General features: G+C 33.8%; 2 protein-coding genes across 3 annotated transcripts; both read right to left on the reverse strand.

The window, feature by feature from the left end:
• Positions 1-726: 726 nt before the first annotated feature.
• On the reverse strand, positions 727-22,090 carry LOC128188454 (A disintegrin and metalloproteinase with thrombospondin motifs adt-1-like). Of its 2 annotated transcripts, XM_052859516.1 has the most exons (7): positions 8,300-8,441; positions 6,503-6,653; positions 5,110-5,288; positions 3,553-4,098; positions 1,566-3,452; positions 1,244-1,363; positions 727-966 (listed from the first exon to the last, which is right to left on the reverse strand). In XM_052859516.1, exons 1-7 carry the CDS (start codon positions 8,367-8,369, stop codon positions 878-880), a joined length of 3,042 nt encoding a protein of 1,013 aa, XP_052715476.1. In that variant the 5' UTR covers positions 8,370-8,441; the 3' UTR covers positions 727-877. The 2 variants fall into 2 exon arrangements, with proteins under 2 accessions (XP_052715476.1, XP_052715477.1); XM_052859517.1 differs by lacking the exons at positions 5,110-5,288; positions 6,503-6,653; positions 8,300-8,441 and adding an exon at positions 21,980-22,090 and having other exon boundaries at positions 735-966.
• Positions 15,256-57,781, reverse strand: LOC128188451 (deleted in malignant brain tumors 1 protein-like). The gene is made up of 23 exons (XM_052859512.1): positions 57,682-57,781; positions 55,856-56,006; positions 54,525-54,703; positions 54,061-54,205; positions 53,704-53,873; positions 53,323-53,473; positions 53,017-53,201; positions 49,819-49,969; positions 48,182-48,360; positions 47,739-47,883; positions 47,381-47,550; positions 46,391-46,541; positions 46,009-46,193; positions 23,631-23,781; positions 22,320-22,498; positions 21,516-21,660; positions 21,154-21,323; positions 20,168-20,318; positions 19,777-19,958; positions 18,457-19,005; positions 17,490-18,350; positions 17,167-17,286; positions 15,256-16,870 (listed from the first exon to the last, which is right to left on the reverse strand). Exons 2-23 carry the CDS (start codon positions 55,870-55,872, stop codon positions 16,782-16,784), a joined length of 4,425 nt encoding a protein of 1,474 aa, XP_052715472.1. The 5' UTR covers positions 55,873-56,006; positions 57,682-57,781; the 3' UTR covers positions 15,256-16,781.
• Between the last annotated feature and the right edge of the window lie 12,914 nt (positions 57,782-70,695).

Below are 70,695 nucleotides of genomic sequence, written 5' to 3' on the forward strand. Positions count from 1 at the left end.
ACTCTATTTTCTTAATTTCATATGAAATTTATAAAATTTACATGACAAACTGTTCAGTTTAACATTACGGTCAGCAGCGATATTCTCAGGTGGAAGTCCAAGTGTTTACATAGATACATTAATAAGTTATAAGTTAATAAGTTCGATAGTATTTTCTGTTCCTCAGTTATTATTGGCAACAAATACCAATATCATCGTAGGTCACAAAAGAATATTTTTTCATCTCTTGACATCTAGGTAAACAATGATTTGTCTTTGATAATGTTAAATGAAGTAATCTTTGATGTTTTCCTTCTCATCTTTTTCAATTGCATATTTTTCACATGTATGTGTATTTTTATTAAAAAGCGTCCAAATGTGCTGCATAAATATTTTGGACAGGCTACACGAAATACTTATATCAGTGGGGTTGTGCCTTTGCAAAACTTGCATAACGTATTATAGTTTGAATTTAAAACCCTGTGATATACGCATGCAATAAAAGTCAATATTTAGTATATAACAAGTTTATTAAACTTCTGCTCCTTTTATCGAGCTTAGGGAGATGATGTAATTATGATTTAACGATCGAAATTAATGTTATTTTCTTCAGTCGGTATTCCACTGTTATTTCGCCAAGAAAGAAAGTAAGATAAAAATAAGTATAAATATGAAATTTATTTGGATAGTTTATTTAAAGCAAGTCAAATGACAGATTTGACAAATAGCATAAATATTATATAATTGTAACAAATAGCATGCAAGTACAAGCATATTTTTTAAAACAAGAAGGCATAAAATTACTATACATTGAAGACAGAGTAGCAGGAGAAAGCATGTTACATAAATGTACTCAGTAATCGTACTTTAATATCCTCAAACAAAATGTTCCACAACATTAACATTCCGGCCCGGTTTTACAGGAACCGTCCGGGCACCGATAAAGGCCCTCTGGACAAGTCATCTCGGCTTGACCGCCACCATAGCCTGTCAATGCACAAATACATTCTCAGTAAAACTCCTTTGAAACAGCGTTGCGTCTTTTCTTTTTGCTTAAGAATAGTCAATGATGAAAACAGTAAAATAAGCTAAAAATATAAGTTCTCATTGAAATAAATTACAAAATACAAATCTATTTACATGGAGTAATGTATTGAAAATTACTCAAAACTAAAAAAAACCTACTTGTTTCTAAGATATATTCAATGCATGTTATACAACAATAAAATAAAAAAGATATTAAAATTGGAGCATGGAAACTTACACACAGCAGGAATTTCATCACTATTGTCAGCACAATCTGGTAAACCATCACAAACATAATCTTTGTCTATACAGTGCACCTTATTGTGACATTCAAATTCCATTGCGGGGTTGTTACAAACTAAAACAATATTAGAAAACGATTGCAGGACCACACGACTCAAAAACCGGTAATAATAAAGAGGTAATTTAAATAAAAAAAAATATAATGCTATAACAAATATTAAGAAACGTAACGTAAAGTCGTTTGAGAATTTTTACTCCTAATAAAACCACATTGGTAATTATAATCGCTATTGAATCTGATAAGAACTCAAACTTACTTGAACAAATGTTTGTGTTGCACTCCACTGTTTCATTAGCTTCTCCCTCGCATTGTTTACCTCCATGTTGTGGCGATGGATTTGTACAAGTTCTTTCACGCATTGAAGTTCCTCCCCCACACGGGACGGTACATTCTGCCCATACACTCCATTCGCTATAACCCCCATCTACTGGACAACTGATGTTATTGCAATTTTCAGATTGCCCTGATTCATCGGAGCATTCCTTTCCTCCAAATTGTGGAGATGGATTTGTACAGGTGCGACTTCGCATTCTAGTTCCTCCTCCACATGTAACCGAACACATTGTCCAAGCCCCCCAATCAGAAAAATTTCCATCTACTGGACATTCATTAATATTGCATTCGAGAGAATCCGTAGTTTTCCCTTCGCATTCTTTCCCCCCGTTTTGTGGGACAGGATTTGTGCATGACCTATTTCTTATTTGAATACCTCCACCACAAGTTGACGAACAGAGTGACCATTCATTCCATATGCTTAAACCGCCATCAATTGGACATGGTAATGGGTTACACTGAAAAAATTGTTGAAACGAACCCGAGCAATTCTTTCCACCAAACGCCGGAAAAGGATCATTGCACAGCCTAAACCTCGTTTTTATGCCTCCTCCACAGCTATGAGAACAAAGAGTCCATGTCCCCCACTCGCTGAAGTGTCCATCAACTGGACACGGTTGAGTGTTGCAATGTAAATGATCTTCATTGATCCCGTTACATTGTTTACCTCCATTCTGAGGAAGAGGATTGTCACATCTTCGCAATCTTAGTTTGGAGCCCCCACCACATGAATTAGAACACTGTGACCATGTGGTCCAATCGCCATATTTTCCATCAATCGGACAAAGTTGTATATTACAGTCTATAATTTGCTCGGTATTACCAGTGCAGTTTTTACCTCCAAATAAAGGAGAAGGGTTTGTACAGGATCGTGATCGTAATAAGGTTCCACCACCACAAGAGACAGTGCACGAGGACCATGCACCCCATAATGAAAAACCACCATCAATAGGACACTGATGCTCATTACAATTTAGAGTCTCAGACAAACTACCTTTGCAATGCTTTCCTCCATATTTAGGTGACGGATTGGTACATGATCGATTACGTATATTCAAACCCCCTCCACAACTTTTGGAACAATCAGTCCAGTTGCTCCATTCAGTGAATCCTCCATTAATTGGACAAGGCAGTTCGTTGCACGCTAGGTTTTGTGAACCATTTCCTATACAGTTTTTACCACCATACTCGGGTGTTGGTGAATTACAAAGCCTCCGCCTTACTTTATATCCCCCTTCACAGCTTTTGGAACACACCGACCATGAACCCCAATTTCCAAAACCACCATTTACAGGACAAGGAAAAGTGTTGCAGATATCTGAATCTGTAAAATAATCTGAGCAATTGGATCCCCCGTGTAGTGGAGATGGATTGGTGCATGCTCTTTCTCTTGTTTTGAATCCACCCCCACAGGAAACGGAGCAAACAGACCACATATTCCACTCACTTAAACCCCCATGAATAGGACAAGAACCAAGATTACAAGTCAGTGTATCTGTGCTAGATCCCTGACATTGTCGACCTCCATTTTCAGGCCTTGGATTTGAACATAATCTTCTCCGTATTTGATTGCCGGTACCGCATGTCACACTGCAATCTAACCAAGAACTCCAATGTCCCCAATTACCGTCCACTGGGCAGCCTGCTATACTGCATACTGTATTTTCTGAGTAAGTTCCAGTGCAGTTTCTGCCATTTCTGGTAGGTACTGGATTTGTACATGTCCGGCGTCTTGACTTGAGTCCATGTCCGCACGTCCTACTACATGGTGTCCACATAGCCCATTCACTGAATCCACCATCCACAGACGCTGAAGTGAAAGAAATATGTTTAGGAAATATGTAATGAAAATTTAAGTACTATTATTGTTAATTTATTTTGACATAAGCTATGTTTTTCTCCAAAAATACCTTGACATGTTCTGGTTTGCACTGCATTGAGAATATGTGAAAGAGCGCTGAACGATGATACTTGGAAGACGTGTTCATCGCTAGGTGACGATGCGATTGACTGAAGCTCTTCTATGTTAGGTCCACTTCCAACCCCAATCGAAAATATGCGCACTCCTTCATTGCGCAGTAAAGCAGCTTCGTCTTTTGTGTTTTGAGAGTTACCGGACATTCCATCCGTAAACAAAATTACTATACCAGCAGAATCTGCCCTCTTGGTGTTAAAAATAGACACCCTGGCGTATTCAAGTGCTCTGTCAGTTCTCGTTCCTCCACTTAAATACTGAATGTGCTCAATGCTTGTCATAATGGCATTTAGATTATCAAAGTCGCGAAATCCAAATATTTTTCTTGGGGAACTATTGTATGTTATGACACTAAATCTAAAAAAAACTGAATTCAAACCTCGAATCACATCTCGTACAAACGTTTTCATTGTATTAAAGTGATTTGATCCAACACTTCCGCTTTCATCCATGATAATCAGAATGTCTGCATTCCCACAATCTACAATATTCAAATTAGCAAGCATGGTTTTTTCCTTTTTTTTTTTAAAAATAAATATCTTACAAAATGAAAGTTGGATTAAGCTAAAAATTAGGTGAAATCTTTTTGCTCAGATAAGTTTTAACGATGCTACAGGATTAGTTATCATTTAAAACTTTTAAGATAGTTTTATATCATTATAATATTAAATTAGATCTACTGGTACAAATTTGATTTTGATTTTATTTCAGCTTTAAGTCATTTTGAAAATATTTAATTTGGATTTCATGTTTCCCTGCACAACAAAGACAGGAAAACATGACATCCAACTGAGATATGGAAATTAAAAAGCCCTCTCATGGAGATTTTTTTTTATTACATAACTAATTATTTTACAATATTACAAGATTACAAATATAACTTGCCAAAGGTGATTGCTACAAATTGATAAAATCAGTTGGAACCAGAAAGTAAGGAATAAGAAAAATTTGTCATCAATTGAAATTGAATTCATCTACTTACTATTCCGATATATTTAATACAATTTGATATATTTGTTATTTTTCTGTAATTTTATATCCTTTTCTAATCGTTTTTTTTAATATAAGAATAACAAAGTTAAATTAATAAATCCAGGTAATTAGATTTTTCTTAGGACATTAGGTGTATCATCAAAAGTGGTACCTTATGTTAGGAACTTTAATGCAATTAAGAAAAATCTAAGTAATACACGTGTTGAATACTTAATCAATAAAGAATGGTTTTCCCATTCAATTAAAACATTTGTCTACTTTGTAGTAATTTATTTGCATTAAATTTACGAGAACTCTTAGACTAATTAAAAAAAAGTTGAGTCGAGGAAGACAAAACGTGTTATTTACAAAATTAGTACTTTAATGTTATCATGCAATTCATTTATAAAAAATCAAAGTTTTTTTTATAAATATGTTGCTTAAACTTAGACCATATAGTTTTAAGTGCCTTTTTTAAAAACTCTAGTCCACATATATATGTTCAAGTGGACAAGCATACCTGCAAACATGTTACACACAACCCCCGCATCTTCGTAGTGTCCACAGTCGTGTGTACCCAAAATATTCTGTGAGCAGTTAAATATATTGCTGTCATAATCTGTACATTCTAGCTGATCCATCCATATTCTACCATTTCCTTGTCCAAAGAATGCTTGCTGTTTACTCTTAGCATTCATCCTACAATGAACAAACAGATAAAAATAATTTTGTCAACAAGAACAACAATTTTAAAATTGTATTATCCAGCATTGAGCAAACAATAGCAGAGTTTGATAATTCACAATGCCCCCTAATTAAAGTAGGAGAAAACTATACATACGTTGTACTTTGAATCAAATAAATAACATCTATTATCACTGTATATCATATATCTTTTGACTAAAACCCTGTAAATGAATAAATCAGAGTTATTGATTGATCAATTAAAATTTCCCGCCGATATGGGAACTGCCATTGAACTCTTTGACGTCACATCATTTTTTCTCAGCAACTTTTTGCTCTTAACTGACAAGTTCTGGAAAGTAAAGAAACCATATTGATTTAAAAATTTTTACCCCCCAAAAAAAATCAAGAGAAGACAGTTTCTTCATCAAAACACAGCATGCTTTATCATTTAAGTTATTATTAATGTAGACGTCATTATCTTACATGATAGGAGTACGGCCAACGTAATCTCAGCTAAGTTGTAATGTTTTGTCAACATATGCTAGACATCGTAGAAAATGCCTGATGTCGTTTTAATACCGTGCAATTTCAAGTTTCAATGATTATGGGTGTATTTTCATTATCTTGATAATAACACATTAATTTAGTTTTAGCGAAAAATTTTGATTTCTGACTAGGGTTAAAATCGTTCTCAACATTGAAAATTAAATCCAAATGTGTAGAATTAAGACCCGTGTAAGCTTCAGCATAAATTTGATATCATGAAACCGGTCTTAAAACCAACAACATAAAAACGCGTATTAATAAACTGACAAATAGATTTAGTCAATAAACCTGAACTTGTTATATTTTCAAGGTTTGCATATTATCAAAACATCATGAATTTTTCCTGTTGATTGCTCGTGTAACAAAATGACATAAACCAGCTTTTGAACCAAAGCAGAGCACATGTACAGTGAATAGTAAATCAAATGTTGTGACTTCAAAATAAATGGTTTCTTTGCTTTCATTACAAGAGTTTAACATCATGTTAGCCACCACTAAATGACTACTAGATGAAGTGGAATTCATTTTTTATTATTTCAAACGTGTATCAAAGCTTAATTATTTTGTTATCTTCAAACAGTTTTACTAAATGTAATCATTGAAACTACTGAAGAGTTTAAATTTGAAAAAAATTACGACATCCCTTCCCTTTTAATTTACACATCCATCCTATATATTACCTGCTGTAACCCAGCATTGAGCAGACGACAGCTGCATCTTTGTCATCGAAATTATCATCACACACTGTCCCCCATTCTCCGTTATACAACACCTCTACTCGACCTTCTGCCGGCGAGTTTCCCCCTACCAGTCGAACATTGTTTATTTGAGCTGAAAATAAAAACAAAGCATTGAGTATTTTTTAAAATTCAATTTGTTTTTTAAATCACTTTTAACATAATCCAACCATGTGTGTGTCCACTGATGTTTAAATCACTAATGGTTAGGACCTTTGTTTATTATTGCTATTAAAAAGGTCGCTTTGACTATGTGGTTAAAAATAAGAAAAAAATATATTTAAACATTGCAATAAATATGTTTGATCATTTTCTAAATGTGCTTGGCCTAAAAGTTTAATTAAATGAAATAGTTATAGTTCCTAAAGGGACCCCAATTAAATTTAAGTTATTTAGATTGATAGTCCACTTCAAAGTAGTATCTTTTCCAGTAATGTGCCGTTGTGTTAATTTTACTGTTTAGTAATTAAACTGTAAAAAGAACTACATCAAAAAGGTTCCTTACTTATTCAGCAATTAAATAACGTATTGATTATTGGCGCAAGAATGCCAAACAATAACATTGTTTTAAAAGTATTTCTTAACACATATAGCAGTGTCATTAAATTTACATTATAACTTACATTATAACTTTGAATAAAAAGAGGATGCTTGTATGCACTATCAGTACTTTTTAAGTAAAGAAAATATATTCAAATGATATTAATGAACAAAGATGTAAAATTACGAGGATGTAAAACTTCAATGCACAAGTAGTTCTGTTTCTGTCACGAGATTACATTGGAAGTTTTAGTTAAAGAAAAACATCATTATCTTATGTGTAACTTTTGGGACTAATTATTAGAAACAAAATGAATATGAGAAATTAATTCAGAAAGAGAAAAACCCACAAACGTTTGAGCATCATACAGCTGTGTAGATTCATTACTGTTTTGCTATCGGGAAGGGAATTAAGAAGTCAGAAAAACGCCTTCTAAAGTCAAAAGTTAAATTTATATAACTTTTTTTTTGGCTCAGGGACTTTCATTTAAAAGTAGCTAGAGACGTGGTCTTTAAACATTGGAACATTTTACTACAAGGCTTATAACCAGGAAGCCATTTTAGTTGGTACATTTTACAACTTCTAGATATATATACTCAAACATGTCATTCTTACCTGCGTCCTATTAACTGTGATACGAATTTTAAAAAGGCTTAGGAAAAATAAATGTGTCAGTTAAGTAAACCTTGACGATATGTCGTCCCAAAAAGTAAGTATTTGTGACCGGTTTTTTTTCTTTTCTTTTTTTTTTTTTTTTACACTTTTACATATTGTCAAATCTTGAAACGATTAGAATGAGAATTTTTTTTTAACGTATTACAATTTTTTTTAGTTTTACAATTTAAAAGGAGAGAGTTTGTAGGCATCTAGACTTCTTCCTTTACAACAACAAACAATTTTGAATTCAAACGCCTAAAAAACTTAAGTTTTGTCTGAATTTTTTTAAAGTATATTTTCATATTTACTATTAAATTTGTATTTTAGGATTTTGGAATACATATATGAAGTCTCCCGATGCTACTAATATCAAATAGCGATTGTATGCATTTAAAAAAATAATTTGTTTAAAAACAAAAACTTTGCATCCATTATTTCTATATAAATTACATGATCAATTATGATCAATTTTTATCAAGAAAGAAAAAAACGAGAGAAAGAGAGAGAGAGAGAGAGATGGTTAGAGTTAAAAATGTACTTACCGTCAAGAAATGCGGCTCTTGCAAAGAAAATTATACAAATAATTTGCATTGTATTTTTGCTTGATTCCATTTTGAATTAATACCCTGATTTAACATAAGGTATTATTCATTCTGCTTGGAACTGAATATAGAAATTGCGAAAAAAAATCTTATATATATACTGATAACAAAGGAATGGAAATAAAACCTGGAAAAACCATCTCGTTTTCATTCACTGTGATTGGTCAAAGCGCTACTTACGAGGTAAACTGTTCTTATGAAAACACTTTCCTGTTTCAAAAGTGACCTTTTAATTAAAACTTCCTTTAAGGACAAACGTGGAAACATTTAAAATATCGAATATTACATGTACTTTGTTATCACTACGTAATGAGACAAAATTATTTTTTAATCATTATCATAATATTCTTATTCTTGGTCAAAAGTATGTCAATTTTTGTTAAAGTATGTTGTTTCTACATATATTTCTCAACCTTTCATTTAATTCAAACATGTATTTCATTAAGTTTGTTTTGTCAAAGTTAATATATGAGAAGAATCAATGTTGAAACATTTATTTTGCGATTAAAGTGTTATAAAATAGAATTTATAATCGTAAACTATTAGGCAATAAGTGAATTAGTCAATTATAAAACTCGATTAATTATCCTGTACGGAAAATACTGTTTGTATAATATCTTCAATAATTATGACCAGAACCGAAAGCTGTCATTAATCATCGCAATTTACATGAAGTTATCAGCTACATATATATTTTATGCAACGTAATACTAGTAATAAGAGTTTTTATATTCCCAAATTTCATTTCAAAGGTTCTTAAAAAGTTGTAGATTATGGGTATTTTTATAATTCTTCTTTCTCGGAGTATTTGTCTTCGTTTTGCCGTAGAGTGCAAACATGTGACCACTAAAGCTACTTATATATTGTAATTGTAAGTTAGAGGGCACAGTATAAATTGTTAAAAACCATAGCCAATAAGCTGAATGTTGAAGAATAGTTTCAAATATAGTTAAGATGAACTCAAGATTGAGAGAGAGAGAGAGAGAGAGAGAGAGACGGCCTTATTAACCCCGTGTGTATGCTAGCGACAGGGGATTAAGGCCCATTAGATCCTCTCAAGAAGGTTATAATAGATGTATAGTTAACTTATAATTGGTGAAAGTGAAAATAATTCATCATCTTTCATCTTAGAGCATGATGTTTTTCTTCAGAAATTTTATTTTTCTAAACCAAAATAAAATGTGTATATCAAAAATTTGCGTTTAAATTGACCTGGTTTCTTTTATACTGTCCTGAATGCCGAAAAACCAATATTCAATACCAGCATAACACGATCAGGCTCTTTGTAGTTTCTTTCGCTTCGGATGTTATAAATCGTATTTGATATATTCTTGAGGATTCCTTCGACAATCCTGTTAATAGAAAGGCTACTTTTCAAAAATCTTTTTAACAAAAAAAGTTGTCCCTAATTGGATTTGTAAATGAATCAACATACTTGCCATTCATAAAGTAGATTATTAAAATAAATTAAAATTCAAAATCCCAACAAATAGTTCTTTAGTTTCTTTTCAGTTCATTTATAGACAGTGAGGAATTAGCATTTTTTTTCAAAAATCTTTTAATAACGGTCACTTTTTTAAAAAATTACAATCTTCTTTTAATCAGCATTCATTACACATGTTATTATAAAATTTTAAGGATGACTAGTATTACGAATTCGAAGATCGTAAACATAATTCTTTTATCCCTATAACCAGGAAGTACATGCATGTAGGTAGGCGCCTCTTTCTCTGAGCGTGGGTTCTCGTCAGTTTCACTGTACTTTACTTAAGTGGCCTCATAGACTGGACGCACTTGTGTCTGTCACAATTACGGGGGTAATTTTGAAATAGTTTTCTTTACACTTGTGATTTCAAGAAACGTACATGTATCCGTGTCTGTTTTTTTCACCACATTCGGCTCTGTATCAACATGAATCATCTAAGAAAGTATTTTATTGCTTATTTTTACAGCTTTCATTTAACAAATTAATGAATCGCATACAGAAAGTAAAATTACATGAAATCAATTATTGTTAATGTACATCAGTACATTAAAAAATGAAAAAGCCATGTCTTCTTAAATGGGAATTTGAGTCTGACATCATCATAATTTTTGTTGTGCAGTCCATGATTTTCATTTAGTCGATAAAGGTTTCCAACAATCGATGAACGGGGCGTTTAGATTTCAGTCAGAGAATGAATTACAAACAATTTCTGTAAGAAAATAGAATTAGGGATTCATACATACTTGGTGGATGTTTATATAATAATATGAAATAAGAAAATGTCCTTGTATATTTATGCAAGTATTAACTGTAAAACAGTACTTTTTGAACCGATTACTAAACTCGGATGTAATGCGCGGACTAATCATGACATCCGAAGCCACTATTGAATGCCCGAGTACTTTTTAGCAACGAGCGATCCAAAGCGCGATGTAGATATGTATTTCAAAAACAAAAGAAGAGTTGGGTACTCTTTAGCAACGAGTGATCCAAAGTGCGATGTAGATATGTATTTCACACACAAAAAAGAGTTGGGTTTGGATTATGTTTAACATTCATTGAAAGTGCAATTCATTTTACATTGATGCTCGTATTTAATAGTGGAGGGGAGGCGCGGGAAGGCGGGGGGGGGGGGGGTGGGGTGTTACGCCCTGAACCTATTCTTAAATGTGCGCAGATGTAATCATATCCTGACTCTATTACCGGCTCTAAATGCACATTACACTCTGTCCCAAAACAGTTTGCTTCATAACTCGATACAATGTATTTATACTTGATGGTTCAAGAGATGTTTATTCAAAAGTATGGAAAGATTTCTCCTTTGAAACGTACCCTCTAGCTTATCAGGTTAAAAGTTACGACTTAAATTAAAGAAGTCCACGGACATTTTGCATTGCAACAGACCTACATGTACAGACCTACATGTACATGATAACAATTGAAAAATTGTGCCAGGTATTCCGAATGAATTCCTAATGAAGAAAAAATGTCAAAAGAGGTATAGCGCCCTTTTTCATGTTTTTGCCGCCATTGGTTTTTAAACGGGAAGTACCTTTTTCTATAAATAGAAATACCTGGCGCGTTAAAGTGTAAGGCCAAGTATATGTAAAGGTTTGATTAACATCGGAACCTTTTTTTTAAATATTTATGTTTCATAATAATTTGTGTTTCATAAATATATATAACTATAATTTAAAATGATTCATAGTTTATTTTTACATCTTGAATAATATCCATTATATCTTAGCTACTGAGTGTTATTCATACACAATAATAATATTTTTCTTTAAGACGAAAAATCTTGTAATCTTTATTTCTGATACTATTTAATGCTCAAGTATTAATGTTCCAATTTACTACTCAGCTAGTTCAGCGTCAAACTCCGTTTCAGGAATTACTGCCACATCTTGAACCGATATTGTCAGTATATCGGATTTTGATTGTGCTTTCCGTTTCCCAGAAACCAATTAACCGTTGCAACATGGGCACAACACCCAACCGTGTATGTCCCAGCTTTGTACCAACCAACAAGTGGATCGTGTTGAATATCTAGATTAATTTTTAACCAAAGGAAATATGTCTTGGACGATGTATGTCTGGATTGGATTTTCCGTCTTATGTATTCATTGGAGGTCTTGTTGACCTTTATGTTCAAGTCTTTCAGATGCTGGTCGGCATTACAGGGCGCCTGTGAGAGTTGATACACTCCAAATGTGATTTACCTATGATAGTCTTCACTTAAAAATGGAAACATAAAATCAATTGATTTAATGTTCTGCCAATGACTTATATGCTTTCTTAAATGCACATGACTTTCCACCTCTTGCTGGACTAAGTTTTCCATCATTGAACGTTCTACCATCTTTCGGGCGATGTGACAATAAAGAATACCGAGCAAATTGGCAAGTGTTATGATTTTAACTACCGGGGAGTCTGTCAAAGAAGGCCTTGCCCCTATAAACACCTATGTTTCCGCTGCTCACTGAACCACCTCTTCACCAAATGTCACCTTTTTAAGGGCTTCCACAAACTATTTTGGTACCAGGGTAAACACACAACAGTCATCGAGCAGAGTCTTCTCACCATCAGCCACCAACACCCCAAAACCAATCCAGTCATTTGGACGTCAATAAAATGTCATCTACTCCCATTAATGTATCACAGCTAAAGAATTATTTACAATTTTATCCTGACCAAAACATAGCAGCTGAATTAATACATGGGTTCTCGCAGGGGTTTTATATATCTGATGACGGCCAAGACATGTAACAGATTGTCGGAATCTCGTCATTATGGGTTTTGAAAATGTAGCAATAGAACTTATAATAACTAAAGAAATAAACCTACGTAGAGTAGATGGCCCATTCACCATTAGTCTCTTACCTAACCTTAGATTGTCACCGATAGGGTTACTTCCAAAAAGAGATGGATCATTTAGGCTAATCCATCATCTATCTTATTTAGCAGGACTAAGCGTTACTGACTTCATCGAGAGCTATTATTGTTCGGTGAGCTACACATCTTGTGAGACTGCACTCGATATGCTAGCTAAGTTGGGAAGGGGGCTTTAGAAGCACCCCTGGACATAAAAGTGCATTTAGACTTTTACCAATAAACCCCTCTGATTTTGACTTGTTAGGTTTCAAAGTTCTGGACACAGTTTACATAGATATGTGTCTACCTTTTGGATTTGCTAGCAATAAAGAAATGTTCATCCTTTTTAGAATGGGCACTTAAAGAACAGTCGAAAAGTAGCAATGCTGTACTTTATTTAGATAATTTCTTACTGGCCGGTAGGCCAGGAACATTGTATTGTACAACTCTCATGTCTTTCTTTATTTCCATCTGTGCTAACTTTGGGATTCATATAGCTCATGAGAAAAAAATAGGCCCACAACAGGTTTGACTTTTCTTTGGTTAGAAATTAATACTAACAACATGACTGTTCAGATACCTCATGACAAATTATGTCAGCTCAAGGCAGTGTTAGTGTCTATGTTAGTATCTATGATGTATAAAAAAAAGGTAACACTCAAGCAATTGCAAAAACTTACAGGGTTGTTCAATTTTTGTATTAGGGCTTTTCCTTCAGGTAGAGACTTTGACATGCAGTTATTTACTGACACTGCAGGTTGTTCAGACATGGGTTGTGGTGCAATATTTGGGCTTACATTTTATGGCCACATGAATAGAGATGTTCCAATATTTTCAAACAGGTTACATTTTTAGAGTAAGTATCTATTGATATGGCTTTCTCCATATATTGCAAACTGACCACAAGGCTTTTTGTATCATTTTTGAATTCCAAAACATCCAAATCCGAGTAAATTATGTATATACTTCGACCTTTAGTCCTGCAATCTCTATTACATAATGTATTATTCAGAGGGGAGCACATAGAGAGTATTAAAAATGTTAAAACTTTCATTCCCGGCAGCAATGGTCAAGGTTCAGAGAGTCATTTCCAGGGACCGACGTGCAGCCAAAAAGGTACCCATTTCATTTTACAAGATGATCTGCAATATAGATCTCAAGCACTGCCGAACCTCGCCCTAGCCAATTATACTAAGAAATTGTACTCTGCAAGTATTTGCATGTTCAATGCAACTTTGAACTTCGTACAACCATTGAATCATACGGTCTTCTACCCAATACCAGTTCAAACAATTCATCGCCTACTTGGCGATTCACAAATATAGCCCCAGCACATCCAAGTAATACCTAGCAGGAATCACATTTTATTGTAAAATCTCAGATGTCTCAAACACAACTCAATCCTTTATAGTGAAGAAAACACTGTTGGGTAATTGCCGCTCCAAAGAACAGACAGATAATCGTTAACCCATAACTTTGGACATATTGCAGAAACCATAATTGCACTACCATCTGTTTGCACATCACACTATGAGGCTTCACTTTTTGCTGCTATCTTTAACACAACCTTTTTGGGTTATTTTAGAATGGGAGAACTTGTTCAAAGTTAGCTATGCCATTCAGACAAGTAATGTTAGGTACATTGCATCAAAGAACACCATTCAAATTTCACTAAAACACTCAAAAACCGATAAGGAGGGGAACGGTTCACTCATAAACTTGCTACCTACAAATGATATCATTTGTCCAGTGTTGTCGCTCAAGTCATTCATGTCAGCCACACCTCATTGTTTCAGTACCTTCTTTTGTTATGCTAGGAGCACGCCAGTCACTAGATATCAGGTTATGTCAGTTTTCTCCATTCTCATCGCTAAATTATGTTTAGATGCCAAAGGGTACAAAACAAATTTATTTTGCAAAGGGGCAGCCACAGATTCCTGTGTCCAGGGCAAGAGTGAGGATCAGATCGCAGCAGGGGGCAGGTGGAAGTCCAAGTGTTTACATAGATACATTAAATGCTAAATCAGCTACGAGATTTTTATCACAATAGGCTGTATAAGTTCCAGAGTATTTTGTGTTCCTTTTGTGTATTATTGGCAACAAATACCAATATCATTGTAGGTCACAAAAGAATATTTTTTCATCTCTTGACATCTAGGTAAGCAATGATTTGTCTTTGATAATGTTCAATGAAGTAATCTTTGATGTTTTCCCTCTCATCTTTTTCAATTGCAAATGTGCTGCATAAATATTTTGGACAGGCTACACGAAATACTCATATCAGTGTGGCTGTGCCTTTGCAAAACTTGCATAACGTATTATAGTTTGAATTTTAAACCCTGTGATACACGCATGCAATAAAAGTCTTATATTTAGTATATAACAAGTTTATTAAACTTCTGCTCCTTTTATCGAGCTTAGGGAGATGATGTAATTATGATTTAACGATTGAAATTCATGTTATTTTCTTCAGTCGGTATTCCACTGTTATTTCGCCAAGAAAGAAAGTAAGATAAAAATAAGTATAAACATGAAACTTATTTAATAGACAGTTTATTTAAAGCAAGTTAAATGACAGATTTGACAAATAGCATAAATGTTATATAATAGTTACAAATAACATGCAAGTACAAGCATATTTTTTAAAACAAAAAGGGTAACTGTTATTTGAGTTTACCAAGAGGGGGGGGGGGGGTCTGAGACATATTTTTGGTAATTTTATAATGCAAATAGAAGGAATATGAAATTTGCAAGGGGGGGGGGGGTCTGGATCACTTGACCCCCCCCCCCCCCAAAAAAAAAAAATCTGAGTCTCACATGGCAGCTGTTTGTGAATAGCTTGAGGAAAAGCAAGCTAAGGAAGGTAAATGTTATTTTTCTTTCCTGTATTTAAATAGTGTTACTATCTCTTTGATAAAACTTAATCTTTGTTTTTTTCTTTTTTTTGAGCCAATTGCCATCAATACCAAAATGCAAATATAGAGTTTATTTTGTACATCACATTTTACATTTATGGCCTCAAACATAATCTATATAACTAATGAATTAAGGCATTTTCCAAAAACTACAAAATGCCTGCACCAGAGTACTTGCTTACACCTTTGGTTTTTCAACACATGTGAGATAATGTCCGTAAAGTATAACTGAATTTTAACTGATCAGTTATTATTATGAAATTGATCAAAACTCTACTTTCATTTTCGATAAAAAAGCCCGAAATAACACAAATGAGAATAAAGTGATGGACACGATTTAGCGGATCCAAGTCAGGGATAGTCTCGATCAAAATATATATTTGCAATGAAATAATATTGAATGATTACGTATAGAGTGAATATATTTACTGTGAGCCTATTCAGAGAATTAATACAAAAAGGTTAAATAAATAAAATGGAACAAATAATACGATTTTAGTATTAATGGAAAGAACTTTCCAGAACGGGGTGCCTAGAAACGGGTTGACTAATTTACATCATATAGCGAAAAGTGTAGGGCGAGTTAACCATCCGCTTTGACCAGCTTCTTTCAGTCTGACAACTTTGAATTAAAATGGTTTGTTTTTTTATTTCAATTCTAAAGGATTAAGATAATGAAAAATCTGGACAAAGTATATACAAAAATGAAACAAAATATGGTTCAACATATTAAGCATTAAATCATAATAATGTGTAAAGTGTTAATTCCCGCTTGCGCGGGGTATCACCTAGTATAATATGAAGTTAATACACACAACAGTAAATAATATTTAGATGTTCAACATTTGTTTTCAGAAAGAACAGAAAATTGAGGTTGTGTTCTACCGGGTAAATAATTGCAAAGAAAGACCAAAGGTCATTGTTTTAATATATGCAGCAGTAGATTAACGATGTAACAAATAAATCTTTCTCTGATAAATTTTTTTCTTAAACACAGCTATTCCACTAAGAAATTTCTTTCTACAAATCAGAAATATACATGCATAAAATTACTATACATTGAAGACAGAGTAGCAGGAGAAAGCATGTTACATAAATGTACTCAGTAATCGTACTTTAATATCCTCAAACAAAATGTTCCACAGCATTAACATTCCGGCCCGGTTTTACACGAACCGTCCGGGCACCTATAAAGGCCCTCTGGGCAAGTCCTGTCGGGTTGACCGCCACTATTGCCTGTCAATGTACAAATACATTCTTATCATTAGAAGTCAGTAAAACTACTTTGAAACAGCGTTGCGTCTTATCTTTTTGTTTAAGAATACTTTCACTTAATGATGAAAACAGTTAAATAAGCTAAAAATATAAGTTCTCATTGAAAAAATTACAAAATACAAATCTATTTACATGGAGTAATGTATTGAAAATTACTCAAAACTAAAAATACCGCTACTTGTTTCTAAGATATATTCAATGCATGTTATACAACAATAAATTAAAAAAGATATTAAAATTGGAGCATTGAATCTTACACACAGCAGGAATTTCATCACTATTGTCAGCACAATCTGGTAAACCATCACAAACATAATCTTTGTCTATACAGTGGACCTTATTGTGACATTCAAATTCCATTGCGGGATTGTTGCAAACTAAAACAATATTACCAAAAGATTGCAGGACCACACGACTCAAAAAACGGAAATAATAAAGAGGTAATTTAAATAAAAAAGTATAATGCTATAATAAATATTAAAAAACGTAACGTAAAGTCATTTGAGAATTTTAAATCCTAATGAAAGCACACTGGTCATTATAATCGCTATTGAATCTGATAATAATTCAGAGAACTTACTTGAACAACTGTTTGTGTTGCATTCCACTGTTTCATTAGCTTCTCCCTCGCATTGTTTACCTCCATGTTGTGGCGATGGATTTGTACAAGTTCTTCTTCGCATTGAAGTTCCTCCCCCACACGTGACGGTACATTCTGCCCATAAACTCCATTCGCTATAACCCCCATCTACTGGACAACTGATGTTATTGCAATTTTCAGATTGCCCTGATTCACCGGAGCATTCCTTTCCTCCAAAATGTGGAGATGGATTTGTACAGGTGCGACTTCGCATTCTAGCTCCTCCTCCACAGCTTTTGGAACACACCGACCACGAACCCCAATTTCCAAAACCACCATTTACAGGACAAGGAGAAGTGTTGCAGATATCTGAATCTGTAAAATAATCTGAGCAATTGGATCCCCCGTGTCGTGGAGATGGATTGTTGCATGCTCTTTCTCTTGTTTTGAATCCACCCCCACATGAAACGGAGCAAACAGACCACATATTCCACTCACTGAAACCCCCATGAATAGGACAAGAGCCAAGATTACAAGTCAGTGTATCTGTGCTTGATCCCTGACAATGTCGACCTCCATTTTCAGGCCTGGGATTTGAACAGAATCTTCTTCGTATTTGATTGCCGGTACCGCATGTTACACTGCAATCTAACCAAGAACTCCAATGTCCCCAATTACCGTCCACTGGGCAGCCTGCTATACTGCATTCTGTATTTTCTGAGTAAGTTCCAGTGCAGTTTCTGCCATTTCTGGTAGGTACTGGATTTGTACATGTCCGGCGTCTTGACTTTAGACCATGTCCGCACGTCCTACTACATTGTGTCCACATAGTCCATTCACTGAATCCACCATCCACAGACGCTGAAGTAAAAGAAATACGTTTAGAAAAAATGTAATGCAAATTTAAGTACTACTATTGTTATTTAATTTTAACTCAAGCTATGCCCCCCCCCCCAAAAAAAAATACCTTGACATGTTCTGGTTTGCACTGCATTGAGAATATGTGAAAGAGCACTGAACGATGATACTTGGAAGATGTGTTCATCGCTAGGTGACGATGCGATAGACTGAAGCTCCTCTATTTTAGGTCCACTTCCAACTCCAATCGAAAATATGCGCACTCCTTCATTGCGCAGTAAAGCAGCTTCTTCTTTTGTCTTTTCAGAGTTATCGGACTTTCCATCCGTAAACAAAATGACTATATCTGCAGCATCTGCCCTGTTGTTGTTAAAAATGGACACCCTTGCATATTCAAGTGCTCTGTCAGTTTTTGTAGATCCTCCAGCTGCATACTGAATGTGCTCAATGCTTGTCATAATGGCATTTATATTATTAAAGTCGAGAAATCCAAATATTTTTCTTGCGGAAGTACTGTATGTTATGACACTAAATCTAAAGAATACAGAATTCAAACCTCGAACCACATCTCCTACAAACGTTTTCATTGTGTTAAAGTGATCTGACCCAACACTTCCGCTTTCATCCATGATAATCAGAATGTCTGCATTTCCACAATCTACAATATTCAAATTAGCAAGCTAGGTTTTTACCTATTCTTAAAATAAAAAAAATATCTTACAATATGAAAATCGGATTAATCTACGAATTAAATGAAACTATTTTCCTAAGACTAGTTTTGACGAAACTACAGAATAAGTAATCAATGAACGCTTTTTAGATGGTTTTTATTTCCATTTAATATTCTTTCGTCAAATTAGATCAACGGGTAAAAAAATTATTTTGATTTTTTTTTCAGCTTTAAGCCGTTTTGAAATAATATATTAGATGTCATGTTTTCCTGCGCAACAAAGACAGGAAAACATGACATCCGAATTAAATATGAAAATTAAAAAGCCTTCTCGTGGAGATTTTATTTTATTACATGACATAATTTTTTTCAACTTTAAATCATCAGTTGATAATAGTCAGTAAATGAACAGGAAGAGATTCTGTCATCAAATGAAATTAAAATCATCTATTTACTCTTTCGGAATTTTAAATATAGTATTTTTATTTAATTTTATACCCTTTTGTGATTGCTTTTTAGTATGAGAATAACACTTTAAATTCATAAATAAAGGTAATTAGAGTTTTTCTAGGATATACACTGTAAAGTGTATAATTAAACATGAGTTTCATTCAAATGCTCAAGGTATGTTCTATATATATATATATATATATATATATATATATATAAATTTATTGTTGAATTTAACTACCTTAGAATCTGAAACAGGTTAACGTCTTCTCTATATGCATAATTGCATGTGCAAATGGAAAAGCATACCCGTAAAATAACTGTAACACAAAACCCCCGCATCTTCGTTGTGCCTACAGTTGTGTGAACCCAAAGCATTCTGGGGGCATGTAAATAAGTCGGTGTCATTATCTGTGCAGCGAAGATTGTCCATCCATATCCTACCATTTCCTTGTCCGAAAAACGCTTGCCCCTTTGCCGTAGCATTCATGCTACATGTACATTGAACAAAAAGATGAAAGTTTAATAAATCAACAACTTTCACCATAAATTATCAATTAGAACAAATTCATATGCTGAGTCCTTATTGTTGGATGAGATAACCCAACATAATGAGACAGCATTCTAAATTAACATAATTTTATAAAATCTTAATGCAAATACCTGTTTCTTACATTAACACACAAATAACATTATTTACCTTGGTAAACCCAGCATTGAGCAGACAACAACTGCATCTTTGTCATCAAAGCTATCATCACAAACTGTACCCCATTCCCCTTTAATGAACACCTCCAATCGACCCTGCGCTGAGGAATTTCCTCCTACCAGTCGAACTTTGTTTATAGGTGCTAAAATGAAAACAAAATCGTAAACTGGGCCCACAGGCGCTTGTTTCTGTAATAAAAGATCAACCATGTAGAACAATAATAACACAAGGTATTCAACTCCGATTTTTTCATGGAGTAGCCCTTTCCGTGAAATGCACCCTTTTTGCCTTCAGACGAACGCAATTGTAGATAGTTAACAACCACTATCTTCTACAATAATATATCTACAAAACCATATATGGCATGTATACTATTATATATTTCTGTCTGTATAGGCAGCGTCTTTAAATTTCTGCCCGACTAGAAAAGTCAATTCACAACACGAGCTTCTATGTTAAGGTCTCGGGCAGATTTCAGAACGTTACAGAAACTTGTTTTTAAAATAAACATTTAAAAAATTAAGCATGGTGATTATCAACAAAAAATCCGAACACTACACCTTATAAAACTGATATAGGCTTTGTATTCCACATTGTAAACAGCGATATTTTAAATATCTCCTAAAACCTCAAACGTGATACAAAATCAAACGACGTGCACATATTTAGTACTTAAAGGGCACACAATTCCTGCATCCTCAGCTTGGTTACAGTCATAACTCCCCAAAAATTTGTTAGTCCCCATGTGAGATAGTTATTTCTTTTTTCGGGGGCTCACAAACCCAGTTTTGCTCCAAGCCCATATTTGTAAAATATTTTCTTTCAGACACGTTATACTTCTTAACATTAAAAACTTATTGTTTTGATGTAAGTATTAAATTTTTAATATCTAATTCTTTCTTTTACAAGGGGACGGGTACTTCGATTTGAATATTGAAAACATTTAGTACGTATATTGCAATAAAGTATACTAGTACTTTTTGAGCAAATAATTCCTGCATCCTCAGAATGGTCACAGTCGTGGTTCACCAAAATTTTGTTACAATCAAATATATCATTCTCTGTCCCTTGGCATGAGACATCGTCCATCCAGATTGGGCCTTGTCCCTGGCCAAATCGAGCCATGCCTTTTGATATGGCATTTTCTCTGTCAAATATCAGATTTCAAACTCAAATAATGCTTCAAATAGGATTTAGGTATTAAAATTTGATTAAAAAGTCTTGAAAATAACATGGCTTTGAAATGCTTTTGGAATAACATAAGAGAAACATATTTAATAGTTAACAAATCATTAATGTAAGAAAACGAAATGAGTCTAGCTGTAAAATGTGCAGATACCTTGAATATCCCAGCATGAAACATACTACAGACGCGTCCTTGCTATCCCATGAGTCATCGCACACAGTACCCCACTCATTGTTATGGAAAATTTCCAATCTTCCTTCCAGTGAATCAGTTCCACCAACGAGTCTTACATTAGGTGCTTTAATTTAATTGGGAAACATCTAAATAACACACTTGTTGCATACTTGATCTACTCGTATGGCTTTCACATTCAATCAAAATCTTTGTCTTATTTTTTAGTCACTTATTCGCATTAAATTTACGAGAACTCTACTTAAAAGTAGTTGAGCTGAGGAAAAAAAATGTGTAATTTAAAAAATAAATATTTTAATGCAATTGTGCAACTTATTCATAAAAATAAAGGTTTATTTATAAATATGTTGTTAAAACTTAAACCACATAGTTTTAACACTTTTTATATCTTGTCCAAATATACAATTGCAAGAGGACAAGCATACCCGCAAACATGTTACACACAACCCCTGCATCTTCCCCGTGCACACAGTCGTGTATACCCATAGCATTCCGTGAGCATGTGAATATATTTGTGTCATAATCGGTGTGCATTTTAGTTTTAAGTGTTTTTTAAATCTAGTCCAAAAATACACGCACAAGTGGACAAGTATACCTGCAAACATGTTACACACAACCCCTGCATCTTCCCCGTGCACACAGTCGTGTATACCCATAGCATTCCGTGAGCATGTGAATATATTTGTGTCATAATCGGTGTGCATTTTAGTTTTAAGTGTTTTTTAAATCTAGTCCAAAAATACACGCACAAGTGGACAAGTATACCTGCAAACATGTTACACACAACCCCTGCATCTTCGTGGTGTCTACAGTTGTGTGTACCCAAAATATTCTGTGGGCAGTTAAATATATTTGTGTCATAATCTGTACATTCTAGCTGATCCATCCATATTCTACCATTTCCTTGTCCAAAGAATGCTTGCTGTTTACTCTTAGCATTCATCCTACAATGAACATAGAGAGAAAAATAATTTCACCAACAAAGACAACAATTTTATAATGAAATTATTAAACCCAGCATTGAGCAGACGATAGCAAAATTAAGTTACTCACAATGTCCCTTATCTAAAGTAGGAGGAAACTATATATGAATCAAATGAATAACATATATTATGACTGTATGTCATTTATCTTATGAATAAAACCCTGAAAAATGAATAAACCAGGTGTTATCGACTAATCTATTTAAATTTCCCGCCGATATTTTTTTAGCAACTTTTGCTCGTACCTGACAAAGTGAAGGAACCATATCGGTTTAATTTCTTTTTATTTACCAAAAAAAAAATCAAGAGAAGACATTGCTTCACCGAAAGCATTGCATGCTTAATCATTTAAGTTATTTTATCTGTAGACGTCATTATCTTAAATGAGAGGAGCGAGATCAGAGGAATCAGCGTAGTTGTAAGGTTTTGTCAACATATGCTAGACATCGTAGAAAATGTCTGCTGTCGTTTTAATACCATGTAATTTCAAATATTAAAGGATTGTGGGTGTATTTTAAACATCCCGATTATAACGTATTTATCTACATGTAGATGTAGCGGGAAAAAATTTGATTTTGACTCGGGTTAAATTTGATTCATTGAAAAATGAATCCATATGTGTTCTAAATAAACAGGTCCTGAAATCAACAACATAAGAACGTGTAATCATAAACTAGCAAATAAATTTAGTCAATAAACCCCAACTAGTTAAATTCATTAGATTTACATATTTATATAAACATCATGATTTTTTCAGTTGATAAATTGCGCTACAAATTTTTTTAGCCAAAGCAGAGCAGTGTATAATAAATCAGATGTTGTGACGTCAAAATAAATGGGTTTTTGTTTGTTTTTTGTTTTTTTTTTTTGGGGGGGGGGGGCTTTCAGTACAAGAGTTATCATCATTCCAGTCAACTTTAAATGGCATGTAATTCAATTTCTATCATTTCAAAATTATATCAAAGCTTAATTATATAGTTTATCTTCAAAACAGTTTGACTAACTGTAATAATTGAAACTACTGATTTATTTAAATATAAAAAAATCTACGACATCATTCCCTTTTAATTTACACGTTCATACTACATTTTACCGGCTGTAACCCAGCATTGAGCAGACGACAGCTGCATCTTTTTCATCGAAATTATCATCACACACTGTCCCCCATTCTCCGTTGTAAAACACCTCTACCCGTCCTTCTGCCGAGGAATTTCCCCCTACCAGTCGAATATCGTTTATTTGAGCTGAAAATAAAAATAAAGCATTGAGTACTTTTTTTAAAATTCAATTTGTTTTTTAAATCAATTTTAACAATAATCCAACCATTTGTGTGTCCACTGATGTTTAAATCACTAATGGTTAGGACCTTTGTCTATTAAAAAGGTCGCTTTGACTATGTGGTGCAAAATAAGAAAAAAGATATTTAAACACTGCAATAAATATGTTTGATCATTTTCTAAATGTGCTTGGCCTAAAAGTTTTATTAAATGAAATAGTTATAGTTCATGAAGGGACCCCAATTAAATATAAGTTTTTTTTAGATTCATAGTCCATTTAAATGTAGTATCTTTTCCAGTAATGTGCCTTTGACTGTGTTAATTTTACTGTTTAGTAATTAAACTGTTAAAACAACTACATCAAAAAGGTTCCTTACTTGTTCAACAATTAAAATCGTACTGATTATTGGCGCAAGAATGCCAAACAATAACATTGTTTTAAAAGTATTTCTTAACACATATAGCACTGTCATTTAATTTACATTATAACTTACATTATACTTTGATTAAAAAGAGGATGCCTGTATGCACTATCAGTACTTTTTAAGTCAAGAAAATGTATTCAAATGATATTAATGTATAAAGATGTAAAATTACGAGGATGTAAAAATTCAATATACAAGTAGTTCTGTATCTGTCACGAAACTACATTCTTTTTGGAAGTTGAAGTGGGAAAAAAAACATCGTTACCTTATGTGTACGTTTTAGGGCTAATTATTAGAAACAAAATTAATATGATAAATTATGGTACACAATTTTATTTAGTCTTCAAAGCTAATGCTCTGATAGTTAAAGTTAATTTGTATCATATTCTGTGGTGTGTATTGTGCTTTGATATCTTAGGATCTTAAGATCATTTTGGCCAAATTTAGTTCTTGTTAAAGAGTTTTTTGACTCAGGGACTTTCATTTAAAAGTAGCTAGAGACGTGGTCTTTGAACATTGGGAGATAATCAGTGAAATATACATGTACCATACAATACAACACTGCGACAGTAGTAGTACCTAAATATTATTCAGCGGGAACAAGTAGGTAAATATCTCCAAATCATAGAGATAAGGATATGTTCTAGATAAAGAGTGTTCAGAGCATCATCATCAATTCACATCAGTAGATGCATTTTTGGTCTGATGGAATGTTGATCTAAAAGTTTGTAACTTTAACCTACTACTTTGTATTCGCTGCTTTTCATTTTCAAATTTGAGATGGACATGTACATCTTAGGCAGGATGATGTTTAGGATTATCAAACTCTATCAGTTGATGCTTCTCAAACGCGATCGAGGTATCAGAGTCTAATAATATAAAAAATCAAAGTAGCCTTTTTTAAATGGATTTTTAAGTTTATTATTATTATTTTTAAAAAATCTTTTTATTTAAAACACTATAACTTGCTGATACATCTTAAAGCAGCAAGATAGATAGGACGCAGCGACCTACTTTTCGTATAACATCGCTATTCAAATCCAAATATTTACATCCACTAAGTATTTTCTTCTCTATTTCTTAAAAAAAAACACGAGTGTAACTCATATAGACACGACTAATATCTACACGATTTAAGATCCAGTTCTGACCAATTTGAAAACAACCTGTCTGTGCCTTTGTTTGAGTAAATGCATTTCTTTCACTTTTTAACAGCTATAAATGACTCATTTTAAAACGAATAAAATATATAATTAAGAAAACAGAAATAATTGAAGTTTTTTGTCGTTCATTGGTGATTTTCTTATTTGTTATAATCACTTTGGATGATGAACTATTTTTTAATCGATGGCATGCGCGGGCTTAGTATCGGTTTCCAAGTAATCATTGTACTTTTCACATAGTTACATGGAAAAATTGTCGTTCTTTCTGTGTAGCGTGATAATCGACAATAATAATTTACGTACTTTTTGTACATAAATGGTTGGTAGATTCAGGAATAGACGTAGCTTTTAAAAAGTAAAATGCTTTCATTGGTGTTTCATACTGGCTATTAAGGTATCAATCATTGCAAAAATAATTACATAATGTTTTTAACCAGGTTTTCCAACGGAAAAATCCGGTTATTAAAATGGTGAAAATGGAGGGCGGGCGGCTGCCAAAAAGGGTACCCTCATTGTATGGAGAACTCCTCCTACAGTTTTCAAGATAGGAAGTTGTTCCTTTGCAGATCAATTGTACATATATCAGAGGTGTGCATATTACTAGAATTTTGATTTCAAATAATTTATGAAAAAAATACCAGCTTTTGAACATAGTCATTTTTTGGCAAATATTGCATATAGGATACCCTCATTGTCCGGATAACTCCTCCTACAGTTTTTAAGATAGGACGTTGTTCTTTTGCAAATCAATTGTACATATATTAGAGGTGAGCATATTACTAGGATTTTAATTTCCAATAATTTATGAAAAAAAATGCCAGCTTTTGAACTTATTCATTTTTTGGCAAAATATTGCATATAGGGTACCTTCATTGTACGGATAACTCCTCCTACAGTGTTCAAGATAGGAAGTTGTTCTTTTGCAGATCAATTGTTCATATATTAAAGGTGAGCATATTACTAGGATTTTGATTTCCAATAATTTATGAAAAAAATACCAGCTTTTGAACATAGTCATTTTTTGGCAAAATATTGCATATAGGATACCCTCATTGTACGGATAACTCCTCCTACAGTTTTCAAGATAGGAAATTGTTCTTTTGCAAATCAATTGTACATATATCAGAGGTGTGCATATTACTAGAATTTTGATTTCCAATCATTTATGAAAAAAATACCAGCTTTTGAACTTAGTCATTTTTGGCAAAATATTGCAAATAGGGTACCTTCATTGTACGGATAACTCCTCCTACAGTTTTCAAGATAGGAAGTTGTTCTTTTGCAAATCAATTGTACTTATATAAGAGGTGAGCATATTGCTAGGATTTTGATTTCCAATAATTTATGAAAAATGTACCAGCTTTTGAACTTAGTCATTTTTGGCAAAATATTGCATATAGGATACTCCCATTGTACGGATAACTCCTCCTTGGTCTTTTGCAGATCAATTATACATATATTAGAGGTGTGCATATTGCTAGGATTTTGATTTCTGATTAATTATGAAAAAATACCAGTTTTTGAACTTAGTCATTTTTTGGCAAAATATTGCATTTAGGGTACTCCATCTCACTGGATACGGGTTTACATGGATTATGGATACAGTTCACATAAAAGAAAACCCGGTTTGCTGTCACATTGACAGCTTTTCACTTGTTATTATTTTTATTTAGCAATTCATGCTTCCTTCCATACATGCATAAAATACCAAACAAAATATTTAATTTTTTGATTCTATATTTGTTTTTACTACAAGGCTTATAATCAGGAAGCCATTTTAGTTGGTACATTTTACAACTTCTTGATATATATACTCAAACATGTCATTCATACCTGCGTCCTTTTACCTGTGATACGAATTTCAAAAAGGAGAAGGAAAATTAAATATCGGACAGTTTATTAAACTTTGATCATAATTCGTCCAAAAAAGTAAGTAATTGTGACCTTTTTTTCTTTTTTTTACACTTTTACATATTGTCAAATCTTGAAACGATTAGAATAAGAATTTTTTTTGGAACGTATTACAAACTTTTTTAGTTTTACAATTTAAAAGGAGAGGGTTTGTAGGCATCTAGACTTCTTCCTTTACAACAACAAACAATTTTAAATTCAAACGCCTAACAAAAATTATGTGTTCTCTGAATTTTATTAAATTATATTTCCATAATTACTTTTAAATTTGTATTTTAGGATTTTGGAATGCATACATGAAGTCTTCCGATGCTACTAATATCAAATAGCGATTGTACGAGGGTTGTCCCAAAATAACGTAGACAAGTGGCGTTATTCAGTTAATCGATGACAAAGGAAGATGAAATTTGTGCCACATAGGGTTCAAGATATTTGCATTCAAATAATGTTTTAAAATCAAATAGTGTTTGAGATTAAATTTGTGAAATGAAAGCATGTTAGATCAGAAATTCGACATGCGGCAAAATGTCAAAAAAAAGAAGTTAAAATCAACATAATGAAATGAAAATTGCGAGGAAAAGTACTTTTTGAATGAAAAAATTCAAATAAAACATACATTGATATTTGATAATAATATTAGTTACTCCGAAAATGTTTTGGCAAAACAAACTTTTAAATATTATATAGCGCGTTTTGTGACAAGTTGTAAAATTAACTCGTAATAAAATGACGATGTCAGCGTTTAAGGCGGCGTAGCAGTAACTGATACAATTTTGTAAAAACCATGAAATAAATCCTAAGCGGCTTTGGGAGTAAATGAAATTAACAAAATCGATTAGAAATGCGTTTTAAAGTAGTTAAAGTAGTTAAACAACATTGAAAATAGTTGAAGACGTACGATGACAATAAGTGAAAAAAAGAAACCCCGAGCGATATCAATGGACTGTGGCAACGCACTTTGTAAAAATTACGCACTTTGAAATTTTTTTTCAAAGTGCGTTAAATTTTGGACAAAATCAACGCAAATTTTTCAAAGTGCGTTATGAATGTACATCAACATTTTTTAGTATCGACACTCTTAAAGGGGCATGGTCACGATTTTGGTCAAAAATTATTTTTTCGATTTTAATGTTTACAATGCTTCAGTAAGGCATTTTGAATAGGCAACCAGAATTTGAGCGTCATTTGATGAGATATAAGCGAGTTACAGAGCTTACAATACTTCGCAATGTAAATAAAGCGTTTGTTAACATTTCGAAAGTTGAGGTGAAAATTCCAGTTTAAGACCTAAAATAAATGTGTTAATCGTTAGGAACTGTTTATTTATGCTTAAAATGAATAATAAGATAGACAAACCAGCTTTAAAACGATTTTTACTGGTATATTGAACACATGTAAACAAAAACAGGGCCCGAGCCTTGTTTACATGACGAAGAATAATTGTGAGCCCTGTATCTTGCTTAAAACTCAACGACTGGCACCCAAATTTAATTTGATCATTAGAAATGTATTTTTAAAGCATTGCAAATAATAAAAGCAGAAAAATAAAATTGGACCAAAATCGTGACCATGCCCCTTTAACACACTTTGAAAAAATATTTTTACATCAGAAATTCTGGAACTGAATTTCTAATTTGTTGTTAGTTTGATGATTTGTTAACACTCGTGAATCTAATTTAACGTATTTAGAACGGGGATGGGGGTGGGGTGGGCGTTAACCAAAGACACAGGTCAAATACCAGTGCATCATTTAATTGATTACAAAAAGAAGGTCGCCTACACCTCATTTTTCCTTCCAAAACATATAACATTCAGTAACTTTGGGTAAACATTTAAGAGCGGAAAAAGAAATATGCTCTTTATAAGTACATGAAGTGTTATTAAAAAAAACGAGCTGGCCGAACAATAATTTCTCCATTGGTATGTTAAAGAATCTATGTGTTTTAACAGTAACCCTCTTTTCGTATTCTAATCAAATAAATCACTTCAAAAAAAAAAATATTAACATTAACGAACATTAAATTATTATAAACTTAAAAACAAGCATTAGGATGTGGGTTAATTTTGTCGCATTGAACTTCTCAGAGATCATATAGTTTTGGTAAAACAGAATTAAGGTATCCTTTTTTCACATCATATTTGCAATAAGCCAGTTGAAATATAGTATACATTGATCTCCATTATTCATATATAAATTAACACACTTTGAAAAAAAAATTCCAAGTGCGTAATTTTTCAAAGTGCGTTGTAACAATGGACGTCAAAATGCAGAACGACACATATCGGTAAGACGGACGTTAGACAACAAGTAATACAGGACATGTTTGAAGCCGATAGATCGTTTGTACTTAGAAAATATATTTAAAACAAAACAAAACTAGAAATATATGTTGAATGTGCACTCATGGTACATGTTAAAAGATGATATTTTTTCTAAAACATTTTCGAAAATAAAACGTAGGTTATCGTATGTTATCGTAAAACGATGTGGAGGGTTTAGCAACAACGTAAAACTGGAGATTTTCGACGTCGCACATTGCGCCGCCTGACAAAACTTGTTGTTAATAATTATTTATTTTCTCGATAAATAAATAAAGAACAGATTTAAATTTTTCAGTATTGTTTGCCAAAGGATCATTGAAGAAAACATAGAAGTCTAATGAAATTGCAGTGAACAAATTATAAATTATAAGTCCTGTCTACATTATTTTGGGACAACCCTCGTATGCATTTTATAAAAAATAATTTATTTAAAATCAAAAACTTTGCATCCATTATTTCTATATAAATTACATGATCAATTTTATTAAGAAAGAAAAAAAAAAGAGAGAGAGAGAGAGAGAGAGAGAGATATGGTTAGAGTTAAAAATGTACTTACCGTCAAGAAATGCGGCTCTTGCAAAGAAAATTATACAAATAAATTGTACTGTATTTTTGCTTGATTCCATTTTGAATTTATACCCTGATTTGACATAAGGTATTATTCATTCTGCTTAGAACTGAATATAGAAATTAAAAAAAAAAATCTTATATATATATATACTGATAACAAAGGAATGAAAATAAAACCTGGAAAAACCACCTCGTTTTCATTCAATGTGATTGGTCGAAGCGCTACTTACGAGGAAAACTGTTGTTATGAAAACACTTTCCTGTTTCAAAACTTAGCGTTTAAATTGTAAAGTAAACGTCTTTCAAGGACAAACGTGGAAAAATTTAAAATATCGAATATAACATGTACTCTGTTAGCACTACATGATGAGGCAAAACTATTTTTAATATTTTTATATCATTTTATATTCTTGGTTAAAAGTATGTCAATTTTTCTTATCGTATGTTGTTTCTACGTACATTTCTCAACCTGTCACACAATCCAAACATGTATTTCAATTAGTTTGTTTTGTCAAAGTTAATATATGAGAAGAATCTATGTTGAAACATTTATTTTGCGATTAAAGTGTTATAAAATAGAGTTTATAATCGTAAACTATCAGGCAATTAGTGAATGAATCAATCAGTCAATTATAAAAATCGATTAATTATCTTGTACGAAAAATACTGTTTTGTATAATATCTTCAATAATTATGACCAGAACCGAAAGCTGTCATTAATCATCGCAATTTACATGAAGTTATCAGCTACATATATATTTTATGCAACGTAATACTAGTAATAAGAGTTTATATATTCCCAAATTTCATTTCAAAGGTTCTTAAAAAGTTGTAGATTATGGGTATTTTTATAATTCTTCTTTCTCGGAGTATTTGTCCTCGTTTTGCCGTAGAGTGCAAACATGTGACCACTAAAGCTACTTATATATTGTAATTGTAAGTTAGAGGTCACAGTATAAATTGTTAAAAACCATAGCCAATAAGCTGAATGTTGAAGAAATAGTTTCAAATATAGTTAAGATGAACTCAAGATTGAGAGAGAGAGAGAGAGAGAGAGAGAGAGAGAGAGAGAGACGGCCTTATTAACCCCGTGTGTATGCTAGCGACAGGGGATTAAGGCCCATTAGATCCTCTCAAGAAGGTTATAATAGATGTATAGTTAACTTATAATTGGTGAAAGTGAAAATAATTCATCATCTTTCATCTTAGAGCATGATGTTTTTCTTCAGAAATTTTATTTTTTTAAACCAAAATAAAATGTGTATATCAAAAATTTGCGTTTAAATTTTGTTTAAATTGACCTGGTTTCTTTTATACTGTCCTGAATGCCGAAAAACCAATATTCAATACCAGCATAACACGATCAGGCTCTTTGTAGTTTCTTTCGCTTCGGATGTTATAAATCGTATTTGATATATTCTTGAGGATTCCTTCGACAATCCTGTTAATAGAAAGGCTACTTTTCAAAAATCTTTTTAACAAAAAAAGTTGTCCCTAATTGGATTTGTAAATGAATCAACATACTTGCCATTCATAAAGTAGATTATTAAAATAAATTAAAATTCAAAATCCCAACAAATAGTTCTTTAGTTTCTTTTCAGTTCATTTATAGACAGTGAGGAATTAGCATTTTTTTTAAAAATCTTTTAATAACGGTCACTTTTTTAAAAATTACAATCTTCTTTTAATCAGCATTCATTACACATGTTATTATGAAATTTTAAGGATGACTAGTATTACGAATTCGAAGATCGTAAACATAATTTTTTTATCCCTATAACCAGGAAGTACATGCATGTAGGTAGGCGCCTCTTTCTCTGAGCGTGGGTTCTCGTCAGTTTCACCGTACTTTACTTAAGTGGCCTCTTAGACTGGACGCACTTGTGTCTGTCACAATTACGGGGGTAATTTTGAATTAGTTTTCTTTACACTTGTGATTTCAAGAAACGTACATGTATCCGTGTCTGTTTTTTTTCACCACATTCGCCTCTGTATCAACATGAATCATCTAAGAAAGTATTTTATTGCTTATTTTTACAGCTTTCATTTAACAAATTAATGAATCGCATACAGAAAGTAAAATTACATTAAATCAATTATTGTTAATGTACATCAGTACATTAAAAAATGAAAAAGCCATGTCTTCTTAAATGGGAATTTGAGTCTGACATCATCATAATTATTTTTGTGCAGTCCATGATTTTCATTTGGTCGATGAAGGTTTCAAACAATCGATGAACGGAGCGTTTAGATTTCAGTCAGAGAATGAATTACAATGAATTTCCGTAGAAAATAGAATTAGGGAATCCTACATACTTTGTGGATGTCTAATAATGATATGAAATAAGAAAATGTCCTTGTATATTAATTTAAGTATTAACGGGAAAACAAGTGATATACAGGTACAGTACTTTTTGCACCGATTACTAAACTCGGATTTAATGCCCGGACTAATCATGACATCCGTAGCCATTATTGAATTCCCGAGTACTTTTTAGCAACGAGCGATCCAAAGTGCGATGTAGATATGTATTTCACACACAAAAAAGAGTTGGAGTTTGGATTACGTTTAACTTTCATTGAAGTGAAATTCATTTTACATTGATACTCATACATTATTTAATAGTGGAGGAGAAGCGCGGGGGGGGGGGGGGTGTTACGCCCTGAACCTATTCTTAAATGTGCGCAGATGTCATCATATCCTGATTTTTTACAGGCTCTAAATGCACATTACACTCTGTCCCAAAAGAGTTTGCTTCATAACTTGATACAATGTATTTATATATACCTCATGGTTCAAGAGATGTTTATTCAAAAGTATTGAAAGATTTCTCCTTGAAACGTACCCTCTAGCTTATCAGATTAAAATTCACGACTTAAAATAAAGAAGCCCACGGGAATATTGCATTGCAACAGACCGAGATGATAACAATTGAAAAATTGTGCCAGGTATTCCGAATGAACAAAAAATGTCAAAAATAACCCTCCGTAAGAAATCTGTTCGGTTCCCATTAATTTTCCCGAGTAAATAATGAAAATGTGTCATTGCATTTATCTTAAGTTTGATAATTTCCCTTTAATTTTTTTAAATTACACTTCTTTAACAGATATGTGTATTTTTATCAAAAATCGTCCAAATTTGCTGCATAAACATTTTGGGACAGACTATAGGAAATTTTTATATCAGTATGATTGTGCCTTTTCAATACTTGCAAAAAATGAAAAAGCTAATTCAGCCATATGAAATCATTAAAAGTTAAAGGTGGAAAACAAGAAACTCTTCTTAAATATCGCAATTTGCAATTATTGTAACGAATTTGTAAAAGTATTCTGGGGGTACAACAAATTTGTTTATCCACATGAGGCGACACCATGGAAATGTGGATGTCTCGTCGGGTCTGAGTCAGAAAACAGGACACACACAATGTGACACAACCTTCTCAAAACCTCCAAGGTCAGGTTAAACTTACAGCAGTGATGGGGAGGGGGGGTCTTTTGGTGTAAAGTATCCCAGTCAAAGTCCGAGAGCAATAGCAATTACAGAGCAAATAGATCGGGTAATCATCAAGGATTTTCGTCCTTATTCAATGATTGAAGGAAGCGAATTTATTTCTCTTGTTAAAATCCTTGACCCCAGGTAAGTGTTAAATAAAATTATTTTTAAATAATGAAACAGTCATCCGATTTAAAACTTAAAAAAATAAAATAAATATAATTTGGATAAACGTTTATTTCATTATTTCCAGTTGATAGTAAAAATAGAATTCGGTCTAGTCACACAATTAGTCAGTTGACTCAGTTCTGTAAAATTATTTCCATCTTATTATTTCATTTTAATGATAATAAATAACAAAAGGTGCACAATCCCTGGACGAAAGCAGTTTTCGGAAGTCATAATCCCAAAAATGTACTCAGAACAGCAGGCAAAGTTGAAATTGAAACTAAAGAATGCAGATAAGGTAATCTCAATTTTTTTAAAAAATAATTTAATAAATGTTATGCTTCAGGAAAAGGGAAGAAAAATTACTAATTTATTTTACATATTTGTTTGGATGTTTAGTGCATATACATGTACTGCTTACTGGTTGGTGCATATAGAGTATTTAATATTTATTCCTCATGTAATCAGTGATTAATTTCATTAAATGATAATTAAATCCTGTATGTAGCATTGACAACTGATGGATGGACCTCAAGGAGTACTGATTCTTTCATTACAATAACAGCAATTTTTTGGATGTAGACTGGAGTTTACAATATTTTGATCTTTAGACCAAAGTGTTGTCAGAAAATCACACAGGTATTTTTTTATTTTTGAAAAAAATGTATTAATAAAGATTTAAAATAATGTAAAAAAAGCAAGATAATTTTAAAAGAGTTTTATTGAAATCCATATTATTATTGTTACAGGTAAAACCCTTGCTCGAGCGTTGGAACAGGCAGTTAAAGATTGGGGCCTACCTTCCAATCCAAATCCTCCAAAAGTAACGGACAATGCTAGCAATATGGACAAGGCTGGAATTTTGTTCAAAACCGAATGTCACATTAAATGCTATGCTCATACACCTAATCTTGCTGTACAGAAGTCTCTCAAGGTTAAGCAAGTATCCCATATTCTTTCTAGAATGAGAAAGATAGTTGCTTTTTTCCATCAAAGCTCTGTCGCAACTGCAAAACTTAGAGAGCAAGCTGATATTCTACAATTACCTGCTCACAAATTACTAATTGATATGCCTACAAGGTGGAATTCGGCATATGACATGGTTAGTCGTTTTCTTGAAAAGCAATGTGCTATCGCAACTGTTCTCAGAATGAAAGAAATATCAAAATTTCGAGACAAGCCACCCTGGCAAAGAACATATTGTGCATTCCTGCAACTTCTGTTGCATCAGAGAGATTTTTTTCCACAGCAGGCGACATAGTTACAAGTCAAAGAGCTTGTTTAAACCCTTTCTATGTGGACAAGCTAATTTTCCTTTAAAAAAATCCACAGTGACTCAAATCATTGCTATGTTGATTGTGCTACCAGCTCATTCAGATGTTACTTATTCTGATATCTTAATTTTTTTTTTATATAAGGCAATTAAATATTCATTAAGGTTATATAACCACTAAATAAGTGTTTAAAGTATTTCAAGTTGAAATAAAAAAAACATGATGTATGTTGTCATTTTTTTTCAAATTATTTTCAAATAAAAACACCAAAGAAATGAAAATGATTATACTGTGGTATATTGCAATACGGAAAAAAGTATTGCAATATATCGTAATACGTTTTTTCAGTGGCAATACCCAGCACTAAATTTTAGATTTCTCTTAGTCAGGTTCAGCGGGTATAGGCTATCAAGCAGGCCAAATGGTCAGCTACAGTTCTGAGTTAGGCTATAATGTGCCAAACAAAATTAAAATTCAGATATTAAATGGGCAGTATGTCAACTTAGCTGAGTTACGGGGAAATGCTTCAGATCCCGACGATGAAACCCAATTTATGTCGGTACAGGATGGCAGCCTCGCTATGGCCAGCAAACCAAAGGCCAAACTTGTCAATGATATCCAAACCTGGACAGAATTACTTCTCATATATTCATCAATTTATCCTGCAGCACACCCTGAATGCACCCCTGCGTTATTAAAATCATTTTTACTGTCCGTTGAGGTGCTGGCAGGTCAGCAGGCCTTGGGTGGCGCAACTATGATGTTCAGTTTTGCTTTAAAAAGAAGCAAAACCGCAATATGTCTTTCGGAATGGTCGACCAAGAGTTATGGTTGTTGTACATGCAAGCCCCTCTACCTTCCTCTCGAAACAATACCGTGCAAATTGGCAATTCTTCTGATTTTAATTACTGGGGGTCTGTCAAAGAAGGCCTAGCCCCTATAAACACCGATGTTTCCGCTGCTCACTGAACCACCCCTCCACCAAATGTCACCTTTTAAGGCCTTCCACAAACTATTTTGGTACCAGGTTAAACATACAACAATCATCGAGCAGAGTCTTCTCACCATCAGCCACCAACACCCCAAAACCAATTCAGTTATTTGGACGTCAATAAAATGTCATCTACTCCCATTAATGTATCACAGCTAAAGAGTTATTTACAATTCCATCCTGACCAAAACATAGCAGCTGAATTAATACATGGGTTCTCGCAGGGGTTTTATATATCTTATGACGGCCAAGACGTGTAACAGATTGTCGGAATATCCAGTCATTATTGGTTTGAAAATGTAGCAATAGAACTAAAAATTAAGAAAAAAATCTAGGTAGAGTGGCTGGCCCATTCACCACTAGTCCCTTACCTAACCTTAGATTGTCACCAATAGGGTTAGTACCCAAAAGAGATGGAACATTTAGGTTAATCCATCATCTATCAGGATTAAGCGTTACTGACTTGATTGTTCGGTGAGCTACACATCTTTTAAGACTGCACTCGATATGCTAGCTAAGTTGGGAAGGGGGCTTTAGTAGCACGCCTGGACATAAAAAGAGCATTTAGACTTTTACCAATAAACCCCTCTGATTTTGACTTGTTAGGTTTCAAAGGTCTGGACACAGTTTACATAGATATGTGTCCACCTTTTGGATGTGCTGGCAATAGAGACATTTTCATCTTTTTTTTAGAATGGGCACTTAGGGAACAGTCGGAAAGTAGCAATGCTATACATTATTTAGATGAGTTCTTACGGGCCGGTAGGCCAGGGACACTGGATTTTACAACTCTCATGCCAGGATTTATATTATATCTGTGCTAACTTTCGGATTCATATCGCTAATGAGAAAATAATAGGCCCACAACAGTTTTGACTTTTCTTTGTTTAAAAGTTAATTCTAACAACATAACTGTTCAGATACCTCATGACAAATTATGTCAGCTCAAGGCAGTGTTAGTATCTATGTTGTATAAAAAAGGTAACACTCAAGCAATTGCAAAAACTTACAGGGTTGTTGAATTTTTGTATTAGGGCTATTCCTTCAGGTAGAGACTTTGACATGCAGTTATTTACTGACACTGCAGGTTGTTCAGATATGGGTTGTGGTGCAATATTTGGGCTTACATTTTATGGCCACATGAATAGAGATATTCCAATATATTCAAACAGGTTACATTTTTAGAGTTAGTATCTATTGATATGACTTTCTCCATATATTGCACACTGACCACAAGGCTTTTTGTATCAATTTTGAATTCCAAAACAACCAAATCAGAGCAAATTATGTATATACTTCGACCTTTGGTCCTGCAATCTCTATTACATAATGTATTATTCAGAGGGGAGCACATAGAGGGTATTAAAAATGTAAAAGCAAACTCTCATTCCTGGCAGCAATGGTCAAGGTTCAGAGAGTCATTTCCAGGGACCGATGAGCAGCCAACAAAGGTACCCATTTCATTTTACAAGATGATCTGCAATATAGATCTCGAGCACTGCCGAACCTCGCCCTAGCCAATTATAATAAGTAATTGTACTCTGCAAGTATTTGCATGCTCAATGCATTCAGAGCTTCGTACAACCATTGAATCATACGGTCTCCTACCCATTACCAGTTCACACAATTCATCGCCTACTTGGCGATTCACAAATATAGCCTCAGCACATTAAGTATTACCTAGCAGGAATCACATTTTATTGTAAAATCTCAGATGTCTCAAACACAACTCAATCCTTTATAGTGAAGAAAACTCTGTTGGGTAATTGCCGCTCCAAAGAATAGACAGATAATCGTTAACCCATAACTTTGGACATATTGCGGAAAATCATAATTGCAATACCATCTGTTTGCACATAACACTATGAGGCTTCACGTTTTGCTGCTATCTTTAACACAACCTTTTTGGGTTATTTTAGAATGGGGGAGCTTGTTCAAAATAGTAGTAGGGAAGTTGGCCATGCCATTCAAACAAGTAATGTTAGGTGCAGTCACAATTATGTTCCAAACATACTCCCATTTTTTGGTTGAGTTCTTGTATCTAAATTTTGTTTGAAATGTATATCCATACTTTTGAGTTATTTATATATTTTTGCTTGCATGAGTGGTCACTGGGTGTAGTCATACTACTGGAGAAAACCTGTTTAACAGGTATGATTTATTTTTAAATTAACTTGCTTATTGGTTTGAAGAGTGAAGTTAGATGTATTCTGAGCGACAAGCTGTGTGGACGTATCTGTACTCTTGCTGAGATATCTTGGGCGTTGCCCATGCTGTGTGATCTTGGGAACGACACCCCCCTGTGGGCTTATTTGTATGAGAGAGATACAACCCAGTAAGTGTCATATTTTTCTATTTTTCTGGTTTATATTAGTTTTGCATTGTAAGTAGTTTTAGACTACAGGTATGTGTAATTGTAATTTAAATAGCTGTTATGTTACGGTAACCCAGAATTGTAATATACTGTGTGTTTAATGAGTCAATATCTATAGTCAAATATGTGTATAAGTAAACTTATGCCACGTTGTTCGATATTTAAATGTGACCACGGAGTGGGCACGTGGTGGACCATGTAATATCTGTGCAAGGACTTATGGTGGGACACTTAATATCCGAACCAAAAACTTATGCTTTCCTAGTCCTACGGAACTTACCTAATGTGAGACGTCTTGAAGAATGCCAGCTAGTCCATCCGAAAAGAACTGATGTCAACAACTCCTTTTTATTGTATATTTGTAAATAAATTGTTTTTGTTTTGTAAATATTGTTTTCTTTGACTTACAAGGACCATTCTTTTTACCAGATTGGTGAAATGTTTTAAGAACCCTATACAATTTGAATGCAATTGTGACAGGTACATTGCATCAAAGAACACCATTTAAATTTCACTAAAACACTCAAAAACTGATTAGATGGGGAACGGTTCACTCATAAACTTGCTACCTACAAATGATATCATTTGTCCAGTGTTGTCGCTCAAGTCATTCATGTCAGCCACACCTAATTGTCTCAGTATCTTCTTTTGTTATGCTAGGGGCACGCCAGTCACTATATATCAGGTTATGTCAGTTTTCTCCATGCTCATCGCTAAATTATGTTTAGATGCCAAAGGGTACAAAACAAATTTATTTCGCAAAGGGGCAGCCGCAGATGCCTGTGTCCAGGGCAAGAGTGAGGATCAGATCGCAGCAGGGAGCAGGTGAAAGTCCATGTGTTTACATAGATATATTAAATGCTAAATCAGCTACGAGATTTTTATCACAATAGGCTGTGTAAGTTCGATAGTATTTTTAGTTCCTTTTGTTTATTATTGACAACAAATACCAATATCATTGTGGGTCACAAAAGAATATTTTTTCATCTCTTGACATCTAGGTAGGCAATGATTTGTCTTTAATAATGTTCAATGAAGTAATCTTTAATGTTTTCCCTCTCATCTTTTTCAATTGCATTTCTTTTACATGTATGTGAATTTTTATTAAAAAACGTCCAAATGTGCTGCATAAATATTTTGGACAGGCTACATGAAATACTCATATCAGTGTGGTTGTGCCTTTGCAAAACTTGCATAACGTATTATAGTTTGAGTTTAAAACCCTGTGATACACGCATGCAATAAAAGTCCTATATTTAGTACATAACAAGTTTATTAAACTTCTGCTCCTTTTATAGAGCTTAGGGAGATGATGTAATTATGATTTAACGATTGAAATTCGTGTTATTTTATTCAGCCGGTATTCCACTGTTATTTCGCCAAGAAAGAAAGTAAGATAAAAATAAGTATAAACATGAAACTTATTTGGATAGACAGTTTATTTAAAGCAAGTTAAATGACAGATTTGACAAATAGCATAAATATTATATAATAGTAACAAATAACATGCAAGTACAAGCATATTTTTTAAAACAAAGAGGGCAGCTGTTATTTGAGTTTACCAAGGAGGCGGGGGTCTGAGACATATTTTTGGTAATTTTATAATGCAAATAGAAGAAATATAAAATTTTCAAGGGGGGGGGGGGGGTCTGGATCACTTGACACCCCCCCCCCCAAATCTGAGTCTCACATGGCAGCTGTTTGTGAATAGCTTGAGGAAAAGCAAGCTAAGGAAGGTAAATGATATTTTTCTTTCCTGTATTTAAATATTGTTATTATTTCCTTGATAAAATTTAATCTTTGTTTTCGTTGTTTTTTTTAGCCAATTGCCATCAATACCAAAATGTAAATATTAAGTTTATTTTGTATATCACATTTTACATTTATGGCCTCAAATATAATCTATATATACTTTATAAATTAAGGCATTTTCCAAAAACTACAAAATGCCTGCACCAGAGTACTTTCTTACACCTTTAGTATTCAACACATGTGAGATGATGTCCGTAAAGTATAATTGAATTTTAACTGATAAGTTATTATTGTGAAATTGATCAAAACCCTACTTTCATTTTCGATAAACAAGCCCAAAATAGCACAAATGAGAATAAGGTGGTGGACACGATTTAGCGGATCCAAGTAAGGGATAATCTCGATCAAAATATATATTTGCAATGCAATAATATTGAATGATTACGTATAGAGTGAATATATTTACTGTGAGCCTATTCAGAGAATTAATACGAAAAAGTTAAAGAAATAAAATGGAACAAATAATACGATTTTAGTATTAATGGAAAAAACTTTCCAGAACGGGGTGCCTAGAAACGGGTTGACTAATTGACATCATATAGCAAAAGTGTAGGGCTAGTTAACCATCCGCTTTGACCAGCTACTTTGAGTCTGACAACTTTGAATTAAAATGGTTTGTTTTTTATTTCAATTCTAAAGGATTAAGATAATGAAAAATCTAGACAAAGTATATACAAAAATATAACAAAATAAGGTTCAACATATTAAGCATTAAATCATAATAATGTGTAAAGTGTTAATCCCCGCGCTGCGCGGGGTATCATCAAGTATAATATGAAGTAAATACAACAGTAAATAATATTTAGATGTTCAACAATTATTTTCCGAAAAAACAAAAAATAATGGAGGTTGCGTACTACTGGACAAATGATTGCAAAGAAAGAACAATGGTCATTGTTTTAATATATGCAGCAGTAGGTTCACGATGTAACAAATAATTCTTTCTCTGATAATTTTTTTTCTTAAACACACTAAGAAATTTCTTTCTACAAATCAGAAATATACATGCATTTTTTTCTTAAACACACTAAGAAATTTCTTTCTACAAATCAGAAATATACATGCATAAAATAACTATACATTGAAGATAGAGTAGCAGGAGAAGGCATGTTACATAAATGTATTCAATAATCACACTTTAATATCCTCAAACAAAATGTTCCACAGCATTAACATTCCGGCCCGGTTTTACACGAACCGTCTGGGCACCTATAAAGGCCCTCTGGACAAGTCCCCTCGGCTTGACCGCCACCATTGCCTGTCAATGCACAAATACATTCTTATCATTAGAAATCAGTAAAACTCATTTGAAACAGCGTTGCGTTTTTTCTTTTTGCTTAAGAATTCTTTGACTTTAATGATGAAAGCAGTAAAATAAGCTAAAAATATTAGTTCTCATTGAAAAAATTACAAAATACAAATCTATTTACATGGAGTAATGTATTGAAAATTACTCAAAACTAAAAAAAAACCTACTTATTTCTAAGATATATTCAATGCATGTTATACAACAATAAATTAAAAAAGATATTAAAATTGGAGCATGGAAACTTACACACAGCAGGAATTTCGTCACTATTGTCAGCACAATCTGGTAAACCATCACAAACATGATCTTTGTCTATACAGTGCACCTTATTGTGACATTCAAATTCCATTGCGGGATTGTTACAAACTAAAACAATATGAGAAAACGTTTGCAGGAATACACGACTCAAAAGCGGAAATAATAAAGAGGTAATATAAATAGAAAATTATACTGATAAAATAAATATTAAGAAACGTAACGTAAAGTCGTTTGAGAATTTTAAGTCCTTATGAAACCACACTGGTCATTGTAATCGCTATTGAATCTGATAAATATTCAGAAAACTTACTTGAACAACTGTTTGTGTTGGATTTGTACAAGTTCTTCTACGCATTGAAGTTCCTCCCCCACACGTGACGGTACATTCTGCCCACAAACTCCATTCGCTATAACCCCCATCTACTGGACAACTGATGTTATTGCAATTTTCAGATTGCCCTGATTCATCGGAGCATTCCTTTCCTCCAAATTGTGGAGATGGATTTGTACAGGTGCGACTTCGCATTATAGTTCCTCCTCCACATGTAAACGAACACATTGTCCAAGCCCCCCAATCAGAATAATTTCCATCTATTGGACACTCAAGAGCATTGCAATCAAGAGAATCCGTAGTTTCCCCTTCGCATTCTTTCCCCCCGTTTTGTGGGACAGGATTTGTGCATGACCTTTCTCTTGTTTTGAATCCACCCCCACATGAAACGGAGCAAACAGACCACATATTCCACTCACTTAAACCCCCATGAATAGGACAAGAACTAAGATTACAAGTCAGTGTATCTGTGCTTGATCCCTGACACTGTCGACCTCCATTTTCAGGCTTGGGATTTGCACAGAATCTTCTTCGTATTTGATTGCCGGTACCGCATGTTACACTGCAATGGAACCAAGAACTCCAATGTCCCCAATTACCGTCCACTGGACAGCCCGCTATACTGCATACTGTATTTTCTAAGTAAGTTCCAGTGCACTTTCTGCCATTTCTGGTAGGTACTGGATTTGTACATGTCCGGCGTCGTGACTTGAGACCATACCCGCACGTCCTACTACATTGTGTCCACATAGTCCATTCACTGAATCCACCATCCACAGACGCTGAAGTGAAAGAAATATGTTTAGAAAAAATGTAATGCAAACGTAAGTACTATTATTGTTATTTTATTTTAACTCAAGCTATGTGTTCCCCCCAAAATACCTTGACATGTTCTGGTTTGCACTGCATTGAGAATATGTGAAAGAGCGCTGAAAGATGATATTTGGAAGACGTGTTCATCGCTGGGTGACGATGCGATAGACTGAAGCTAGTCTATTTTAGGTCCACTTCCAACCCCAATCGAAAATATGCGCACTACTTCATTGCGCAGTAGAGCAGCTTCTTCTTTTGTCTTTTCAGAGTTACCGGACTTTCCATCCGTAAACAAAATTACTATACCAGCAGCATCTGCCCTCTTGGTGTTAAAAATTGACACCCTTGCGTATTCAAGTGCTCTGTCAGTTTTTGTTAATCCTCCTGAATACTGAATCTGCTCAATGCTTGTCATAATGGCATTTAGATTATTAAAGTCGTGAAATCCAAATATTTTTCTCGCAGAATTACTGTATGTTATGACACTAAATCTAAAAAATACTGAATTCAAACCTCGAATCACATTTTGTACAAACGTTTTCATTGTATTAAAGTGATCTGATCCAACACTTCCGCTTTCATCCATGATAATCAGAATGTCTGCATTCCCACAATCTACAATATTCAAATTAGCAAGCATAGTTTTTACCTTATTTTTCAAAATAAATGTATTACAATATGAAAGTTGGATTAAATTACGAATTAGGTAAAACTAATTTCCTAAGATTGGTTTTGACAAAACTACAGGATTAGTTATCTTTGAAAACTTTGGAGATAGTTTATCTTTCCTTTTAATATTTTTTCGTCGAATTAGATCTACGGAAAAAAAGAAAACAACAACAAGAGGCCAATTGGTCTTAACAGTCACCTGAGTAGCATATAACCCACACACAAACTTGTCGAGGAGTCTCATATATGCATCTAATTACTGTGGAATCATTAGAATTCGTGGTGGCTCAATTTTAGTGGTCCTCCACCATGAATTTACATCCTCAACGAAAACAAATTTAGAGAGATTCATCTTTATGACTGAAAATGAGAACTGACGCTACCACGAAATTACATCCCCACGAATAAGCAAAAACCCTACAATCCACAAAAATTTATCCCCACGAAATTAAATGATTCCACAGTAATCAGGTTTAATTCTGGAGTAGAACAATTAAAAATTTGTAATGACGCCCATCTCCCTGCCTGAAATCTTTTTAAAAGAACTATGAAACCTATAAATTTGGCCAAAAACTTAAAGATCTGTCAACAAAATCATGAATTCAGTTTTCCTTTCATGTGTGTGGGAGTAAAGAAGATAACTTTTAGACATTATTTGCATTACATATATAACACCTATACATCCATTTTGGCCCTGCCCTAGAGTCAAAACGTACACTCTGGGGGACATGAAAATTAAAATTTCAGTAGAGGACTTCCTGTTAAACATAATTATTAGTCAGTTTTTTTTATACAGATGTGCTAGAATAGAGAAGAATTTTTTAAACATTATATGTATTTACACCTTAATCCCCCCCCCCTTCATGTCCTGAACCCCTGACCCAGGGGTCATGAATTTCACAATTTAGGTAGAGAAGTTAGTGGGCATCACAACCATGTTTTCATTTTTTTGCCCACATGTGTGGGAGTAAAGAAGATTTTAAAGATTTAAAACATTTTTTCTTTATGGCCATATTGGCCACCCCTAGAGCCTGAACCCTAACAAAGGGTCAAGAATTTCACAGTTTTGGTAAAAGGCTTCATGGACATGATAACCAGGCATAGTTTTTAACAAAAATATATGGAAGTAGAGAAGAAGATTTTCTAAGATTTAATACATTTTTACTATATGGCCATATTGGCCCCACCCTAGAGCCTGAACTCCTGACCCAGGGGTCATGAATTTTACAATTTTAGTAGAGGGCTTCATGGACATCATAATCATGCATTTAGTTTTTAACAAATATATATTGTAGTAGAGAAGAAGATTTTCTAAAATTTAATACATTTTTTTTAAAAAAGGCCATATTGGGCCCACCCAAGAGCCAGAACCCCTGACCTAGGGGTGATCTATTTCACAATTTTGGTAGAGGGCTTCATGGATATCATAACTATGCAACCAGTTGTCTCCTCACATGTGTGGGAGTAATAAAGAACATTTTTGAAAATTTGGCTCATTTGATATATGGCCCAACGTGTGGCGCCCCGGGGGTGGTAGAGCATCGAATTTCACAGTTTAGCTATAGATTCCTCTTACCATAGGGATCCCTCACACCAACAATTGTAACAATCAGCTTTGTAGTTTAAGAAGAAGTTAAATAGGTAAATTGTTAACGCACGACGACGGGCGAAAACGGATACAATTTCAATTAGGCTTTAAGCCGTTTTGAAATATTTATTTGGATGTCATGCTTCCTTGCGCAACAAAGACAGGAAAACGATGGAAAATCAAACATTCTCACAATGTTTATTTTATTACATAACATATTGATTTATAACATTACAAGCTTACAAATAGAAATTGCCAAAGGGGATTCCCACAAGTTAACATAATCAGTTGGTATTATTAGTCAGTTAAGGCACAAGAAAAGATGCTGTCATCAATTGAAATTGAAACTGAATTCATCTATTTACTTTTCCGAAATATTCAATATGTATATATTTTATTTTTCTGCAATTTCATATGCTTTTGTGATCGCTTTTCAATATAAGATTTACAAATTCGAATTCTTAAATACAGGTAATTAGATTTTTCCGAGGACATTAAGTGTATCATTAAATTTTTTTTTACATTCAAATGCTTAATATATGATCTCTATGATATATATATATATATATATATATATATATATATATATATATATATATATATATATATATATATATATATATATATAAAATAATTTATTGTTGAAATTAACTACCTTAGAATGTTACACAGGTTAGAATATTGTTTATATGCATAATTGCGTGTGCAAATGGAAAAGCATACCCATAAAATAATAACTGTGACACAAAACCCCCGCATCCTCTCTGTGGAAACAGTCGTGTGAACCCAAAGCATTCTGGGGGCATGAAAATAAATCGGTGTTATAATCTGTGCAGCGAAGATTGTCCATCCATATCCTACCATTTCCTTCCCCGAAAAACGCTTGCCCCTTTGCAGTAGCATTCATGCTAAATTAAACAAAAAAATGAAAATTAAATAAATCAACAATTTTCATCATGAATTATCAATTAGAACAAATTCATATGCTTAATCTCCATTGTTAGGATAGGACAACCCAACATTATGAAACAGCATTCTGAATCAACATGATTTGATAAATGCAAATACCTGTTTCTTACACTAACACACAAATTACATCATTTACCTTGGTAAACCCAGCATTGAGCAGACGACAGCTGCATCTTTGTCATCGAAGCTATCATCACAAACTGTACCCCATTCCCCTTTAATGAACACCTCCACTCGACCCTGCGCTGAGGAATTTCCCCCTACCAGTCGAACTTTGTTTATAGATGCTGAAAAGAAAAGAAATAAAAACTGGTTCAACAGGCGCTTGTTTCTGTTATAAAAGTTCAACTATGTAGTATAATAATAACATAAGGTATTTAACTCTGGTTTTCTTGGTGTATCCCTTTCCGTGAAATGTACTCATTTTCGTCTTCAGACGAAACGCAATGGTAGAGTATTTACTACCATTTTCGTCTACTACGAAAATTTATCTACAATACTATATTTGGCATGTATCCCTTTATTTATTTATTTCTGCATAAGCAACGTCTAAAATTTTCTCGCCGACTAGAAAAATTGTTTCACAACACGAAACTCTATGTTAAGATCGTAGGCAGAATGCAGAACATTAGAAAAATATATTTTTAAAGTATTTACTAAATTTGAAAACATTGCGAAAATCAAGCATGATGATCATCGACAAACCAATCCAAAATACACCTCATACAACCAATAAGGCTTTGTACCACCCATTGTAAACAGTGATAAAAAAGTGTTTAAAATTACCATATCAAGCGACGTGCAGTTATTCATTACTTATTTGGAACATTACTCCTGCATCCTCAGATTGGTTAGAGCTATTACTCCCCATGAATTTGTTAGTCCCTATGAGACAGAATTTTTTCTTTCATGGGTAGGGGGGGGGCTCATAAACTAAACTTTGCTCGAAACCCACAATTGTGTAATATTTTCTTTAAAAAACGTCATATTATAATCAATAAGAATTCATTTTTCGAAGTTAGTGTTAAATTTATGAAATTGATTTTCATTTTATTCGGAGGACGGGAACATCGATATGAATATTGAAAACATTAGGTATGTATTTTACGATAAAATATACTAGTACTTTTTGAGCAAATAACTCCTGCATCATCAGAATGGTCACAATTATGGTTCACCAAAGTTTTGTTACAATCAAATATATCATTCTCTGTCCCTTGGCATGACACATCGTCCATCCAGATTGGGCCTTGTCCCTGGCCAAATCGAACCGTGCCTGTCGATATGGCATTTTTTCTGTCAATTATCAGATTTCAAATTCAAATAATGTGTCAAACACGATTAAGGTATTGAAATTTGATTAAAAAGTCTTGAAAATAGCATGGCTTTGAAATGCATTTAGAGTAACATAAGAGAAACATATTAGTTAACGAATCATTGATTTAAGAAAACGAAATGAGTCTAGCTGTAAAATGTGCAGATACCTTGAATATCCCAGCATAAAACATACTACAGACGCGTCCTTGCTATCCCATGAGTCATTGCACACAGTACCCCACTCATTGTTATATAAAATTTCCAATCTTCCTTCCTGTGAATCAGTTCCACCAACGAGTCTTATATTAGGTGCTTTAATGTAATTGAAAAAAATCTAAGTAACACAATTGCTGAATATTTGACCAATTCGTTACCAATCAAACAAAATCTTTGTCTATTTTGTAGTCACTTATTCCCATTAAATTTACGAGAACTCTACTAAAAATAGCTGAGTTGAGGAAGACAAAACGTGTAATTTAAAATATTAGTACTATGATGCTTTCGTGAAAATAAAGGTTTATTTATAAATATGTTGTTTAAACTTTAACAATATAGTTTTAAGTGTTTTTAAATCTAGTCCAACAATACATGCACAAGTGGACAAAAATACCCGCAAACATGTTACACTCAACCCCCGCATCTTCATAGTGTCCACAGTTGTGTGAACCAACAATGTTCTGTGAGCAGTTAAATATATTGGTGTCATAATCTGTACATTTTAGCTCATCAATCCATATTCTACCAGTTCCTTGTCCAAAGAATGCTTGCTGTTTACTCTTAGCATTCATGCTACAATTTACAAAGATTAAGAATCAGGAACGTTACAATCAATTATTTTCTTTAACATGGAGATTCTTATAGTTAAATACTATAACCTAGCATTCAGCAGGCGCTAGTAACATTTCATATGAATGCTTGCTATTTTCCCTTAGCATTTATGCTACAATGAACAAAGGGAATAAACATTTTCTTCAACAAGGACAACAATTTTGTTATGAATAATTCAAATTGGGTAACCCAGCATTGAGCAATCGATAGTAGAGTTTGATAAAATGTCCCCTAATTAAAGGGGGAGAAAACTAAACATACGTAGTACAATTAATCAAATTATTAACATCTATTGTGACAGTATAAACATGTAATTGGTTTTTCAATAAAATTCTGAAACACGGATAATCAGGTAGTTTATATCGATTGTTTTATTTAAATTTCCCTCCGCTATGGGAACTGCAGTTAGATTATCATCTATGACGTCACATCATCAGTCAAATTAATAACATCTATTATTACGGTATATCATTTTTCTTTTGAATAAAACCCTGAAAATGAATAAACCAGGTATTATCGACTAATCTACTTAAATTTCCCGCCGATATTTTTTTAGCAACTTTGGCTCGTACCTGACAGATTCTGGAAAGTAAATGAACCATATTGGTTTAATTTCTTTTTATTTACCAAAAAAAATTAAGAGAAGACATTGCTTCACCGAATGCATTGCATGCTCAATCATTTAAGTTATTTTATCTGTAGACGTCATTATCTTAAATGAGAGGAGCGAGATCAGAGGAATCAGCGTAGTTGTAATGTTTTGTCAACATATGCTAGACGTCGTAGAAAATGTCTGCTGTCGTTTTAATACCATGTAATTTCAAATATCAAGGATTGTGGGTGTATTTAAAACATCCCGATTATTACGTATTTATCTACATGTAGATGTAGCGGAAAAAAACATTGATTTTTGACTCGGGTTAAATTCGATTCATTGAAAAATGAATCCATATGTGTTCTAAATAAACAGGTCCTGGAATCAACAACATAAAAACGTGTATTCATAAACTAACAAATAAATTTAGTCAATAAACCCCAACTCGTTAAATTCATTAGATTTACATATTTATATAAACATCATGATTTTTTCAGTTGATTAATTTTTTAGCCAAAGCAGAGCACAGTGTATAATAAATCAGATGTTGTGATGTCAAAATAAATGGAGTTTTTTTTTGGGGGGGGGGAGGGGGAGGGGGAGGGGGGGGGGCTTTCAGTACAATAGTTTATCATCATGCCAGTCACCTTTAAATGGCGTGGAATTCAATTTCTATCATTTCAAAATTATATCAAAGCTTAATTATATAGTTTATCTTCAAAACAGTTTGACTAACTGTAATAATTGAAACTACTGATTTATTTAAATATGAAAAATCTACGACATCATTCCCTTTTAATTTACACGTTCATACTACATTTTACCTGCTGTAACCAAGCATTGAGCAGACGACAGCTGCATCTTTGTCATCGAAATTATCATCACACACTGTTCCCCATTCTCCGTTGTAAAACACCTCTACCCGTCCTTCTGCCGAGGAATTTCCCCCTACCAGTCGAATATTGTTTATTTGAGCTGAAAATAAAAATAAAGCATTGAGTACTTTTTTTAAAATTCAATTTGTTTTTTAAATCAATTTTAATATAATCCAACCATTTGTGTGTCCAGTGATGTTTAAATCACTAATGGTTAGGACCGTTGTCTATTAAAAAGGTCGTTTTGACTATATGGTCCAAAATAAGACAAAATATATTCAAACACTGCAATAAATATGTTTGATCATTTTCTAAATGTGCTTGGCCGAAAAGTTTTATTAAATGAAATAGTTATAGTTCCTGAAGGGACCCCAATTAAATATAAGTTATTTAGATTGATCGTCCATTTCAATGTAGTATCTTTTCCAGTAATGTGCCTTTGACTGTGTTAATTTTACTGTTTAGTAATTAAACTGTTTAAACAACTACATCAAAAAGGTCCCTTGCTTATTCAACAATTAAAATCGTACTGATTATTGGCGCAAGAATGCCAAACAATAACATTGTTTTAAAAGTATTTCTAAACACATATAGCAGTGTCATTAAATTTACATTATAACTTGCTTTATAACTTTGATTAAAAAGAGGATGCCGGTTTACACTATCAGTACTTTTTGAGTAAAGAAAATGTATTCAAATGATATTATTGAACAAAGATGTAAAATTACGAGGATGTAAAAATTCAATGTACAAGTAGTTCTGTTTCTGTAACGAAACTACATTGGAAGTTTTAGTGGAAAAAAACATCGTTTTCTTATGTGTAAGTTTTAGGGCTAATTATTAGAAACAAAATGAATTTGATAAATTAATTCAGAAAGAGAAAAACCCACAAACGTTTGACCATCATACAGCTGTGTAGATTCATTACTTTTTTGCTATCGGTAAGGGAATTAAGAAGTCAGAAAAACGCCTTGTATAGTCAGTAGTTAAAGTGTATTATGTTAGCAAAAATTTCAGTCTTGTGTTTAATATTATGGTACAAAATTGTATTTAGTCTTCTAAGCTAATGCTCTAATAGTTAAAGTTTGTATCATTTTCTCTGGTGTGTAATGTGCTTTAATATCTTGGGATCTAAAGATCATTTTGGCCAAATTTAGTTCTTGTTAAAGAGTTTTTTGGCTCAGGGACCTTCATTTAAAAGTAGCTAGAGACGTGTTCTTTAAACATTGGGAGATAATCAGTGAAATATATCCAAACAATACAACACTGCGACAGTAGTAGTACCTAAATATTATTCGGCGAGAACACGTCGGTAGATATCTCCAAATAAAAAACTATAGGATAAGTTATCATTGAACACTTTTAAGATGGTTTTTAATTCCATTTAATATTTTTCGTAAATTAGATCTATGGGTAAACATTTTATTTTGATTGTTTTCAGCTTTAAGCCGTTTTGAAATATTTAACTTGGATGTCATGTTTTCCTGAGCAACAAAGACAGGGAAACATGACATTCTAATTAAATATGGAAATTTAAAAGCCTTCTACTGGAGATTTTATTTCATTACATGACATATTATTTGACAACTTTAAAAATATATATTGCTAAAGGTTATTGCTACAAGTTGACATCATCAGTTGGTAATAGTCAGTAAATGAACAGGAAAAGATTCTGTCATCAATTAAAATTGAAAACATCTATTTACTCTTTCGGAATTTTTAATGTATTATTTTTATTTTCATTTAATTTTAAATCCTTTTGTGATCGCTTTTTAATATGAGAATAACACATTTAAATTCATAAATAAAAAAATTTTCTAGGACATTAAGTGTATTATTAAACATGAGTTTCATTCAAATGCTCAAGATATGTTCTTTATGCACTATATATATATATATATATATATATATATATATATATATATATATAATATATATATATATATATATAAAGCACAGAGAAATTCACTTTTGTTGGAGCTCCACCATCCGCCCCGACCGAGGCTTGAACTCACGACCTCTGGAACCCATTCTCCTAGCAGTGAGCGGCCACCGCGCTCCCCACTCGGCTATCTAGGCAAGACAAAAATCTTGCTTTCGATAACGAACGGAACCTAGCGCGCTGGCCGCGCACTACACAGTCGCTTGAGATACAGGTGGAATACAGTTAAACGAGAGGATCGGAACGATACATATTGCATAGATACAAACATATATAACAAGCACAAACATTGCAATAACTCTCAAATTGACATATACCTGCCCATAGTGAATGATAAAGATATATATAAAGCACAGAGAAATTCACTTTTGTTGGAGCTCCACCATCCGCCCCGACCGAGGCTTGAACTCACGACCTCTGGAACCCATTCTCCTAGCAGTGAGCGGCCACCGCGCTCCCCACTCGGCTATCTAGGCAAGACAAAAAACGAACGGAACCTAGCGCGCTGGCCGTGCACTACACAGTCGCTTGAGATACAGGTGGAATACAGTTAAACGACAATCTGAGAGGATCGGAACGATACATATTGCATAGATACAAACATATATAACAAGCACAAACATTGCAATAACTCTCAAATTGACATATACCTGCCCATAGTGAATGATAAAGATATATATAAAGCACAGAGAAATTCACTTTTGTTGGAGCTCCACCATCCGCCCCGACCGAGGCTTGAACTCACGACCTCTGGAACCCATTCTCCTAGCAGTGAGCGATTGTCGTTTAACTGTATTCCACCTGTATCTCAAGCGACTGTGTAGTGCGCGGCCAGCGCGCTAGGTTCCGTTCGTTATCGAAAGCAAGATTTTTGTCTTGCCTAGATAGCCGAGTGGGGAGCGCGGTGGCCGCTCACTGCTAGGAGAATGGGTTCCAGAGGTCGTGAGTTCAAGCCTCGGTCGGGGCGGATGGTGGAGCTCCAACAAAAGTGAATTTCTCTGTGCTTTATATATCTTTATCATTCACTATGGGCAGGTATTTGTCAATTTGAGAGTTATTGCAATGTTTGTGCTTGTTATATATATATATATATATATATATATATATATATATTAATTTAATGTTGAAATTAACTACCTTAAAATCTTACACTGGTTATATTATTGTTTATATGCATAATTGCGTGTGCAAATGGAAAAGCATACCCGTCAAATGATAACTGTGACACAAAACCCCCGCATCCTCGTTGTGTAAACAGTTGTGTGAACCCAAAGCATTCTGGGGGCATGAAAATAAATCGGTGTCATAATCTGTGCAGCGAAGATTGTCCATCCATATACTGCCATTTCCTTGTCCGAAAAACGCTTGCCCTTTTGCAGTAGCATTCCTGCTACATTGAACAAAAATATGAAAATTAAATAAATCAACAATTTTCATCATAAATTATCAATAAGAGCAAATTCATATGCTCAATCTGTTTCTTACACTGACACACAAATTAAATCATTTACCTTGGTAAACCCAGCATTGAGCAGATAACAGCGGCATCTTTGTCATCGAAGCTATTATCACAAACTGTACCCCATTCCCCTTTAATGAACACCTCCACTCGACCCTGCGCCGAGGAATTTCCCCCTTCCAGTCGAACTTTGTTTATAGGTGCTAAAAAGAGAAGAAATGAAAACTGGATAAACAGGCGCTTGATTTTGTGATAAAAGATCAACCCTGTAATACAATAATAACACAAGATATTCAACTCCGATTTTCGTGGAGTATCCCTTTCCATGAAATGCTCTCATTTTTACCTTCAGACGAACGAAATTGCAGATAGTTACTTCGATTTGAATATTGAAAACATTTTGTACGTATCTTGCAATAAAATATACAAATACCAGGTGAGCAAATAACTCCTGCATCCTCAGAATGACCACAGTTGTGGTTCACCAACGTTTTGTTACAATCAAATATATCTTTCTCTGTCCCTTGGCATGAGATATCGTCCATCCAGATTGGGCCTTCTCCCTGGCCAAATCGAGCCGTGCCTGTTGATATGGCATTTTCTCTGTCAATTATCAGATTTAAAACTTTAAAAATGCTTCTAACAGGATTTAGGTATTCAATTTGATTAAAAAGTCTTGAAAATAACATGGCTTTGCAATGCATTTAAAATAACATAAGAGAACCACATAAGTTAACGAATCAGTAATGTAAGAAAACGAAATGAGTTTAGCTGTAAAATGTGCAGATACCTTGAATATCCCAGCATAAAACAAACGACAGACGCGTCCTTGCTATCCCATGAGTCATCGCACACAGTACCCCACTCATTGTTATGTAAAATTTCCAATCTTCCTTCCAGTGAATCATTTCCACCAACGAGTCTTATATTAGGTGCTTTAATATAATTGGGAAAAATCTAAGTAACACACTTGTTGCATACTTGATCAATTCGTATGGCTTTCACATTCAATCAAAATCTTTGTCTATTTTGTGGTCACTTAATTGTATTAAATTTAAGAGAACTCAAATTAAAAGTAGTGGAGCTGAGGAAGACAAAATGTGTAATTTAAAAAATAAATACTTTAATGCAATCGTGCAATTTATTCATAAAAATAAAGGTTTATTTATAAATATGCTGTAAAAACTTAAACCACATAGTTTTTACAGTTTTGAAATCTAGTCCAAATATACATGATCAAGTGGACAAACATACCCGCAAACATGTTACACACAACCCCTGCATCTTCCCCGTGCACGCAGTCGTGTATACCCATATCATTCCGTGAGCATGTTAATATATTTGTGTCATAATCTGTACATTCTAGCTGATCCATCCATATGCTACCATTTCCTTGTCCAAAGAATGCTTCCTGTTTACTTTTAGCATTCATGCTACAATGAACATAGAAAGGAAAATAATTACGTCAACAAAGACAACAATTTTGATAATGAAATTATTTAAATTGTGTAACCCAGCATTGAGCAGACGATAGCAAAGTTTAGTTACTCAGAGTGCCCCCTATTTAAAGTACGAGGACACTTTACATACGTAGTACTTTGAATCGAATAAATAACATCTATAATGACTGTATATCATATATCTTTTGAATAAAACCCTGAAAATGAATAAACCAGGTGTTATCGATTAATCTATTTAAATTTCCCGCCGATTTTTTCAGCAACTTTTGCTCGTACCTGACAAATTCTGGAAAGTAAATGAACCATATTGGTTTAATTTCCTTTGATTCACCAAAAAATAAAATAAAGAGAAGACATTGCTTCACCGAATGCATTGCATGCTCAATCATTTAAGATATTTTATCTGTAGACGTCATTATCTTAAATGAGAGGAGCGAGATCAGAGGAATCAGCGTAGTTGTAAGGTTTTGTCAACATATGCTAGACGTCTAGAAAATTTCTGCTGTCGTTTTAATACCATGTAATTTCAAATATCAAGGATTGTGGGTGTATTTTAAAGATCCCGATTATAATGTATTCATCTACATGTAGATGTAGCGGGAAAAAAATTGATTTTTGACTCGGGTTAAATTCGATTCATTTTAATTCGATTCATTGAAAAATGAATCCATATGTGTTCTAAATAAACAGGTCCTGAAATCAACAACATAAAAACGTGTATTCCTAAACTAGCAAATAAATTTAGTCAATAAACCCCAACTAGTTAAATTCATTAGATTTACATATTTATATAAACATCATGATTTTTTCAGTTGATTGATTGCGTTACAAATTTGTTAGCCAAAGCAGATCAGTGTATAATAAATCAGATGTTGTGACGTCAAAATAAATGGGTTTTTTTTGTTGGGGGGGGCTTTCAGTACAAGAGTTTATCATCATGCCAGCCACCTTTAAATGGCATGGAATTCAATTTCTATCGTTTCAAAATTATATCAAAGCTTAATTATATAGTTTATCTTCAAAACAGTTTGACTAACTGTAATAATTGAAACTATTGATTTATTTAAATATAAAAAATCTACGACATCATTCCCTTTTAATTTACACGTTCATACTACATTTTACCTGCTGTAACCCAGCATTGAGCAGACGACAGCTGCATCTTTGTCATCGAAATTATCATCACACACTGTCCCCCATTCTCTGTTGTAAAACACCTCTACCCGTCCTTCTGCCGAGGAATTTCCCCCTACCAGTCAAATATTGTTTATTTGAGCTGGAAATAAAAATAAAGCATTGAGTACTTTTTTAAAATTCAATTTGTTTATTAAATCAATTTTAACATAATCCAACCATTTGTGTGTCCACTGATGTTTAAATCACTAATGGTTAGGATCTTTGTCTATTATTGCTATTAAAAAGGTCGCTTTGACTATGTGGTTAAAAATAAGAAAAAATATATTTAAACACTGCAATAAATATGTTTGATCATTTTCTAAATGTGCTTGGCCTAAAAGTTTAATTAAATGAAATAGTTATAGTTCCTAAAGGGACCCCAATTAAATTTAAGTTATTTAGATTGATAGTCCACTTTAAAGTAGTATCTTTTCCAGTAATGTGCCTTTGTGTTAATTTTACTGTTTAGTAATTAAACTGTAAAAAGAACTACATCAAAAAGGTTCCTTACTTATTCAGCAATTAAATAACGTATTGATTATTGGCGCAAGAATGCCAAACAATAACATCGTTTTAAAAGTATTTCTAAACACATATAGCAGTGTCATTAAATTTACATTATAACTTACATTATAACTTTGAATAAAAAGAGGATGCTTGTATGCACTATCAGTACTTTTTAAGTAAAGAAAATATATTCAAATGATATTAATGAACAAAGATATAAAATTACGAGGATGTAAAACTTCAATGCACAAGTAGTTCTGTTTCTGTCACGAGACTACATTGGAAGTTTTAGTTAAAGAAAAACATCATTATCTTATGTGTAACTTTTGGGACTAATTATTAGAAACAAAATGAATATGAGAAATTAATTCAGAAAGAGAAAAACCCACAAACGTTTGAGCATCATACAGCTGTGTGGATTCATTACTGTTTTGCTATCGGGAAGGGAATTAAGAAGTCAGAAAACGCCTTCTTAAGTCAAAAGTTAAATCTATATAACTTTTTTTGGGGCTCAGGGACTTTCATTTAAAAGTAGCTAGAGACGTGGTCTTTAAACATTGGAACATTTTACTACAAGGCTTATAATCAGGAAGCCATTTTAGTTGGTATATTTTACAACTTCTAGATATATATACTCAAACATGTCATTCTTACCTGCGTCCTATTAACTGTGATACGAATTTTAGAAAGGCTTAGGAAAAATAAATGTGTCAGTTAAGTAAACCTTGACGATATGTCGTCCCAAAAAGTAAGTCATTGTGACCGGTTTTTTGTTTTGTTTTTTTTTTACACTTTTACATATTGTCAAATCTTGAAACGATTAGAATGAGAATTTTTTTTAACGTATTACTATTTTTTTTAGTTTTACAATTTAAAAGGAGAGGGTTTGTAGGCATCTAGACTTCTTCCTTTACAGCAACAAGCAATTTTGAATTCAAACGCCTAAAAAACTTAAGTTTTGTCTGAATTTTTTTAAAGTATATTTTCATATTTACTATTAAATTTGTATTTTAGGATTTTGGAATACATATATGAAGTCTCACGATGCTACTAATATCAAATAGCGATTGTATGCATTTAAAAAAAAATTTGTTTAAAAACAAAAACTTTGCATCCATTATTTCTATATAATGATCAAGTATGATCAATTTTTATCAAGAAAGAAAAAAACGAGTGAGAGAGAGAGAGAGAGAGAGAGAGAGAGAGAGAGAGAGAGAGAGAGAGAGAGAGAGAGAGAGAGAGATGGTTAGAGTTAAAAATGTACTTACCGTCAAGAAATGCGGCTCTTGCAAAGAAAATTATACAAATAATTTGCATTGTATTTTTGCTTGATTCCATTTTGAATTCATACCCTGATTTAACATAAGGTATTATTCATTCTGCTTGGAACTGAATATAGAAATTGCGAAAAAAAAATCTTATATATATACTGATAACAAAGGAATGGAAATAAAACCTGGAAAAACCATCTCGTTTTCATTCACTGTGATTGGTCAAAGCGCTACTTACGAGGTAAATTGTTCTTATGAAAACACTTTCCTGTTTCAAAATTGACCTTTTAATTAAAACTTCCTTTAAGGACAAACGTGGAAACATTTAAAATATCGAATATTACATGTACTTTGTTATCACTACGTAATGAGACAAAATTATTTTTTAATCATTATCATAATATTCTTATTCTTGGTCAAAAGTATGTCAATTTTTGTTAAAGTATGTTGTTTCTACATATATTTCTCAACCTTTCATTTAATTCAAACATGTATTTCATTAAGTTTGTTTTGTCAAAGTTAATATATGAGAAGAATCAATGTTGAAACATTTATTTTGCGATTACAGTGTTATAAAATAGAATTTATAATCGTAAACTATTAGGCAATAAGTGAATGAATCAGTCAGTCAATTATAAAAATCGATTAATTATCTTGTACGAAAAATACTGTTTTGTATAATATCTTCAATAATTATGACCAGAACCGAAAGCTGTCATTAATCATCGCAATTTACATGAAGTTATCAGCTACATCTATATTTTATGCAACGTAATACTAGTAATAAGAGTTTTTATATTCCCAAATTTCATTTCAAAGGTTCTTAAAAAGTTGTAGATTATGGGTATTTTTATAATTCTTCGTTCTCGGAGTATTTGTCCTCGTTTTGCCGTAGAGTGCAAACATGTGACCACTAAAGCTACTTATATATTGTAATTGTAAGTTAGAGGTCACAGTATAAATTGTTAAAAACCATAGCCAATAAGCTGAATGTTGGAAGAATAGTTTCAAATATAGTTAAGATGAACGAGAGAGAGAGAGAGAGAGAGAGAGAGAGAGAGAGAGACGGCCTTATTAACCCCGTGTGTATGCTAGCGACAGGGGATTAAGGCCCATTAGATCCTCTCAAGAAGGTTATAATAGATGTATAGTTAACTTATAATTGGTGAAAGTGAAAATAATTCATCATCTTTCATCTTAGAGCATGATGTTTTTCTTCAGAAATTTTACTTTTTTAAACCAAAATAAAATGTGTATATCAAAAATTTGCGTTTAAATTTTGTTTAAATTGTTTCTTTTATACTGTCCTGAATGCCGAAAAACCAATATTCAATACCAGCATAACACGATCAGGCTCTTTGTAGTTTCTTTCGCTTCGGATGTTATAAATCGTATTTGATATGTTCTTGAGGATTCCTTCGACAATCCTGTTAATAGAAAGGCTACTTTTCAAAAATCTTTTTAACAAAAAAAGTTGTCCCTAATTGGATTTGTAAATGAATCAACATACTTGCCATTCATAAAGTAGATTATTAAAATAAATTAAAATTCAAAATCCCAACAAATAGTTCTTTAGTTTCTTTTCAGTTCATTTATAGACAGTGAGGAATTTGCATTTTTTAAAAAAATCTTTTAATAACGGTCACTTTTTTAAAAATTACAATCTTCATTTAATCAGCATTCATTACACATGTTATTATGAAATTTTAAGGATGACTAGTATTACGAATTCGAAGATCGTAAACATAATTCTTTTATCCCTATAACCAGGAAGTACATGCATGTAGGTAGGCGCCTCTTTCTCTGAGCGTGGGTTCTCGTCAGTTTCACTGTACTATACTTAAATGGCCTCTTAGACTGGACGCACTTGTGTCTGTCACAATTACGGGGGTAATTTTGAACTAGTTTTCTTTACACTTGTGATTTCAAGAAACGTACATGTATCCGTGTCTGTTTTTTTCACCACATTCGCCTCTGTATCAACATGAATCATCTAAGAAAGTATTTTATTGCTTATTTTTACAGCTTTCATTTAACAAATTAATCGCATACAGAAAGTAAAATTACATGCAATCAATTATTGCTAATGAACATCAGTACATTAAAAAATGAAAAAGCCATGTCTTCTTAAATGGGAATTTGAGTCTGACATCATCATAATTATTTTTGTGCAGTCCATGATTTTCATTTGGTCGATGAAGGTTTCAAACAATCGATGAACGGAGCGTTTAGATTTCAGTCAGAGAATGAATTACAAACAATTTCCGTAGAAAATAGAATTAGGGAATCCTATATACTAATGATATGAAATAAGAAAATGTCCTTGTATATTAATTCAAGTATTAACTGTAAAACAAGTGACATACAGAGACAGTACTTTTTGCACCGATTACTAAACTCGGATTTAATGCCCGGACTAATCATGACATCCGAAGCCACTATTGAATGCCCGAGTACTTTTTAGCAACGAGCGATCCAAAGTGCGATGTAGATATATATATCACACACAAAAAAGAGTTGGGGTTTGGATTACGTTTAACTTTAATTGAAAGTGCAATTCATGTTACATTGATACTCATACAGTATTTAATAGTGGAGGGGAGGCGGGGGGGGGGGTGTTTCGCCCTGAACCTATTCTTTAATGTGCGCAGATGTCATCATATCCTGATTCTATTACAGGCTCTAAATGCACATTACACTTTGTCCCAAAAAAGTTTGCTTCATAACTCGATACAATGTATTTATATATACCTCATGGTTCAAGAGATGTTTATTCAAAAGTATGGAAAGATTTCTCCTTGAAACGTACCCTCTAGCTTATCAGGTTAAAATTCACGACTTAAAATAAAGAAGTCCACGGGAATTTTGCATTGCAACAGACCGAGATGATAACAATTGAAAAATTGTGCCAGGTATTCCGAATGAACAAACAATGTCAAAAATAACCCTCCGTAAGAAATCTGTTCTGTTCCCATGAATTTTCCCGAGTAAATAATGAAAATGTGTCATTGCATTTATCTTAAGTTTGATAATTCCCATTTAATTTTTTTAAATTACACTTCTTTAACAGATATGTGTATTTTTATCAAAAATCGTCCAAATTTGCTGCATAAACATTTTGGGACAGACTATAGGAAATTTTTATATCAGTATAATTGTGCCTTTTCAATACTTGCAAAAAATGAAAAAGCTAAATCAGCCATATGAAATCATTTAAAGTTAAAGGTGGAAAACAAGAAACTCTTCTTAAATATCGCAGTTTGCAATTATTGTAACGAGATTGTAAAGTATTCAGGGGGTATAACAAATTTAGCTAGCCACATGAGGCGACACCATGGAAATGTGGATGTCTCGTCGGGTCCGAGTCAGAAAACAGGACACACACAATGTGACACAACCTTCTCAAAACCTCCAAGGTCAGGTTAAACTTACTGCAATGATTGGGGGGGGGTCTTTTGGTGCAAAGTATACCTGTCAAAGCCCGAGAGCAATGACAATTACAGAGCAAATAGCTCGGCTAATCATCAACGATCTTCGTCCTTATTCAATGATTGATGGAAGCGAATTTATTCGTCTTGTTAAGATCCTTGTCCCGATGTATGTGTTTAATAAAATTATTTTTTAAATAATGAAACAGTCATCCGATTTAAAACTTATAAAAATAAAATAAATATAATTTGGATAAACATTTATTTCATTAATTGCATTCGATAGTAAAAATTAAATTTGGTCTAGTCACTCAATTAGTCAGTTGACTCAGTTATATAAAATTATTTCCATCATATGAATTAATTTTAATGACCTATTAATAACAAAAGGTACACAATCCCTGGACGAAAGCAGTTATCTGAATCCCCAAAATGTACTCAGAAGAGCAGAAAAAGTTAAAATTGAAACTAAAGAATGCAGGTAAGGTAACCTCAATTTTTTTTAATAATTTAATTAATGTTATGCTTCAGGAAAAGGGAAGAAATTTTAAATTGTAAAATATCTAAAAAAATTTTTACATATTTGTTTGGATGTTTAGTGCATATACAGCTTACTGGTTGGTGGATATAGAGTTTTTAATATTTATCCCTCATGTAATCAGTGATTAATTTCATTAAATGATAATTAAATCCTGTAGGTAGCATTGACAACTGATGGATGGACCTCAAAGAGTAATGACTCTTTCATTACAATAACAGCAATTTTTTTGGATGCAGACTGGAGTTTACAAAATTTTGTTCTTCAAACCAAAGTGTTGTCAGAAAATCAAACAGGTATTTTTTGATTTTTGAAAAAAAATGTATTAATAATGATTTAAAATAATGTAAAAAAAATCAAGATAATTTTAAAAGAGTTTTATTGAAATTCATATTATTATTGTTACAGGTAAAACCCTTGCTCGAGCGTTGGAACAGGCAGTTAAAGATTAGGACCTACCTTCCAATCCAAATCCTCCAATAGTAACAGACAATGCTAGCAATATGGACAAGGCTGGAATTATGTTCAAAACCGAATGTCACATTAAATGTTATGCTCATACACTTAATCTTGCTGTACAGAAGTCTCTCAAGGTTAAGCAAGTATCCCATATTCTTTCTAGAATGAAAAAGATAGTTGCTTTTTCCATCGAAGCTCTGTTGCAACCGCAAAACTTAGAGAGCAAGCTGATATTCTACAATTACCTGCTCACAAATTACCAATTGATATGACTACAAGGTTGAATTCGGCATATGACATGGTTAGTCGTTTTCTTGAAATGCAATGTGCTATCGCAGCTGTTCTCTGAATGAAAGAAATATCAAAATTTCGAGACAAGGACATCAATTCATTTACAGATAATGTTCTAGCATTTGCAGAGGAATTTATGGAATGCTTGAAACCCTTAAAACTGTGACAACATCTCTTTGCACTGAGAGTATGCCCACCATATATGTCATTATGCCCATATAGCACTTCTTCACAGGATGCAAACTAAAGATGATGACAGTAATGGGGTTAACAGATGAAAAATACAAATGTTCAGGATTTGCAGCACAGATATGATAACCAGAAAGATTTTCTTACTTTGGCATTTTTCACAGATCCTAAGTTTAAATCAGTGCCTCTTCTAGAAGATGACTCATTAAAAGAAGAAGTACATTCAAATGTAATAGCCAAGCTGACAGAGTATGAAAATAAAACAGGAACCTGAAGAAACAACACTTCCAAAATTACCAACTGCTCACATGTTGGAATCAACTGATATAAGTACTGTGCCCAGCATTGAAGACTCTGACACAAATAATAACAAGAGTCCCCAGAAAAAAAAGTCAAGCAAGGAAATAATGAAGATTTAGCCTCACTGTTTTTTGACGTTTATGTTCTCTCATACATACGTGCAACAATGAAAAGTTTATATCAAAAATCAGCAGAAAATGTGGAAACTTATAAAAGTCTGCCCCCTTTTCCATTTAATAGTGATCCCCTACGGTGTTGGAAAATGCATGAGGCAAAATGTCCATTGTTAGCCGCCCTGGCAAAGAAAATATTGTGCATTCCTGCATTCTGTTGCATCAGAGGGAGTTTTTTTCCACAGCAGGCGACATAGTTACAAATCAAAGAGCTTGTTTAAAGCCTTCCCATGTGGACAAGCTAATTTTCCTAAAAAAAAAATCTACAGTGACTCAAATCATTGCTATGTTGATTGTGCTACCAGCTCATTCAGATGTTACTTATTCTGATATTTTAATTGTTTTTTTTAAATAAGGCAATTAAATATTCATAAAGGTTATATAAACACTAAATAAGTGTTTAAAGTCTTTAAAATAGAAAAAAAATACCATTATGTATGTTGTCAGATTTTTAAAATTATTTTCAAATAAAAAAACCAAAGAATTAAAAATGATTATATTGAGGTATATTGCAATTCGAAAAAAGGTATTGTAAAATATCGCAATACGTTTTTTCAGTGGCAATACCCAGCACTAAATTTTAGATTTCTTTTAGTCAGGTTCAGCGGAAATAGGCTAGCAAGCAGGTCAAGTGGTCAGCTACAGTTCTGAGTTAGGCTTTAATGTGCCAAACAAATAAAATTAAGATATTAAATGGGCAGTATGTTATCTTCACTGAGTTACGACGAAATGCTTCAGATCCCGACGATGAAATCCCCAATTTAAGTCGGTACGGGATGGCAGCCTCGCTATGGCCAGCAAACCAAACTTGTCAATGATATCCAAACCTGGACAGATTTATTTTTCAAATATTCATCAATTTATCCTGCAGCACACTCTGAATGCACCCCTCCGTTATTTAAATACATTTTTACTGTCCGTTTAGGTACTAGCATGTCACCAGGCCTTGGGTGGCGCAACTATGATGTTCAGTTTTGCTTTAAAAAGAAGCAAAACCCCAATATGTCTTTCGGAATGGTCGACCAAGAGTTATGTTTGTTGTACATGCAAGCCCCTCTACTTTCCCCTTGAAAGAATACCGAGCAACTTGGCAAATGTTATGATTTTAATTACCGGAGAGTCTGTCAAAGAAGGCCTTGCCCCTAAAAACACCAATGTTTCCGCTGCTCACTGAACCACCCCTCCACCAAATGTCACCTTTTAAGACCTTCCTCAAACTATTTTGGTGCCAGGTTAAACACAACAGTCATCGAGCAGTCTTCTCACTATCAGCCACCAACACCCCAAAACCAATCCATACATTTGGACGTCGATAAAATGTCATCTACTCCCATTAATGTATCACATTTAAAGAATTATTTACAATTTTATCCTGGCCAAAACATAGCAGCTGAATTAATGCATGGGTTATCGCAGGGGTTTTATATATCTTATGACGGCCCAAGACGTGTTACAGATTGTAGTAATATCCAGTGATTATGGGTTTTGAAAATGTAGCAATAGAACTCATAACTAAAGAAATAAACCTAGGTAGAGTGGCTGGCCCATTCACCACTAGTCCCTTACTTAACCTTCGATTGTCACCAATAGGGTTAGTACCCAAAAGAGATGGAACATTGAGGCTAATCCATCATCTATCAGGATTAAGCGTTACTGACTTGATCGACAGCTATTATTGTTCGGTGAGCTACACATATTTTAAGGCTGCACTTGATATGCTAGGTAAGTTGGGAAGGGGGCTTTAGTAGCACGCCTGGACATAAAAAGTGTATTTAGACTTTTACCAATGATTACCCTCTAATTTTGACTTGTTACGTTTCAAAGGTCTGGACACAGTTTACATAGATATGTGTCTACCTTTTGAATGTGCTAGCAATAGAGAAATTTTAATTTTTTTTAGAATGTGCACTTAGGGAACAGTCGGAAAGTAGCAATGCTATGCATTATTTAGATGATTTCTTACTAGCCGGTAGGCCAGGGACATTGGATTTTACAACTCTCATGCCAGGCTTTTTTTCCATCTGTGCTAAGTTTGGGATTCATATAGCTCATGAGAAAAAAATAGGACCACAACAGTTTTGACTTTTCTTTGGTTAGAAATTAATACTAACAACATGATTGTTCGGATACCTCATGATAATTTATGTCAGCTCAAGGCAGTGATAGTGTCTATGTTGTATAAAAAAAGGTAACACTCAAGCAATTGCAAAAACTTACAGGGTTGGTTGTTGAATATTTGTATTAGGGTTATTCCTTCAGGAAGAGACTTTGACATGCAGTTATTTACTGACACTGCAGATTGTTCAGACATGGGTTGTGGTGCAATATTTGGGCTTACATTTTATGGCCACATGAATAGAGATATTCCAATATTTTCAAACAGGTTACATTTTTAGAGTTAGTATCTATTGATATGACTTTCTCCATATATTGCACACTGACCACACGGCTTTTTGTATCAATTTTGAATTCCAAAACATCCAAATCAGAGCAAATTATGTATATACTTCGACCTTTAGTCCTGCAATCTCTATTACATAATGTATTATTCGGAGGGGAGCACATAGAGGATATTAAAAATGTAAAAGCAAACTCTCATTCCCGGCAGCAATGGTCAAGGTTCAGAGAGTCATTTCCTGGGACCGACGAGCAGCCAACAAAGGTACCCATTTCGTTTTACAAGATTATCTGCAATATAGATCTCAAGCACTGCCGAACCTTGCCCTAGCCAATTATACTAAGAAATTATACGCTGCAAGTATTTGCATGTTCGATGCATTCAGAACTTCGTACAACCATTGAATCATACGGTCACCTACCCAATACCAGTTCACACAATTCATCACCTACTTGGCGATTCACAAATATAGCCCCAGCACATCCAAGTAGCAGGAATCACATTTTATTGTAAAATCTCAGATGTCTCAAACACAACTCAATCCTTTATAGTGAAGAAAAACACTGTTGGGTAATTGCCGCTCCAAAGAACAGACAGATAATCGTTAACCCATAACTTTGGACATATTGCGGAAAATCATAATTGCAATACCATCTGTTTGCACATAACACTATGAGGCTTCACTTTTTGCTCCTATCTTTAACACAACCTTTTTGGGTTATTTTAGAATGGGAGAACTTGTTCAAAATAGTAGTAGGGAAGTTGGCCATGCCATTCAGACAAGTAATGTTAGGTACTGTCACAATTATGTTCCAAACATACTACCATACTTTTGGTTGAGTTCTGGTATCTAAATTTTGTTTGAAATGTATATCCATACTTTTGAGTTATTTATATATTTTTGCTTGCATGAGTGGTCACTGCTTGTAGTAATACTACTGGAGAAAACCTGTTTAACAGGTATGATTTATTTTTAAATTAACTTGCTAATGGCCGGTTTCGTATCTCGGGTTTAAACCCCCGGTCAATGAATCTGAGGTTTTATCCAAGTAGACGCGTTGCACAAAGGTAAGGCTAAGGTGAGTAAGACTCAGAATAACAGAATATTATGAACCTGCTATAGGGGTGGTTTAAACCCAGCTTCAAGCTTTCATTTGGAAATATGGCAGAATATTTTGAAGATGCGGGCAGGTTTGTTCTCATAAAAAGATTGCATAGAAGAGAACAAATTGTTAAAGACAGACCTAACCCAATTACTTATTATAACGATGCAGATATATGGTCAGATTTCGGTTAGGCAAGGAGGCAGTTTTGTTGATTCTTGACAATATTGATAGAAATTTGGATGATGGAATTATGCACAATTCTTCGATATCTCCTTTGAATCAACTTCTTATCACTTTGAGATATTATGCAACGGGAATGTTTTTTTTCAGTAAATGGGGATTTGTTTGGATTGCACAAATGTACATTGTTAAGGATAATTAAGAATGTTCCGCGTGCAATACCATCTTTTTACAGTGCTTAGTAGTAACTATATAAAATTTCTTTCTGGACAAAGAATTAATTGTACTCATATTTATCTCCCCAGGAGGAGATAATGCTGACCTTTTTAGAAATAGAATATGTTCTTTTTCTAATAATGTGCAGGCAATCTGTGACTTCGAACTTAAAATAACTAATGCTGTGGTACGATGGTCTAGCAGTACCCATGACAGTCGCATTGTTTGAAAATTCTAATGTTCGTGCAAAGTTTGAGCGCCGAAAAATAAGTGGAATTTTCCTGGGCGATAATGGGTACCTCTTGAGGTCATATCTTATCACTCCAGTCCTCACTCTAAATACTAGAGAGGAAAGAAGATTTAACTTAGCTTTTTGTACTACACGTGTGAAAATTAAAAACGTATTCGGCATCTTAAAGAGAAGCTTTCTATGTTTACGACATTAACTTCGTCATAAACTTCAAGCAAACATTACGGTTATCACAGCTTGTTGCGTGTTATAAAACATAACAAGATACCTGTCACTTCCTTTACCAAAGGAAAATAACGGTGATGATATTGACCAAGTTCTTGTACCTCCGCTACAAAACAACAATCAGGGAGGGAAGGCACTCGGCACAAATCTCATAAGAAATTTCAGATAAACAAATTAAAGTAAGTGTTTTTTTATTTATTTCATTTTATTTTCTTCACTTTAATTAAAGTTGTTCTTTATGGAAAAACAAATCTTAAAACGGTCTCCATGCACAAGAGGTTTCGTAATTTGCGCTACGTCTATCAACTTCGTTGTTGTTGGACAGGGATTCCTTTATCTTACGCTTTTTCCTTGTCAGGATATCTTCTTTTATTTTATAAATTTTCATCTTTGCAGCATGTTCTGCTTCAGCCATCTCTAACAGCCGGCTTTTTACATGTCTTGTTTACCAGGAAGTCTTTTCTTCATCTTTGCTGGTGCTGATGTGGACGTAGAACGACGTGCTGATGGTGTTTCCTCTACTTTAGAGACACAACTATCTTGTGGACATAGGAGTTGTTACATTTGAAAATGAACAATAAAATTAATTTTGCTCTCATTTATGAATATGATACTTTATCTTGATATTTCTTTTAAAAAATATAATTGTAAGATTTTGTTGATTTCGTAATCCTTATGACTAACCTCTTTATCTCGACGAGGGGTGTTATCCAAGTCGCCATGTAAAACCGCATCATCGTCGAATTCGTTGCAAATGCTATGAATTTGCTGAGGTAACATTGAGGAAATTGCTGACTAAAGGCTCAAGTCCCGTATCTGTTTGTGGACCACCACCAGTTTTTGCTTTCTCCCTTCGATTCTTTGCAACGGCAGATTTTGTCCTTGATTTCATATTTTTCCAAAGATACTTAAACTTGGTACAAGTTCTCTGATTAACACTACGGCTTCAGATGTAAATTTTTCCTATTCCGAGTTTTTCTTTGCCTTCGTTTTGCTTATTTTTACCTGTTTATAATATCCTTCCTGGAATCAATTAGTTCTAATAAAATTGTCTTTTCCAATGCCGTAAAATTTGGAGATTTGCACGATTTCGACATCCTTCTCTTTGTAAGTTTGGATCAGATAAGCCGGTTCAGTTTTGAAGAGTGCAACGGAATCAGTACTCAGGTAACCCCGACTCACTTGGCATTTAAACCCAGGTTACGTGATCCGCGGATCTCAATCTGAGCTGTACTTACCTAAACCACAGATGCGTAACCGGCCATTAGTGGTTTGAAGAGTGAGGTTAAATGTATTCTGGGCGACAAGCTGTGTGGACGTGTCTGTACTCTTGCTGAGATATCTTGGGCGTTGCCCATGCTGTGTGATCTTGGGAACGACATCCCTGTGTGGGCTTATTTGTGTGAGAGAGATACAACCCAGTAAGTGTCATATTTTTCTGGTTTATATTAGTTTTGCATTGTGAGTAGAGTTTGACTACAGGTATGTGTAATTGTAATTTAAATAGCTGTTATGTTACGGTAGCCCAGAATTGTAATATACTGCAGCTGTGTGTTTAATGAGTCAATATCTATAGTCAAATATGTGTTTAAGAAAACTTATTATGCCACGTTCTTCGAAATTTAAATAGGTGACCACGGAGTGAGCACGTTGTGGACCATGTAATATCTGTGCAAGGACTCATGGTGGGACACTTAATATCCGAACCAAAAACTTATGCTTTCCCAGTCCTAAGGAACTTACCTAATGTGAGACGTCTTGTAGAATGCCAGCTAGTCCATCCGAAAAGAACTGATGTCAACAACCTCTTTTTTTATTGTGTAACGGGATGGGAGAAATAATGACGGACCAGACCGGGATTCGAACCCGGGCCCCCTGGATCTCTAGTCAGGTGCTCTACCAACTGAGCTATCTGGCGCCGGTATTCGAACTGGTCTGACCGTCACATTCCTCCCCCCTTAAATGATCTTCGTCCCCGAAGATCACCCCAGGCTCTTCCCCTGGCAGGAGTTCACCTGTCAGTTCCAGGGGTTGGTCATGGCACCAAATGTAACGGGATGGGAGAAATAATGACGGACCAGACCGGGTTTCGAACCCGGGCCCCCTGAATCTCTAGTCAGGTGCTCTACCAACTGAGCTATCTGGCGCCGGTATTCGAACCGGTCGAAGATCATTTAAGGGGGGAGGAATGTGACGGTCAGACCGGTTCGAATACCGGCGCCAGATAGCTCAGTTGGTAGAGCACCTGACTAGAGATTCAGGGGGCCCGGGTTCGAAACCCGGTCTGGTCCGTCATTATTTCTCCCATCCCGTTACATTTGGTGCCGTGACCAACCCCTGGAACTGACAGGTGAACTCCTGCCAGGGGAAGAGCCTGGGGTGATCTTCGGGGACGAAGATCATTTAAGGGGGGAGGAATGTGACGGTCAGACCGGTTCGAATACCGGCGCCAGATAGCTCAGTTGGTAGAGCACCTGACTAGAGATCCAGGGGGCCCGGGTTCGAATCCCGGTCTGGTCCGTCATTATTTCTCCCATCCCGTTACAATTGTATATTTGTAAATAAATTGTTTTTGTTTTGTAAATACTGTTTTCTTTGACTTACAAGGACCATCCTTTTTACCAGATTGGTGAAATGTTTTAAGAACCCTATACAAATTGAATGCAATTGTGACAGGTACATTGCATCAAAGAACACCATTCAAATTTCACTAAAACACTCAAAAACCGATTAGGAGGGGAACGGGGGTCACTCATAAACTTACTACCTACAAATGACATTACTTGTCCAGTGTTGTCGCTCAAGTCAGTCATGTCAGTCACACCTCATTGTCTCGGTACCTTCTTTTGTTAGGGGCACGCCAGTCACTAGATATCAGGTTATGTCAGTTTTCTCCATGCTCATCGCTAAATTATGTTTAGATGCCAAAGGGTACAAAACAAATTTATTTCGCAAAGGGACAGCCACAGATGCCTGTGTCCAGGGCAAGAGTGAGGATCAGATCGCAGCAGGGGGCAGGTGGAAGTCCAAGTGTTTACATAGATACATTAAATGCGAAATCAACTACGAGATTTTTATCACAATAGGCTGTATAAGTTCGATAGTATTTATTATTGGCAACAAATACCAATATCATTGTAGGTCACAAAAGAATATTTTTTCATCTCTTGACATCTAGGTAAGCAATGATTTGTCTTTGATAATGTTCAATGAAGTAATCTTTGATGTTGTCCCTCTCATCTTTTTCAATTGCATTTC

Source organism: Crassostrea angulata, chromosome 6, assembly GCF_025612915.1.
Source record: "Crassostrea angulata isolate pt1a10 chromosome 6, ASM2561291v2, whole genome shotgun sequence".
NCBI classification, from domain to species: Eukaryota; Metazoa; Mollusca; class Bivalvia; order Ostreida; family Ostreidae; genus Magallana; species Magallana angulata.

What these genes read in the sequence shown, in the direction of transcription:
- LOC128188451 (XM_052859512.1), bottom strand. An exon ending in TTTATGCTGGGATATTCAAG is followed by an intron (nt 53,874 to 54,060) that starts GTATCTGCACAT and finishes GATAATTGACAG; the next exon opens with AGAAAATGCCATATCAACAG. An exon ending in TCAATGCTGGGTTTACCAAG is followed by an intron (nt 19,959 to 20,167) that starts GTAAATAATGTT and finishes ATGTACATGTAG; the next exon opens with CATGAATGCTACGGCAAAGG.
- LOC128188454 (XM_052859516.1), bottom strand. Translation starts at nt 8,369, where the DNA reads ATGGAATCAAGCAAAAATACAATGCAAATTATTTGTATAATTTTCTTT. An exon ending in TGTGTGTAACATGTTTGCAG is followed by an intron (nt 4,099 to 5,109) that starts GTATGCTTGTCC and finishes TGAATATTGTAG; the next exon opens with ATTGTGGGAATGCAGACATT. An exon ending in TGATGAAATTCCTGCTGTGT is followed by an intron (nt 967 to 1,243) that starts GTAAGTTTCCAT and finishes GTGCATTGACAG; the next exon opens with GCTATGGTGGCGGTCAAGCC.